This window comes from Trichogramma pretiosum, unplaced genomic scaffold, assembly GCF_000599845.2.
Source record: "Trichogramma pretiosum strain Unisexual culture from Peru unplaced genomic scaffold, Tpre_2.0 scaffold42, whole genome shotgun sequence".
In the NCBI taxonomy this organism is placed as follows: domain Eukaryota; kingdom Metazoa; phylum Arthropoda; class Insecta; order Hymenoptera; family Trichogrammatidae; genus Trichogramma; species Trichogramma pretiosum.
Genome location: NW_019641653.1, coordinates 568,016 through 628,963, shown reverse-complemented (window position 1 = coordinate 628,963; position 60,948 = coordinate 568,016). Strand labels below are relative to the sequence as shown.

Sequence of the window (60,948 nt, the reverse complement as noted above, 5' to 3'; positions counted from 1 at the left end):
CTACTACTGCTGCTGCTGCTTTTTAAGTGAATCTCACACTTGGCTTGCACGGATAAGAAAAGCTATGGGTTCTATGCCTCTCTCTCCTTCTCGGTCTAGTATGCGCCGATGCAGCAGTGCTCGACATTCGGCTGAATTTCATCCTAATGGAGCGTGTTCAAAACGGCGCACACACCGCTCCACCGTGAACTAATGATGTGTAAATTCTCCTGATATTGGACATCGATATTTTTACGCTAATAATACTACTGCACATAGTATTGGTGTTCAAATATTTTTGAAAAATATTTTTATAGTAAAATTTAATTAAAAATACTGAGATACATTTCATTAGATGAAATTTTAAGGGAACCTCGCAACATCGTCAAAGTGAACTTTTATTGATGAAGAAAACGTCAATATCGATACAAATCAAGAATTAAACACACGAAGCAAAAATTGCAAAAAGAAGTATTATTAAAAGACTGAAAGCTTGCGCTCTCGTAACAGCTGCTATACGTTACACGTCGAAAGCACAAGTATACAAGCGCACATAGATATATAACGATTCGACAACTTTTCATTCGAAAAACTTTCTTTTCCCGAAGTTGTTATTCTGCATCGCAATTACAGCGAGCTTGCATTAGTATACTGGAAAGAAAAACTTGTAAAAGAATAATAATAAAAGGGAACAAATTCAAAGAACGTTTGAAGTTTCGCGCGCCCTATCAAAGTGCACGTCGAAGTAACTTGCAATCCTGTTTTCAAAAAAAAAAAAAATGTATTGCTGCTCTGTGTCACTCGTTTCTTTTTCCTCCCGCAGCAAAGACAAACCCACGATGCACAGGTAGCCAGAATTGCAAACCAAGATATACAGAGCTATAAAACTCATCAGTTTATTTATACAGCTACCGCACATATTATTGCGAGCAAAATCTGCAGACAAAGCTCCGCGCCTCACAGCAGCGAAGAATCAACAAGTATGATTATGCTTGTTATCTGCGCGCGCTTGCTCGCTCTGGATACACATTTCTCTCTGCCTGCACGAAGCGTATTATTCAGTCATATAAATTTACCTCGAAATTGTCAACTGGAAATTAGCCATTCAGTCCCGGGGTCGAGTCTTTTCAGCGACAGAGTCATAAACTTCGAGTGTTAAAATACTCCTCTCTTGGGCTGCGGCAGGCACTGTTTTGCACGGCTAGCACACAACGAAGAGAAAGAGATTCAAAGAAGGATTTTTCGCGCTTTTCATTTTGTTTGCTCGGAGTACAGTGCGTAAGACGTGCAGTAGTTACATACGTTGGGATATGCATCGAGTAAGGGGTCGTCGTCGTCGTCGTCGTCGTCGTCGCAACGCATCGTCAAAACCGTGAACACAGTCTGTTCCTCGAGCGAGTCGAGGAACGAAATAGACACGCGCAGGAGAATAGCTCCGTCAGCGGCATCGGGCGGCTATGTGTATACGATGTACGTGTACGTATCTAAAAATAAATAAATAAGAAGCCATCTAAATTTTGAACGACTCTTAAACACTATCAACGGGAAAATATGCACTCTACTTCCGTCATAGAAAGAAGTATAAGAAATGTACTTCTTACTTTCGTAACTTGATAAGGATTATTAATTATATTATACTTCCCATGTCGATGCCAGGGACACGACAAAATACATACTTCTTGAGCTCTGAAAAATTTTGGCTCAGCTACATGTACACACAACTTTGGTCATGGCCCAAGTCATTCTTCATTCGCTTGCGGGTGTGCGTTAATGTGTGTGAGCGAGTATTCCGTGTTTCGCTCTTCTCTTTTTTTTTTGCATGCTTATTCATAAGCTGCTGCTGCTGCGGAGTTTAACACTGAGCAGAATCACATCTCTCGTGTCATGGAAACTAAGCTTTTAAAATATATCATACGGTTACGGACAAGACCCGTTACCCGCGATATCGATAAGGACGTCGAAAACCTTTTATAGCGCGCGCACACGTTATACTTTTTTATCCTAAACTTTTGTACTCGAACGAGACCAATTTTTTTCCAACACATTCCAGAGACTGCAAGAGACGTATTAAAGTGCGAGTATAAAAATTATCTTGCATAAAACCTTTTAAATCATTCAAGCTCACGAGTGTTTCATTCCAACCAACTTCGTACGAGGATGGAATAAACTTATTTTGAATAAACGCGAAACTTTAAATTGTAAAAATCAAATAAATTTGATCTCTTTCAAGAAAGTTTTTTTGTCACGAGCTGATTTACGAGCTTCGCGTAATATATATTGGTGCACAGACCTAGTTAGATATCTTGGCAAATTATTTATTCGACGAGACGAAAAGGATCAATATAAAAATTTTAAAACAGACAATTAAATACTAAGTTATAGGACGCTATAGATGTGCCTAGTGTTTCAGACGACGCGTCCATAAAGTACGCGTTTACATATGGCAAAACATGAAGTTATAAATTGGAGAATATTGTATTGCTCCGCGCTGCTATATACGAGAGCTAGAGTAGCTATAATAGACCGCATAGTCAAGTATCCGTTATCCCCTCGGAGGCTTGGTTTTAAGCTTTTGCCTCTCGTTGCATTTCATTACGTCCAATCATGACAGTGCTTTGTACTTCTTATTGTACATTCTACGGAGCTGATTATACCATACCCATATGCTAATGAATCATTAGTCGTTCGTGAGTTATAGTGAAATATATTTTTCCTTTTCGTCGTGTAGATATACCTTCAACGCTTGTGCCGTGAATCGCTCGCGAAATAGCGAAAACGAAAAAATACTCATCCGGATTCGCTAATAAAGCTTCGGGATATAATAGGAAAAAAAACGTCAGAGAGGCGCTTTGGAAAGCAGCGGCGACGACGACGAGCGTGCAGATAGCGTACATACACACGTATGCGAATCAAAGCGGCCTCGCACATCGCCGCAGGCACGACTATATCGCTCCAGCCGCCTATTCGCTCTTTTCTCATATCACCGTGTGGCTCGTACAGAGAGGACACAGCGGTGACGATTTCGCAAATCGACTTTCCCGTTTTTCGGCTGTAGAACTAGAGGCGCAGCCCAAAAAACCCGACGATTTTCATCGCTTCGCGGCAGCAAATGTATGCGCATGCAGCGTGTGCCTGTATGTGTGCGAATGCGTCAACAGAGCTGCGCGCGTACAAAGCCATTAACTACAATCAATTTGGTCGTAGTAAATCGAAACTTAAAACGGAACGCTCACGTGGGTATGCAGCTTGCGCACCCTTATAATAAGCGTCCCATTCGCTTTTAAACTGCTGTGAAATTTATTCGTTCATTAATAAGCACGTGCATGAGAGCGTGCGAGCTTGTGCTGCGGGGCTTGGGATATATTTATATGGATATATACGTATACGTACGTGCGAAACGTATACGTCCGTGCTGCTGCACCGAGGGCACAACTCGAGTCTCTGAGGTAATTCCAGAGCGGAAAGAGTAGCGTGTGGCATTGTTAATGCAAGTTTTGGTCTCTGCATGTATGCACCTTCCATTTCTCCTCTCTTGCAGTGGTAGTGTGCGGCGGTAATAAAACTATTTACGCGTGGCCGCTCCGCACCTTGCCATGCTTCAACACAGGCTTGTAAGGTTTGCGGAGTTTCCGACGATCAAAGCTCTACTTATTCAAGTTAATCGTCGATTATATATAAAGTTTGAGCTTGTATACATATGACCGATTCAGGTAAATCTAATTGCCCAAATAATTTTTTCTGATGGCTTGAAAAACTTGTTCTTTTTGATATCATTCATGAATTCCAGAATTGAAAAATATTCAATATTGGATTTTATTTTTCTCTCTAATATCTAGCAAAAAAATTCTCTCGTACTTTTTGTCTAAAAACTGAATAATAAAGGATTAAAAAGTATGGTTTACTCAAATTATTCTCTTTTATCTTTTCACAAAATATACTGATAGGTTTGCCTATTATGTCAATTAGTGAAAAGTTGTATTTGGGTCTCTAAAAGAGCATATTATAATATTGCGGCCCATTCGAAGTTTACGAACAAGTTGACAGTTATGCAATTAAATTATTTTGACAGTAAAAATAAATTGTCGCATCTTAAATCACAAAGGTTATTTTTGTTGGAAGCCTTAAAACGTTCTGTTTTTAGATTATTATTGCTTATGATTTGTTTTTGGATTATTAGATTATGATAGATTATGATAACGCGAAAAAAAAGGTTTTTACTGTTCATTGGTTTTACAACAGACTTACCACTGTATAAAGTATGAAAATTGTACATTTGAGAGAGACCTGTACGATTCGCAAGCTTGATTACACTAACCCCTTACGTCTTGAGCTTTGATCGATATATCTTCAAGCAACCAGAGCCGACTGTATTTAATAATCATCATTTAAGAGAAAGAGAGAGATATGTATCTATGTGCGAGTGCCTCGATAAGGTATGTCAGAGGCGCGTAGGTACGTGTACGCAATTTCCGTTTACACATATATACGTAAGCTCTCTCGGTGCAGGTCTGCTACTAACTGCATGCAGGTATAATAGCGGATACCTCATCGATTTTCGAAAGCTCGAGGGCGAGCGCGTGCATTGCGCTATATCTCCACGAGGCAGAGGATATATACGTACTATCCATGGCGATCGCTGGGACGCAGCACACGGTCTCGACTGCTGCAAGTCAAGTCCCTCGCGGTATGTATTTCGCGTACGCTCGATTCGTGGGCGAGAGCTACTATAGCTGTGAAGCTATATATAAGCTCCAACCTACACCGTGTCTGTGTGTGTGTGTGTGTGTGTTTGTGTGTGCAGACAGACACGTTTCCGCAACGGCTGCAGTAATTCTGCTGCTGCTACTGCTGGTTTGCACGCGGGGGATATGATCTCGGCTACACTACTGCACGAGCTCGACCGCCACGGTGCAAATCGAAGGCTTCTAACTCGGCACGTATATAGTGATATATGTGTGCGTGTATGTGCGTGTGTGCGCACAAATCCCTTGTCTGTCTGTCACTAGCTCGCTTTTCTTTCGCGTCATTTGTCAATCTATCCTGACCGGTCCTATCTCTCTATTACGATTTTAGCTCCTCTATCTGTACTCTAGGACTCCCTGTCTGTATAAGCTGCACGATATACATGTACGTGAGCGCGGGTGTGTGTGTGTGGCCAACTCGGATTAGAGGAATAGGAAAAGTAAAGAGAGGGAGAGAGAAAGAAGTGTTAGAATGAATGGCTCAATGCTCGTACAGGAATGGAGGTACTTTGCTTGCCACCGCTGCCGGCCGGGGGTTAGCGAAAAAGGAGTGAGAACTAGAAGCGGAGAAGCACTGCTTGCGTGAAAAATGGCTGATTGCTATTGCACTTGCCTCTTCTGGATACTATTTTTCCTCTCTTTCTCTTTCGCCACTGCAACGGAATGACTTTGATGCTGTATGTCGAGATATTAAAGTCGTAAATTTTTCTATTTAGCTCGCGACTGTATATAGATGCGCGCGCTTGTGTGTCGCTTTGTGTGTGATACTCGCACAAGGGTAAGCTTTTTTGACCGAAGTAATAGCTTTTTTTTGAAAGCTCGCAATGTTCATGGTACGTGCTGGGATCTATATTGACGAAAAATTTGATACTTTAGATGAGTCAAGTTTGTGTAATAACTTTTGCGCAAAAGAAACAAAAATTTGACAGAAAAATTGTGTACCAGGTGCAGGCTTCGGGATGAATATAGCTCTCGCATTGAGCAAGAAGCGAGGCCTCGGCCGATTCATCAGCTTTGAAATCGTCTCTTCATCTCCTTCCATTACCATACTACTCAGTTCTTTCTCTCTTGTTGCATAGCTGGCTGTATCTGTATACGAAAGCAGGCTGTAAAAAAATAGGATCAAAGTTCCCTTTTTTGTTGCACGCTTTACAATGTTAATGGCTATCCTCTCTTTCTCTCTCTCTACTTCGTCTCTGCCGGCTAACAGTGATCGAAAGAAGCCCGGAGTATTCGCATAGACGCGTAACTCGCTCTTGCTCGCTCTTTCTATCGCTGAGAGCGCAGAGAGTCAGAAAGAGAAGAGGAGACGCGAGCGGCAAGGAGAAAAAAAAGTATCGCCGTACTGTACAAAGGCTAGGTTTATTGATCGAGAGGTCGAGCTCGCTGCACGCATTCGGTGACACTGCTGTATACGCGTGACTTTTTTGCCAGTCCTTCGCTCGTTCAATCGAGATAGTAAATAGATATTAATTGCCGATCGTTTCGGGCGTAAATTGCTTTGGTGACAACTGAAGGATGCTAACGTCGAGCTCCAACTATGTACATCGAACTTTCGCGTATATATATATTCTTAATGAAACCTTATATATTACGACCCGTGCATTTTTCTTTCTCGCTAAGATATGGGATAGGTGATATAAAAAATCCTTCGAGTCTATAACAATCGATTTGAACTTTTTCGAATCTTGCCTTACCTCCAGTATGAGACAATGCGATGGGGGACGAAAGAAGAAGCACGAAAAGAAGAGGCAAAAGAAGAAGAAGCTGCAAACCGGTTTTCTTAATTCTCGTTAGCGAAAGAGAAGTATAAAAGAAATCCACTCGTCGAGCTGTCTGTCGCGCGCTGCTCTCAGCGAAAGGGTCGTCGCGCGTGCTTCTCGACGTTACATACGTGTGTATATCGTGTATGCATAAACACACATATACGTATATAATATACGCGTGGGTCGAAGATACGTGCATTAAGCGGCACGAATGCTTAATACGTTACGAGTATTATGTGTCCAAGAAAAATCGAAAAAAGAATTATTTTTATACATTTATCTAACATTTTGTTTGCTTTCTCCTTTCGTTGATGACGAAGCTGGCTCGCGGTGCGCGCACGACAGAGAGAATATTAAAAGTTACCGTTCTTGAGTAGGTTAATAAGGTATTAGAGAAGTCATTGTGGCTTTGGATAAAAATGACCAATTACGAGTATTAGTAAATATTGACCACGATTTACTGATAAAAATCATTCGTTCGGCAAACATCATATGCGACTTCCTCGCATTATTAAAGACACAAACCGGCATTTTTCCGAAAAATCATATGTTCAAATAGACTGATCATTTTGAGAGTTGAGCAAATGCAGACTGACTCGAGACATGCGTCTTTTTTTGAACTATGAACGTTATATTTACACACTCGCCGGATTCGATACACTTATGCCGTCTACACCGAAAACTAATATTGTATTTTCAATATTTACATTCAGAAGTTATATTTGACATTTTCTTTTTCTGCCCCTCTCCCCGCTCGCGCGCTTCAAGTGGATGTACCTAAATATTTGTCATTGATTTAAATAAAATCAGCTGTCTAAACGGTCACTTTGGTAGCTAATACGATTTTTAATACGTTAAAACCCGATAATAGACTCCTGCCTTATGGGCTAGAGTTACTGCGGGTCCAATCGACAGAAACCAGCAGAGAGAAAGTATAAAGCCAGGATAATTAGGTACGGACAACAGGCGAACGAAATTTTCAGAAACCATTAGAAGCAAATGCGCGGCGCCTAAGTGACGGTAATTTGCACTGTCGATATATTGTAAGCAAAAAAAAGCTCTTTTCGGAATTTAATTATAGGATCTCCTGGATGATTAGCGAGAGTCTTGGTTGTTTTTTCGCTCGTTATTTACTAGATTGGCAGGCAGGCACGCGCCGTAGCTTCTCTGCTCGAGTTTGTGCACCATGCATACGTCGACGTGGAAATTCCAACTCCGACGGAATATCTGTGTATAGCGGGGAAAACGAATACGCTCGCGCGACGACGGCTCTGTGTAAATTTCCCAAAAGCACTACAAGGTTTGCACAGGCGCAACGAAAGCAGCTGGCGCAGTAATACTAGCAGCTCAGAAGCGACGAATCATGTGTGTACACATACCAACGCACACGGCGCGTCGTCTTGGAGGTTGCACGAGTGTACAAATTTGACATGATGCATCGAAACCCACTGCGTGTACCTTTTAAGCGCGCGTGGCATAGATGCTCTAAACGTATAAAGTAACTCTTTTAGACGCACGTCGTGTGGCGCGGCGCAACAGAGTTTGAAGGTTAAAATTAACCGCATAACTTGCGCAATCAAGAAGAGAGGCTTCGCTCGGATATATGAACAGCATATAGAGACGTTCCAGCTGCGCAGAGCTCCGATGAACTCGCTAAGTTGCCGCAGCCATAGAGAATAAAGATTCTCGAGTTTTGCGAATAAATCATGCAGCTCGTAAAACTGGAATATAATTCGACGCGAGCACTGAGCGCTCTTGTCTCTCTCTCTCTCTCTTTTTCTCTCTATGTATCGATATATATAATACACCTTGAAATAACTTACTCCTTACCCCTTTCCATCTTTCTCCTTCAGATATGATTATATGCACGAAGAGATGGCAAATCCCTTGGCGATAAGTCATGCTACCACTGCTGCATCCGATAGCATCGGAGGACAGCCAGGAGAGAGTCGTGCAAGAGAGAATTAGAGAGAAACTCCCTTTTACGCTGAGTCGTCATCGGTATACAGTCCATATAGCTTGATACGAGCGAGTGTGCGTGTGTATTTATATGTATATAATATACGTGAAGGGAGGAAGACGTGAAGTAATACAAAGTGACGGCAGCTCTCGCTTAGCCTCGGGCCTTCGGCAATCATGCATTTTAAGTGGAACACGCGCAATAGACGCATGCCCACATAGACGTCGTCGAGGATCGATATTATGGTCATACACACGCACCATCGTCGTCGTCGTCGTCGTGCCTATAGGCACGCGGGGTGACGTAATGCCACTGCCGCGTCGATGGCAAAAAACTTCTCTGCACGAATATAACGATGCCAAGGCGGCCGCGCGCGCGCGCGACATGTACTCTCGGCGCAAAGCCCAGGTCATTTTTTTTTCTCTTTCATCTGTGCGCGCACGCCAAACATTCTGAGTTAATTCGATATCCTTAGCCAGAGAAACTCTATATCGAGACGAATTCATCAAGATGATAAACAGCAGCTGGAGCCTTACACGCAACTCGGAATTTGCTGAAATAGAAATGGAGTATTGGGGAAAAAAATTGACAGGCCACGCAAGCGTGCGAGTAAATAAAAGCATTTCAATTATAGAGTCCTAGAACAACGCATACATGGACTTTAAGTGGATATAGTAAAGTTACATACATTATATTTGAAATATATTCCTTCAGCAATATCTTGATATTGTGTTTGTCTTGTTAAACTAGAGAGTTTATAGGATTGGTCGCCAATCACAATTAAAATAACTTAGATTAGCTATTGCAGATATTCGAAACGCTACAACTTTATACATGACGCGTGTAGTTAAACATAAGGTATGTGATTTTCTTCCATTGGTTTTGAAGAAAAATATTCTGAGCGGTATTTCGCTTTGTAGCACGAAAATTGGAGCCCGCTGCACGCTCGTAATTATAGTGTAACAATATACGTTACGTTGCGAATCAATGAAGTTCGCGAGTTCATATACCTCATCCACTTAAAGAAGCAGAAGAAGCTTTCAAATATATTACAAAGTTCAAAAATGTATATTACGCGATCGCACGCAAAGCTTTTCTTCGAAGATACAAACACGTACTTATACTTATTAGGCGTATTTTCTTCCGTCAATAATAACATGAGTATGGATTTTTTAGAGAAAAAACATGGTAATGAGTCGTAGCAAGAGTGGCCTTTCTATATTTTTCCATCGGCACGAACCTCCAGTTTCGGCAGGCGTTCAACTGCTCGCTAATTCCAGAAGGTATGTTTTTATGCCAACCCCGTCGTCGTCCGCGCGCGCAAAAAAAAATCACCGTCAATTTTCTCGCCACTCGACACATTTTTTTCTTTTTTCCCGGGCTCACACCGTGTTAACTTCTGTGCTTGCATAATACCCGGGGTGAAGCCAGTCACCCCAAGCGCGTGCGTGCGCCCGATTATCACCCGAAACCGTAAATTTCATTCGATGCGCGCGGCCCGAATACTTTCCTCGGCTCGACCGATTTACGAGTTAGATCTCTCGGGCGTCGCGCACGGGCACGACCGTCAGCAGCTTCATCGCTGACTGGGTGTGTGTGTTTGTGCGAGTGTGTATGTTATCGCAACCGGGCATAATAAATCCAAGGCATTATTCGGGCAAAGTGACGATTTGCGCTTTTTTCTGGGCCCTCCTGAGCATTAATGTCACACAGCTGCGCAGAGCTGTGCGCTGGCGTATAACGAATACGTTTCTCAAAAGGAGGGTAATAACATTCCGTTGATTGCGCAGCACGTATGAAGGAGGTGAAGTCTCGGATAACGTTTTTTTACAGTTTAATAAAAATAATTGTTTGTTTTAAAGAAATTCTACCTACGGCTCTCGTGTTTCATGGAAAAGTTATTCCTTGTTTTTTAAACATCGCAAAAAATATAACTGTATTTAATTTAAATTTATAAGCGAAAAATCACTTGTCGGATACGCTTTCGCGCACAGTAAATTAAGCGTCGGGCATTATTCCATTTCTATAATCGAACACCCCTGCACAGAAATAATAGGGTACGAGGATGCGTCTATATAAAGTATTAGTCACGAGTGATTCACTGCGCTCGGTGCGTTAAATCAATATAAAATATCGAATTGATGCTGCACGAGGAGTATAGTATATTATACTTCATTTTTCGAACTCAAGAGAGCAATATATCAAATTGCATTTCCAAATATATACGATAAAACTCCAAGAAATTGTAATCCTTATACGAAGACTATCCCGTAACTTTTTTCCATCCATTTAAAAATTCATTCAAACTCGATACACGCAAGAATCGTTAACAAAGAAAAGGGAGGAAAGGATGAGTCGTCCGAATTCATCAAGTCACTAGTGTGCACCTTTATTTTGGCGTATTTCGATCTATTGTTTTTGGTCGTTCGGTACTTAATACCTTACATCCGGCGTAAAACAATTCGAATCAAAACATAAAAAAAAGTCCAAATAAAGTGCTACACGCTTGTGTTATACACACATACACGAATAATCTTTGCGCATAATATGCTAAAATCGGGGAAGGGCCAAGTGTAGATTTGTTTTTGCATATACCTTTCCTTCTGTCAGATCGAATAATAATAATCCAGCTTGAACTGTTTTTTTTGTACGTTTAGCTTACACACAAACATACACTACTAGCTATAGGAGGAGGCAGAAACTGCTCCTTCGCGTGCCACGACGTAATTGAAATATAATACTCGTGCTGTACGCGGCACCGGCAGGTAGGCGGTGGTCCAAAGGTGTGCGCTTGCACATACACTACGCTATATACATATCGTACGCGAAGGCATAGAAGGGGCTATTTTCTTGTACAAGCGCGCGAGTTTCTTCGATTACCATCGATGAATCTTCAAGAGTTAAGTTGGCGGTGGTGTGCGTGTATAGCAACTTAAGTTCGCGAGGATTGTGCGAGCGTAGCGGCGGTGTAAGAGTGGGCGGAGAGAGCGATGAGAGTTAGTTGCAAGTTGAATTCGACTCTTTAATAAGCGCCCCTGTGTGTATATGTATGTGTGCTCGCCACTTAAAGACTTCGCATGAAAAAGAGCGAAAAGTGACTCTGCTGCTGCGCACAACGCCCGAGCTATATACGCTCGCGCAGTATTAAAGGGCAGAAAAGAGGAGACGAAGAAAAAGAGCCTCAACTTTTTTCTTTCTTTCTTTCGCTCTCTCTCGCTCTTCAATTCTGAAATACTTGAGTAAATTGGACGAAGACTTGCTGCTTCTGAGCTCGGCATGGCCATGCGACTTTTTCGACTTACAATAAGCGCAAGCGCGCGTCGAAAGCGCGCGCGAAAAAAAACTATCGAAATTGAATTTCTTCCTTTCGTCGGACTCGACCTATGGGCTGTAAAGTGTATGTATATACGCGGGTACGCATGCACACTTTTTTCCCTTTTTTTTAATCTAGACTATTGCGATTTATACATTGGCTAAACAGCTGAGGGAGAGAGATAAGATTGGAATGGAAACGGGCATTCGATTATGTCGTTCAATTGATTCGAGTAACGACATTTCTCTCTCTCTGCTTCTCCTTCCACGTCGATATTCAACGATGACAATCAAAGGCTTGAGAATGCAATCGGTCGGAATATTAGAGATGTCATTTTCGTTCGTTTATTATAAATGTGTTTCAAGGAAATGATTATTACCCTGTCGCTAAATTTCATCATGTGCTGATTAGTACCAGTTATTGTGACGTACTCTCAGAAATGAAATTATCAAGAATCGAATCAGGTACGTTTGCGCTATATTTATTCATCGTCTGGCAGACAGAATTTCTTTTTCATTAAAATACAAGCGAGAACGAAGAAGAATTAGTTTTAAAGCAACGGCGGGCACGACAATGCAAACTTTTTCCATGACTCGAAAACTAGGGATCAGAACTTTAGCATCGGAACGATTCAAAAACTTGTTTCAATATCAGTTTGTCGGACCTGCATACACGGCACAGTGCTGACTATGCAATGCATGCAGCACTGATGGATTCTTCAACGTACAAGTTTAAAAGTATAAGTTGAACCTTCCGCAGCAAAACTATTTTGTTACTCTCGGCGAGACGTATAAATATATACATCATTTTTCGACTTTTCTCCACTTTAAAAACAAATTCGTTCCATTTTTGGTAAGCCGTATAACGTACAATTCACACCGATTTCATGTATGCATGTACTTTCTGCGAGCGATAAGAATGAATGATTTTCAACTCGTCTATTCTAAAGGATTATAGGTATGAATATCTCAAGACTTTGTAACAATCTTTTCTCGTAAAAATACTATTTCTTTTTTTAACATTTGAGCTGTTAAAACAATGGGGTGATTAAGTATAATTTTCATCCTATTTGTATGAATTTGATACTTGAATAAATTCTTGATTATTGAATGTAAGCACCCTGGCAGTGCGCAAAGTCTCTTTGGCATGTGCGAGGTACACTGCACGTCTCAAAATACGCTGTGAGGAGCTCGCTCAACTTCCCACGCGCTCACACATGCACGTACGTATATACACACCATCGTGTAATTACCGTCATCATTCATAATCCCGCGCGAGCTGCGTGAGTTGCACAGAATCGGCTGTGATAAATGCGCAAGCGCGAGCCTGGCTTATGTGCAAAAAAATACCTACTACTAAGCGACGTCGTCGTCGTCATCGAGAGGACAGTATAAAGGAAAAGTGGAGCGCTTGGCGACGGCGACGAATCTACTCAAGCACACACATGCACGCTCGTAAAAGACCAACGAAGAATTGCGGACGAAGAAAACAACGGGAACGTTTTAGCTGTGCACATATAGCTGACCTATACGTGGGCAAAACTAGGTCCGCCGTGGCCAATAACGTATAAAGTCGCGATCGAGAGAGACGTGCCGCCTGTCGCACGATAAACGATCGTAATGGTAGCGAAGTATATGTTTAACTCTGCCGAGTGTCTCGTTTAATTGCACACGTATACGTATATAGCGGGCGAAAAGGACCGCCGGTTTTTCTTCGTCGCCGGGTATATCCGCGTGCATAAACGTGCGCGAGCGCCTGTGATCTTCCCTTCTTTCTCCCTTCAATAATTTACGAATAGAAGAAATCGACCTAAATGTTTCGGAGTAAATTGAGTCTTCTTTGCGAACTTTTTCATATCTATAATTGAGCATCATCGATTCGACTGAACTTCGTGAGGCGAAAGTATTTTTCTGCACGAAACCACTCCATATTAGTGTGTTATTTCGTTTATTTCCGATTTTTTCCTTACGTTTATATTAATTATCATCGATACTCGAGTCTTTTTCTCCTTCTGCACGTCAACTAAACACACCCATAAATGTCGATTATATCGTTTTTTGTTAAGTCCAAATATACCGATGCCCCCCAGTAGCCGCATTTAATTGTTATGTATCACTCGAAAGAATTATTCTGAATATATAACTGAATGCACAAAGAATATAATTTATAATTATAATGAAAAGGATCGAGTACATTATCATTTTATGAAAGGATTTTTATTTCTTCCTCTTCTTTTGATATCGTCAGCAATCGTGAAGCTCATTTTAATTCGCCGCAGCGGTAACAGCAAAAAAAAAACAATTCCCTGAACGACTCAATTAACGCGAGCCAGAGGCGGCACACATACATACTACCAAAAAAAAAATTACCGATAGCATCGATCGCGACTCATACGAGTCGTGAAAACAATATTAAATTTCATTTACTTTGTACACACTATATAATACGCGTAAGTGAGTGCGCACCGCTTTTTTTTTGTACGCGCGTATTCAGTGGAGTTTGTTGCACGTCGGTCATCCACAATGCAATGTAGCCACGTATACAAACGCAGCACGAAGCACGTAGTGGGTACACGCACACGCACACCCGCGTCGAAAGTTGGAGCTTCCTCCGTACAAATGATCGATCGATCAAAACGCATCGGCATCACACAACCGCAATCAGCGACGTCCCTCGCGCGCGCATTCAATAAAGTTCGCGTGCAAACATCAACCAAAACAAAGCGCATCTCATTCTCCCCTTGCTACATATACGTATAGTTGCTGCGGCTGCAATACGTGTACGCGCGCGTGTGAGTGTATGTATTCTATGCCTACACACGTACACAAAGGCTATATACATTCATCAAGTCGCACAAACGCTCCCTCCGTGCGCGCTTACTCCTTTATATACATTATACATCCAAAGGCCAAAGGTTTAGTGGGTGGATATTCATTTGCCGAGCAGTGAACTGCTGAAGCAACAAGACGACACATCTCTTCTCCAAGACATCACGATCCTTCTGCCGCCGCTGCTGCTGCGGCAGTGACACACATCCCTGCCGCTGCTGCTGGTACGTTACTGCCTGCTCCGCTGCAGCCCAACTAGCGAATCTTGTTTGCCGCGAAAACTGATACTACCGCAGGAGGTGGGGTTGATTAATCATTCTTGCCCCGTTGTCTCGTCTCGAGAGTATACAGTATACAGCCTTGTGTAATATACAGTTATACACGTATGTGTGTGTATGCTGCAGAGGGCAAACGCGGAGAAACACCCCGGAAGATGAGTCGCTACAGCATGGAAACTCTCGCGAGTTGTGCTGCGAGATCAACGGAAGGGCGGAAAAAGGGGCTGCAAATCGAAACTTGCAACCAGGACGATACACACGAGCGAGAGAGAGAGAGAGAGAGTGAGTGAGAACTGAACGAGAGAAAAGCATAAATCTCCCGGACGCGACGCCGTACTTACGAGACTCGAGCTAGGATATATCTCTGACTCATCATTCGTTGTTTAACAGCTAAACTGCTGTGTGCATCGCGTCATTCCTGTGCTTCGCTCTCGCACAGTAAAGTTCGACCCATTAAACTACTATTTTCCTCGGACATGTTACTGCCTCGAATGCGATACTCGTGGAGAGAACGATACGCGCGCTTGGGGGGTGCTGCTATATACGTGCTTCACGGTGGCGAGATATGGATACATCGCAGCAGAAACAGGGAACGTTACTTTTTCCATTAGAGCTTGTCCCTTGCAAGTGTTGAGCCCAGAAAAACGATACAGTTGCAAATCGGATGAATCAAATCCTGTGGACATTCACTCGCGAATTGCCAATTGTGCAGATCGTATCGCTGCAGGTAATGTGTGTGCGCGTGCATATCGCCAAGATAGCCGTTAATATCCTTATAAAACGGACCTATTTAGTGATTCGACAAATTGCCCGAATTTACTGCGTGCATCGATATAAACTGCCGAGGCCTATATCGATTTTCGTGCTCGCTTTTACTCTGCATCAAGAACATAAAACCGAGAAACAAGGAGATAACGACGTCTCTTGCAAGTCTTCTTTTTCTCTCTCGCTCGACTGCTTGTGTTTTGCTTTTTTTTGGCATTATGTCTATGAGTCACTAATGAGAAATTGAGTGTCGGGAATTATTCCCTCTTCTACGATGCCTAATGCAGCATCTACAGAGGGATAAATCTCCGAGTCAGTAAATGTGTGTGTGTGTGAATGCACACGCTGTGCTTCTACGATCGCGATACAATGGAATTATGATAATGCGAGTAGAGTATCGCACAAGCATGAGTATGCCATGCCTCGACCATTACGTACGCTACGTTACACACACAATGGCTCGCGAGCGCGTTTGTCATTTTTTCTTCATTTTTTTTGTCCGTGTTGTTGCACACTCTTCTTGATGCGCATCCTCACTCCCCGCGCCCGGTTTAGTGTTTACGTATACATATTTTAAGCAAGGATTTCAGTAGGATTACGTGCCTCATGCGTGGTGTATGCGCACTTCCTATTGACACTCGTCGCGAGGCGTGTGCGTGCGTATTTGCACTTCGGTGATCACCACCGCCATGCTCTTGTTTATTCGTCATGAAAAATTTTTTTTTCATTCGCCCGACGCTGCATCTGCCCCTTTGCTCATCGACGATTGATTTTTCATTATATGACAACAAACCGGCGTGGGTACACGTCATTCGATATGCTACCAGCATGATTGAGAGTTCGCAAGCCTCTGGATTTATACATTCACCCATCGCACGAGTTCATTTCGATGATTATTTCATTAAAACTCGATGATTATCGCGAACACACATACATACTCGTCTGCTCGCAATGCATATCGTTGATCTGCGAACGAGACGCGAACGACGTGGACAAGGTGATTTTTTTTGTCGACCGCTCGGTATATTTATTGCGGCGACGTCGTCGTCCAACCGTGACACACGTGTCTCGATGGATTTAAAATTCATTTACATTTTCAAGCATCAGCAACTGGTCATCGATAGAGAACTGCAAGCTGCGTGAAAAAAAAATGAAAAAAAAAACTAGAAAACCGCTCGGAATGATTCAGTGTAGCGTTGACAGCTGCAAATCGGAAACATTTTTCCGGTTGATCATTTTTATAGTACACGAATATCCAGTATACAGATATCACGACGTTACGTGCAGTTCATGCTCGTAAGCAAAACGTTATCGTTATTGAAAATTTTTAAGCTGCATTTATTTTGCATTTGTTTTTTCGCCATTGGTTTATGCACGACCTAAGCGTAAATTTAGGATGAAGAGCTTAATGTTACCGTCGACAATTGCATGCGGCCTACTTGTCTTCTTCTATTCTTCGATCAAAGGTAATTATAAGAGTAAATAAATTCAGTTCATATTACGCTCATATATGCACAAAGATAATTGATTTCATCCTATTCATGTGCTGCAGTCGAGGCACTTATATCGCCGCAACTAGCCGCTCAACCCCAATTTCCTCACGTCGTCGCTGTAATTGATAAATTCAGCCGCCGCACTATCTGCACGGGTGCTCTAATTTCGGAAGCAGCCGTTTTAACCGCTGCTCATTGCGTTACCGATGAAAACGGCAAATTCTTAAAGAAGCACTTTAGCATCATTGCTGGCACGATTGACTTATCCACTCCTCACGTTGAAGTACCAGTCGCAGCTTTGATTGTGCCCACTGCATATAATGGGCGTGGACAAGCAGGCGTGAACGATCTGTATCGAGTCGCTAATTTAGCTGTTCTCAAGCTGGCGGGGAGAGTTCCAAAAAAATCGGTTATAAAACCTTTGCCGATTTCCAGTTCTAGAGCCAGTATAAAGGAAAAATTTGACAAGGCACCAGTGGCTGGTTTTGGAATATCGGAAATCTCACATCATTCTTCGCGACGAGTTGTGAACAATGATGGAAAATTGCATTTTGCATTGATGGAGCCGTTGTCACAGAGCGCGTGTAATTTGCTAGTTTTACTTACCGAAGATAACAGTGCATTTTGTGCAAAAATTGATGCACTTTCGGAGGGCAGTAGCCTCTGTGCAGTAAGTTTTAATTGTTTAATAATCATGTGTTTTATCCTCGAGTACTCAAATTATTTTTTTGCGCACAGGGTGACGATGGTACTCCTTATGTTCTGAACTCGAAAATCGTAGGAATTCTCACTTATGTTCCGAAAACTTGTAATGGCGTGGAAATGAGCCCAATTTTCACTAGAACATCGGCCTATGCAGATTTCATTGAAAACGCCATTAAACACATGTACTTCGATGGTGCACGAGTCGGTCATTACGTTCCTTGGTACAATGATTACGCGACCTCAGGCAACGTCGAAGCGATACAGGTTCCGTAAGGCAGGAAGTCTAGTCTTTTTACATATTGTCAGTAACAAAAAATCAATCATTTCAATTATTTCAATAAAAAAAATTTGAAAACTGAAATCATTGACGAAATATAAGTCGAAGATTGATTTCTGCTTAAACGAATCACATCATTGCAGAACGATGAATCATATTTTGCTGTAGCCAAAGTCGCTTTATACGGAATCGCAACGAAATGATTTAAACGTGCGCGTGTAATAAAGGCAAGTCTGTAAATTTGTCACGAGGACATATGGTAATACGTTCCGAATCAGTACGACTGCTGCATAACTTATAAGTGCAAGAGCTGCGAATAGTATTAATATACGACAATGCGTCATTTACATGGCAGCCTATTATTATCGATGTTTCGGCTCTGGCCTTTTGCAAAGTATCCGCATTTGAATTAGAATATCAGCGCAGTCTTTTCCAACGAAACGTCATTAGATTCATTTACGCGCGTACACGCTCACCGTGGTCGGCTTTTGTTAACAATAGCTGCGCTGCGGTTGACAACGAGTGTTTTGAATCGAAGCCAGCGCATGATTATTGCCGCGTGAAAAATCATCATCGTCGTCGGGTAGTATTTGTGTCAGTGATACCTCAGCTGGGATGTTTGCATGGATTCGACCATCCGTGAATTATCTAATTATTCTAAAGCTGAAACTGAATTGAACAAACAATAATTTGTATGATTTTGGAGCCAATTCAAATTTCAGTCGCATAATTAAAAATACACATTTAGCCAACACTTGCTAATGACATGTATGCCTCGTTTTAATACGCTCGGCATGATGATACGCGAGCCTAGCAAATATCAAAAGAAAATACGAGCGCTCTGCGTAGTGTGTGTGTGCGCAAGCCTCGCTGCACTCCTTCGTGTATTAACATTCTATTTATAGATTTTGTTCATATACATTGTAGGTCCGTATTGGTGTAGTGCAAGGGCAAATGTGTATGGCGCCTGCACGAAGAAAGATGCGTGCGACTCTTTTTTGCGTACTAATTTTGTAAAACGTGACTGACACGTGCCTCTGCGCGCGCAGTTTCGTACACAATTTTAATATCTTTTTAACGCGTTTACGACGGGAAAAATTAAAAAAGTGAGCCCGTTTCCTCAAATCATCGCGCGACAATTTGGAAACAAAGGAGTCGGCTTGTCATCGCCGGTTAAATTGGTATAATGACACTGATTTCTCTGCTGATGCTGCTGCTATTGCAGCGGACGCAGTTGTCTGTTAAAGACCATTTATTTTGAAAGCGCCTCATTCGTGCGGTTTCCGAAGTTTTTGATCATCAAAGCAAAAGCCTATAAAACAACAGTTACAGATTTTTCTCATAAGTTCCAATGCCCGTACATACACGTATAAAGCCGCGCATGAGCACATAACGTCGGATTCATAACGAAATAACACTCAACTACATAGACGCTGATGATGATGTGTGCCTTTCAAACGCTTTTTGACGTGTACGATATTCGCATAAAATGTTACAGAGCATGTCATGAAAGTGTAGTTTCGTAGAGGAGCGTTTAAACGCGCGGCTCGGACAAGCACACGCCGCGGTGCGCTTTCGCTTACGCTCGCGTATGTACGCGCGCGCATATGTGTACAAACGTTGATTTAAATAAGCTTTAACCTCTGAAAATAGCTCATATACTGCTCATCGTACGCGCATGTACTGTGCGTTTCGGACGTAGCGAATAACACGCCAACACAATTTTCATGGTTTCTAGTGCTCTCGATTTTCCCCTTTACTATTAATAATTCGGCATGTGAAAATAATTTCGCTCGGGTACTAATGAACAGCGATTTTGCTTCACGTTAGTAATTGCAAGCTTAGCGTGATCNGTCAAAATAATACTTTTTTACAAAACCGTGCGCACGTATGTCACCGATCTTGACGCGCTTTTGGTATGTTATAGTACATGGTAAAAAGGTCCCAAAAAAAATTTTTTAGGCCCCCTCCCCCCTCCTACCCCCCACTTCCGGTATAAACGTCCATTTTCGATCTATATTTTTTCTGAGGACATGAAGCAAGTAAAAAATCTGAAAAAATTCATAAAAATACTTTTCCACAATCCAAACAACCTTGAATTTTTTCAGATTTTTTGAGTGCTTCAGGCCTTCAGATAAAATCATTGAAAATTTCAAAAATCGAGATACGGCGGTATGAGCCGATGTAGTACTCGGAAATTTTTTCAGTTATTTTTCGCATTAAAAAACATAACCTCAATTTTTTTCAGATTTTTTCAGATTACCTAACGCACCTTTTGAAGCCAAAAACCGATTTTTTTGACGAAAATAATTTTTTTAGGACAGTACGGAGCCTCGAAAAATCTGAAAAAAATTTTTTCTTGTTTTTTTCATCAAAATACGTAATCTCAAATTTTTTCAGATTTTTTAATTGAAGGCGATAGCTTCTAGGGCCGAAAAATGCTATTTTTAACAAAAAATGGTTCCTAGAACCCGATGGTTCCGGTGAAAAAATTTGAAAATATTTTTTTTGAATTCCTTGTCAAATTTTAATAAATTTTGACCGTTTCAAAAGTTCGATTGAAGCTTCCTAGCTCATTTTAGAGCAGGACAAAGATTAGTGCAAAATATCTGAAGACGTTTCTGAAGACATTAAGGAATGATAAAACTCGTTTGATGCTCTAAAATGAGCTAGGAAGCTTCAATCGAACTTTTGAAACGGTCAAAATTTATTAAAATTTGACAAGGAATTCAAAAAAAATATTTTCAAATTTTTTCACCGGAACCATCGGGTTCTAGGAACCATTTTTTGTTAAAAATAGCATTTTTCGGCCCTAGAAGCTATCGCCTTCAATTAAAAAATCTGAAAAAATTTGAGATTACGTATTTTGATGAAAAAAACAAGAAAAAATTTTTTTCAGATTTTTCGAGGCTCCGTACTGTCCTAAAAAAATTATTTTCGTCAAAAAAATCGGTTTTTGGCTTCAAAAGGTGCGTTAGGTAATCTGAAAAAATCTGAAAAAAATTGAGGTTATGTTTTTTAATGCGAAAAATAACTGAAAAAATTTCCGAGTACTACATCGGCTCATACCGCCGTATCTCGATTTTTGAAATTTTCAATGATTTTATCTGAAGGCCTGAAGCACTCAAAAAATCTGAAAAAATTCGAGGTTGTTTGGATTGTGGAAAAGTATTTTTATGAATTTTTTCAGATTTTTTACTTGCTTCATGTCCTCAGAAAAAATATAGATCGAAAATGGACGTTTATACCGGAAGTGGGGGGCAGGAGGGGGGAGGGGGTCTAAAAATTTTTTTTTGGGACCTTTTTACCATGTACTATAACATACCAAAAGCGCGTCAAGATCGGTGACATACGTGCGCACGGTTTTGTAAAAAAGTATTATTTTGACCCATATATATATACATAATATGTGTGTGCAGCAGTACGTTAAGACACATCGCGAATTTTCTTTCAACTCTACCGTCTGCAAATTTCTGCGTACATTCGTTGCTCACGGCTTGACGTTATCCAAGCACGGCATCGAGCGCCGACTGTGTACCGCGGCGTACTGTACGTGATTCACGAGCTTCTCCCGCCTTCGTCTGTTTCGCGTATATATTGCGTATATGTATACGCGTGCAGCGGTACGTAAGCGCGTTACATACCGGATTAATTTGTCAGTTCGCTTCGGCGGCGGAGTAATTGTGTATATAATATACCTATATAAGCTTCATGCGGTGCCATGTGTAATCGGCGCTCGTACAGAGTTTGTCGCATGTCGCGCGCTCGTGTACTCTGTCATTGTTTTCTTCTTTCCCGCTACCGTCCGTCGACGTCGGTGAAATTCGACCGAAAAAACGAATTAAATAAGGCTTGTCGCGTTGCGAGGACAGATCATCGCTCCTCCTTGCGCGCGATGGCTCGATGCTCACGCGTGTCCGCCTCCCGATCGCGCGCACCGCTGCAACCCCCGTGCAGCTGTATCGTCACGCCTAAACTACATCATCCTGATGTACATCAGGGGCAGCGAGTACGCGCCAGCAACTCTAAAGAAAAGTACCCATTTGTCACTCACGGAAGAACGAACGAACCAAGAGAGAAGAATAAGAAAAAGACTGACTGACTGTAGCTCGAGCCATAGCTAGCTCTTGAGCGAGCTTGAGAATGCAACGCACCGAGTATACATGTATATCATGCTATGCATGCGTATATACTTATAAATAGGTCCAGCGCTGACAAACGACTCTCGCGAGCTCAAAAGAAAATAAGCTCGAGCGAGCGAGCGAGCGAGCGACGATGAGTCTTTAATATACCGACTACTAGCCGCGTATACACATGCATACACGCGCAGGAAAATCGCGACGCCTCGAGCTAAGTGCTACTCGCGTTACCTCGCTATATGCATGCATGCGCGTCGATTTATATGGGTGGGGCTGCCGCCGTTGCCGCCACTGGTACTGCCAGAGGATAGTGTTGCTCGCTTGTCATGTGTGGTGTGATCCTGGCTGCCGCTGCGCGACGCCGCGTACTATAGCGTACTTATATCACACCGCGTGCGCTCGACTCGACTCGCCAGCGGAGGAAAGCTACCGCTGAGAGGATTAGGTGCACTTCTACTACTCACCTCGCGCGCTACAAGTATATATCTACTCTACGTTATATAGAGGCGACTTCCTTTTTTTTTGCCTCCTGTTTTCTCGTCCCGACACGCGAGAGAGAGAGGACTTTATATATCCAGCTACGAGGTGCGACTTGTACACTGGATCATTTTGTTTTATTATTTCAGGATTACGGATAAAATATAGTATAGGACTAGAGAGCGCGCGTAAGCACGTATACACAGACACACACGCGAACATCGCTATTAAAAAAAAAGCAAAAAAACGCAGTTGCCCGTCGAGCCGTGAATTATTATTGGATGATTGTTTTTTAGCTCGAGGTGCTCGTATAACAAGCGTCCAAAAGATTTTTTGCCATTAAAATTACTACCACTCTGTCGGTGGTAAATAGTTATTGCACCGCGTTTACAAGGACTGTATGGCATTTGGATGAGAATATAATTGCCCTTTTTAGGTTTATGAATGAAAAAGGTTCCATCATTTGGGTTTCAAGTTTTTAAGTAACGTCCCATGATCCGTTAATGTTTACAAAGAAAAAAAATCCAATTTTGATGCAGAAAATCGTTTCGTAAAATTTTCTACTCGGTTTGTACAGTCGGAGCCATTTACCTTTGCCATTACGTCAACAATAATAGCTCGCGACAATTTAAAGCTCGTCAAAATTTCGGTCGCAGAAGAAATTCAGAGCGAAATAGCGTATATAAATTCTTAAATTATATTAATGAGCTATAATGACTTTATGACTAGCAGTATTGTACGTTCTGTAAGCAGCAGTCACTTTTTATGTGCGCGAGTATAAATTTACCCGTGCGTACTATTACCTGAATCAAATTAAGATTGATTTTTACCTGCGACTCCCACGCACGCGAGCAATCGTAATGAGACTTTCCCTGTTCTTTAGATCTGCACTGCTGCTGCTGCTGCTGCGCAGCCAAATGTGTGTGCTGGTTGCATTGACTGATGGATGCATTAACGATTACTTACGCAGCGAGTCTCTAAGTGGTTTTTGCATTCCTACATATGCGCGAAGCACATATAATCGTTATACCAATGGAAGCTGCATGTAAAGGCATTAAAATAATCGAAACAAAAAGTGCCATATACTAATTTCGAATGAGCACATGCGTGGCATTCTCAAATATACAATACGTTACTACCGCCGCTGTTACGATTTCGCGTAAAATCGCGCTTTTCCATCTTAATGACTTTCCGATATGCCTTTCAATTTGCATTAGGCTAAACAACCTGTACGCTTGATTTATTACTATTCCGATTTAATTTTACTCTGCGTGCTCTATATGGAACGCATATTCATAATATGCGAGTCTGTATTTGACACGCCAAGCCCACCCGAGAAAATTACACGTCATGAAAGTCATCGAATATATATATCTCGCGCGCATGTGAGCAATTTAGCAAACTTAATACCCGCAATGTTTACTTTGGCCAACAACTTCACCGGTGACTGGGAGAGTTCATACGAAAGGAAGTCCGTGTAAGTTGCCTCGGCTAAATCCTTGAGCACACACTAATAAAGCCCAGTAACATTGCATATATAGCTTCTCGCGCGCGATATGAACAGAGGAAAAAGGGAAGTCGCATAGCGTCAGCGGTGGGTGGCTGCGACGACGACGGCGATTGTTTCGAAATGTGCGCAAAACTCTCCCCTTTTGGAATCAGGAAAAGCCGGAGAAGACGAGGATTACACGTCGCGCGTATATAGGTGCAGTACTTCGCAAAGAGCGAGAGAGAGGGAGAGAGCGTAGCAGACCGGGTGAAAATAGTTAAAGGTTCGGTGAGGCCAGAAAGAGATTAGAAGCAAAGAAGCGAGTAGGATCGAGAGAGAGAGAAAGAGAGACGAAACTTTTGTGAGCTTGCGTACTATACTATATACGTCCTGCAGTCCGCCGAGGCTTTATAACTAGCAGTATATGTATTTCCAAGTAGCTTCGCTCTCACTTGGTTTTCCAGCAGCTTCCTTCCTGCACCCGCGCGCGCGCCTGCACTTTTCCGCTGGGGAGTACGGCGACGTCGACGGAGTAAGCTCGCGGACGACTCATCTTTGTTTTGTGCGACTGCTGCCGCTGCTGCTACTGCTGCCGGAGGAAAGAACCCTCATAGAAAACATGGGGGAGGTGAGCAGCAGCAAGACTGAGAGACAGAGGCTTTTCTCTTCTGGCGCGCAAGACGCTACTGCTTTCTATACCGTTACTGCGTCGCTGTTCCAGACATACTTTATTGACTATCATAAAACTTTGTCTCGTGCGAAGCTTTCGAGTAATCTACTTAACAAGAGGACGATGAGTGCTAGGTGTCATAACGTAATTTTTTATATAAATCATTTCGCTAATATTATTCTTCTTGCTTTTGCGCATTATCAAACAGTACGTTTTTGCCGGACGATTACGTATCTGGTTTGTTTGCGCTTCAAAGCATGAAATTATACATGTGATTAAGGCTCACGCGTATATAATACGGTCACAATGCGTTTACAAGCTCGGACTATAAATTGTTTCCCCTGAAGAAAGAGCCTAATGCAAAGTTAAAGCATGGCCTTTTGCGTCGCAGCTCGACACTACGGATAGTAATTTTGTGTAAAAGCTCGAGGCTTTGCACGTAACGTCTGGCCGTGTATGTGCGTGAAGATGCGTCATTTGTTCGCGTGCTGAGATTTCCTAATTGTTAAAAGTGAAAAAATAAGCAGGAGAGACACGCCTTGGCTATTTTCTGCTCGTAAGACGAATGCAGATGAGCACAGGCTACTTAAGTGGCCTGAAATGGCTCTGCCCATTTATTCACAAGTTTAGTAAGAGATTTTGTTGTAAAAATAAGTAGTCAACTCGAGCTTGAGTAATTTTCAAAATTAGTTTTTTTCTCACCGGGAGATACGTATTTTTTTTTATCTAAGTACCCATCTCGATGTTCCCAAGCTCGTTAAACGAAATTTTGTCAAAACAATCGATAAGTATCGTATATTCAATCGAGCTTCTATAATCAGAACACTCGCGCGCGGTATACATTGCTTATTTATTCTGTACGTGTGTCTCGTGATCGGTTGCAAAGTTAAAGCAAACTTCTAACGTTGAAGTATGTAACAACTTGGCTGCACGACACGCGCGGCCGATTTAAAAATGTCGCTCCTCGCTCGCGCGCAGTAGTGTGTTAGTCGAATACGTGTCGAACCACGAGTTGCCTCTATACCTTTTTTTAGCTTGCAAGACGTATAGGAGATATTTTTCGAACACACGTGCGCCATTTCTCAGGCAAACACCGAGAAACATTCCTGGAGGTGATATTGTATGGATTTTTGTTTCGCACGCGAAAACAACTGCGTGCACACTGACAAACGCCTCTGACGAGCAGTTGCGATCGGGTTTTGTTGAAAGTTTACGACCGAATTTCGTCTCGTTGTTGCTCTCGATCAAAGTACTAATATTACGTGTATTTTACTCGCTTGTACGTTCTAATTTCAATATTCACCAAAAATGCAGGCTCAAATTTTGGGCCGAAAAAATTTGAGATATAACTATAAACGAGATAACTCGGTAGGCGCGCATTTCTACGCACGCGTATTCCGTAACTATTTTTATCCATAAATTTGACACTACAATGCACTCCGGTGACAAGAGAGAAAAGATTTTCATACTGAGTGCAACTACGTTGAAATTCACGTCGCTCTCTGTTATTTACGAACCGTGCATACGCGCGCCGAGTTAGAGGATTTGCCTGACGTTGAAATAATACAGAGGGCAAAATAAAAACTTGTTTCGTTTTTGCTACACATACGCACGCTACAATAAATATGTATATTTTGAGGTAAAAAAAACAAAGCGAAAATTGGCCAATTGAAATCCAAAACCAGCACTTACATCTGTGTGTAAAAATCAATACTATTTTACGATGGCAGACGCAAATTTTTCCGATATCTTCGAGTAATCGCGTTCCCGCGCACACCAAAGAGTCCGCCATACCGTGACTAAAACGGCTATTCTCGACCGATTTAACAATCGAAGCATCGTAAACATAACTCTGGCTATGTCGACGTAGAAGAGATCCGAAATGGTAGCGAGGCAAATCGTCGGCGTTGCAATACGCAATCACACATAACCATATAGCAAGTACTACATAGTGAGCACCCATGAGAGACAGAGAGAAAGACAGAGAGGAACACTGTCCCGCGCCGAAGGAGATGAAAAGTTAAGGTTGCATTAGCACTGCAGATTTTACGAGAGCAATACTTATACGTGCGTCTTTTTCCGCGTGTCTCGCCTCATATAAGCCCGGTAAGCGTCGTATACAGGTCGTACAACGCATATATCTATGTATACACGACGATAGAAATGACTCGGTGGGTTGTTCATCGGGGAAGATAGGAAAAGGAGAAAGACAATCGCGCGGGGACTCGGCGAGACGCGACGCGCGAGGTTAAACGGGCTATATCCATTGATTTATCGGCAATTTACTCAGTCGTGCTCGCAGCCATATCGAAATAAATATAAAAATAAATCTGATTTTTGCAGCGCCGGCGTATATACGTATAGCGATCGACATACCGACTACCTATATACTGGAGGGTTTATACCTGTAGCCTCACGTATAGATATCAATTTATAGAAAGAGAAGGAGAGAGCGAGAGGCTTTGCGAGCTCGCACGTCGTATTATTTCAAGCTGAATTTCGATAGCCTCGGCGTAAAATCTGATCGGAATTAATTAATCCGATCTTGCGCTTTTCTATTTTACACCTGTGCAGTGCTGCTGCAGGACACGTAGATATATCGCCGTGTCGCACACGCGGGATTATATTATGTAAATAACTGTAAAACGTTGCAGTGCAAATTTATATATACGTGTGAGTGTGTGTGAGCGAGTTTCGTCGATGTATCGGAGGCAGAGATGGTTATCTCATTAATACTGTATATATAGAGCGCAGCTTGCTGGCGCTGCGTACAGATACGCAGGCAGAGAGATGCGATTTATACGTTCGGAAAAATCAGCTCCGATCGCGAGCAAATAGCTGCATATACGCCGTGCATAATACATAAAACACGCTGCATTGCGCGTGAGATCGGGCCAACTTGATTTGTTGTATTTCAATGAAAGGTACGCACTACATAGGAGGATCATGCTTCACATAAGCCCATTGAAGTATTAATGGTTAAGTTTATTACTTATACCGGCTTTGCATGAGGCCCGAAGCAGCGCAACGCGTCGATAAAAAATCAATGTTTTCCTCCTCACTCTCAAATGCGTGAAATCGCGAGTCAAGATATTAATATGTACGATGTACGATGGACTTTTGTTACGTCGCAATTAAAGCTCGCGCGGCTGAAGCATGATGTAAAGAACCCCTCGATGCGAATGCTGATAATTAAGAGGATCGACGAGTTTTATTACAGCTGCGCAACTGCGCAAAAATTCGGACGCGTTATTATTTTAATCGAATGAGCATAAAGAAGAATGACGAAAAAAACGGCATCAATCAATTCATTGTCATTGCTGAAAGGGAGTGAGAGAGAGAGACGTCGTCATTGAAATTGATTTGAAAAATGCTGAAATTAATTCAGATGCCAATTTAAAAATACCTCGATGCGAATTATTGAATACATCTTTGTGTACACATACGAGGCATAAATTATAATTTATTCGAACGAACATCCAGTTATATATACCTTCCGTGGAGATCAAGGAATGCACTTTACCGGTGGAAAGCTCCGGCAATATTAACGCGGCATATGCACGAGTCTCGTGCAATAGACAAGAAACATTTTAAGCTCGCATTATATATGCCAGCTCACGCTTGAGGCGAATGTACTCCGCTGCAACACACACGGGCACTGTACACTGTAGCCGCGCTGTTCAAATTAATTTAAAATCAAGCAAGATTTATCGGGGCGCATTGGAGCGCGTCAAGAAAAGCGACATAATCACTCGTTTGAATTGCCTCGTAGACGCCGCGCCGATCATTCATAAACTAACGCGCGCTCTTAATGTGACACTTTGTGTCTCGTTAAACAAACTCTCGCCTGCACGCTCGCTGCTGAAGCTCGCGCCAACCTATGTTATTATTCTCATTACGTACGTCGATGATAATAATAAAATACGAGCTGCGTTGCAGCTGTGCGCAAACATCGACGCAACGGCGACAGGCTGATGTTTGCCATTTTTATTCAATGCTCGAATTAACGAAGGTGTAATTACAATTGAGATGACCGATATGCACGTCGTTCTCAACTTTGGAAACATCCGACTCGACGTGCGGCCGATTTGACAAAGGGTTATTCAGTGTACGAGCCTGGCGCGTTCACAGTCGACGTTGATGCACACAAGCGTGGGCAATTGCGCAGATACGGACGATTATTTGCGACGCTCGAGGAACTCAACGCTATTACTGCAATTAACTTGTTTCTACGGCGGGCTATTACGGCCAGTCGGTTACCGTACACCATGGCAACTGTTCTTGTTGTTGTTGTTGTTGCCTCTGTACCAGGCGAAAGTACCGCATGCAAGATATACACGTTATATGATAGGCAATCCGATAGATAGATGAATTAGTACAAATACATTAACCACGCGCCGGTTTTATATTATAACATTTTATAATACACTTTGTCCGCGCATAAACAAGATGCAAAAAGTTTATCAGTGCAGCAGTGATTATACCTCGAACGCGTACATAGTGCCGTGACTTTTTGCGCGCGTTTAATTGACATAGCGCGTAATCTAACTAAAAGTCTCTCTCGCTGCGGTTTTTCAGCCATGCGGCGTGTGCGCGCGAAATTCGAAGTTTGGATCCGTGTACGAGTCGGACTTGAAATTTACGACGTACGCTTCGGTAGCGTGAGTAACAACTTTAAAGCCAAGCGCGTATACGTATAGCATTGTAAAATATACTTTCCGAGCCATGCATGACGCAAAATTCGCCTCACGATGTGTAACTATAGCTCGTCATTATTTCCATGAATTATTTTTTCAACCTGGGACACTATACGGCAAACATATCGCTATTATTCTTCAGTTTTTTCACTAGTCACGAGATTTTTTTTTCATCTTGATACGATTTTAATTCTGACGAAAAGCTGCAAAAGTCGAGACTTTTAATTCATTAAAACGCGTGTTTGCGCGCCGAGTGATAAATCGCAATTAACTCATCTAATTTGTGTAAAATGCGTGTCAAGCATAAACGTATAGGAACATGTACGAGCAAACATGCGCGAGTATGAGTGTGAAGTCCAAAATTTATTAATTAAAAACTTTCTTCTCGCGCGCTTCATCTCTCGTACGTTTCATCGTCACCATGATGCAATTCAATTAAAAACTTTTCCAATACGTGTACGCGTATGCGTATATACGCTTACGTACGAGTACCGCATGGATACCATATGAAAAAGCTCGCGATGTGTACCATTGCCGCGTCTGCCAGTAGCTTCTGAAATATTTTCAAATATTATGCCATATTTATAAGGACGATGCTTTGTGTTTTATACGTAGGCGTTCAAAAAGTTTTAAAATGTGCGTATGCCTATCCCAGTGTGCGACATTTATATATTGTATGTATACGCGCGCAGTCAATGTAATCGTCCTCGCTGTGTGTACCGAGCTTCGGATATACATACACACCCGTCCGCCCGTATATGACAGTATCCAGAGTCCATGGATTTTAATAAAGTTTCAGCGCGAGCGCAAGCATCGTTACTCGCGCTACTGGCGTTTATTAGTCCGCGAACGAGAGTTTATAAACAAACTACCGCGGATCCCCTAGTTATTACACTTCCACAGGACGTAAATATATGCGTGGCGCAGTAAAGAGACAAAAAATGAGTCGGCGGCGATATTAAAGCTAACGCAGCTATTCAAAAATTCAACGATGCAAGCACACGGCTGAGGAAATAATTGCGTATTTTACCCACGAACTACATTTTATTTTCTATATAACCGCGAACAATGAGTTTTCTGCTCAAAGTTCCCTGCTCCGAAAATCGTTATACGTTCTTAGGGCTGTAAAGGTAGAAGCTCGACTTTCTTGGGTAAAAATGTATAAGACATTTCGGGCGTTCGTTATATTATACGCATAAAGCAAGGGTAGGCAGAAGACAGTCTCGAATGAAAGAAAGGCCGACAGGGATGAGGATCCTGCGCGAGTCTTTAAGAAAACGGCAAGTCTGCTGCCGAGGTACGGTAATCCCTCGCGAGATGGTTTCCGAAAGTCATTCCAAAGATTTTTTCATTAATATATTCAGGGCTCAGTGAATTTATACACGTCGCAAGACGGAGGCTCGGCTCGTCCACGTGTATATTTCCTCTTTTTTTTGTTATCCCCTCGAGAGCTTTTATACAATATTCACATATTCTGTATCGGTGGGTGAGCTGTTCCTTCTCATTTTTTTCATTCGAATATATGCACTTCACAACCATTAGGGCATACATCGCTTCGAGAAAGAATCTATACCGTGTCAACGAGACTATAACTTGCGCATGTTTATACATATGTATGGAGAAAAGCCGGCTCATAAGTAAGTCGCTTGGTGGTTCACGCGTACATGTTTCACTCACATATATTTTTTTTTAGCTGGACTGAATCTGCCTTAAATCTGTGTGTGTGTGTGTGTACGTACAGTACAGCATTATTCTTCGACTGGCGGCCAGAAGAGCATCTCTTTCGAGTCTCTCAAGTATCGTAGCTGCAGCAGTAGCGTGCACGAGCTCTAAGAATCATAGAAAAAAACGAAGGAGGAAAGAAAAGAGAGCCAAAGCTTTGTATGACTGAGAACGTAAAACATAAGTCAAGAGGCGCTTGCGCTTGAGCTTGCAGTTCTTTATGCACAGAGCTCGTACTAAACTGATCGTGCGAGGGTCAGTTTGCGAGTTAGTTTACTATTTACTCTCTCCGTTCTTTTTTTTCCTTTGACTTTCTTGTACACTACGGTTCTATGTACCTTTTTATATGTAAGTGTGTATGCGTGTGTATGTTTGCAATGCTGACACGCTTTGTTTTCTATACGAGCACTTTCTTTTTCCCTGTATGCTTGCCCTCCTACACGTTTATGACATATATACCTTGCAGATGGTCGCGAGTAAATAGGACAAAGGTTCGTGTGTTTTGCTGCTCGTGCGGTGGGTTGTAACTTCTTGCAGCGAGACATGCAACTACGAGCTGGCCTCATAGACTCGTCGCCTGGGAATTTCATTACGAAAAAATGCAGCAACTTGTATTCTTCGAAACGTTTAAGCCCGTACTGCGTGCACCTACGCGAGTTATTATAAAGTCATTAGAGACTGGCAAAATCACTTGACTCTTAAAATCCATATAAGTTCTTAATTACTGCAATTTCGAATCATGAATTCTCGGGCAGATTTAGCAGGCTAAAATTGCATCCGATGCATGTATATATAAGAATTTTACGATTCCAAGTACTTAAATCGCAGTCGTTAGAAAGCACACGGAGTTACAATCAAATTGTCCTAAAACGAATTTTGCAATTAAGTGTAAAACTACCGCTCTCGAGTCGTATAATAGTTTTTCTATCTCTCATTTTCTCTATCTCTTTCTTTCTCTCGCTCCAAGTTAACATCTATTTTACTCTTACTTGTTCTCGACGTACGCCATTATATTTGCTCTAAAACACTTATGTACACGTATAGGCCATAAAGATTGCGGAGTGCGTGAGACGCTTGTTACACGGCGTATCAGTCGTCGACCTCCTTATTTTCTGCAATATATATAGTACATTTATGTACGGACGGGTGCACGCATACGTGAACACACCGACACATACACACCAGAAGCAAGTATACTCTACTCCCCCTCAAACAGGTTTTCTTCTCTCTTTTCCAAGATCATGGGTGTCAGAGGGAGAGAGAGCTGCACTCGTAACACTATATTTTTCCTTATCATCTGTAACTCACTCTGACAATTTTTCTCTCTTTCTTTTTTTCTACATTTTAGAAAAATCCCCAAGACCGTTTTCGCCCGCGCGTATACACAATCGTATGTATACAGAACAAGGTGGGCAAGCTGCGCACATGCTGCGCTGAAAAATTGGAAACGCTCCAATAAAGGAGAGAATAATGACGCGTTGCCACCCACTATAGCATTGCCAGTGTACCCCCATAACAGGAATTGCGATAGGAAATATAATATATATGAGCCAGCGGTGAAAACGAGCGTGGAATCAGAACCCGTACGTCTTTCCTATATACGACTGCAACGACGACAACCTTATATACCTTGGAGTGTGGAGAGTGCGTCTACGAGCGTGCAAGCGCATTTTGTCGTGAATTCCACGCAATAAGCGCAGCGCTCTACGGTGGCAGCGTAACCACAAAAAGAAAGAAGAAGACGAGGAGGACTTACAACTACGACTACGACGGAGAAGAATACTAGGAGGACAACGAAGAAGACGAGTAAGACGAAGAAGAAGAGGAAGAAGAGCATGACGTCGACGCGACGACGCTTTAGCGCGGTATTGTGCAAGTGTGTATAGAGACACGCACGGCCAGGTCGACGAACCGCTTCGCGCGTATACACTTCGGCTACTCTATATAAAGTTCGAACAAAGCTTCTCTCCTCCGAGCAATTTATGTTATAGTCGCCGCGCTGCGCGCACGAAGACGCTGCCGCCGCCGCCGTCGTCGTCGTCCCACTGCACTGTCGCAGTCGCGTACAGTCGATGCCAATACGAGTAGTAGTTATACACGCAGAGAGTATAACTCGTCACTATGCACTGGCGAGCAATGCTTCGAATGGCCGCAGAACGCGCGTTATCTGGTCCAGCACTTTCCTTCGTCGTTGAGTCGCGCGTTTATATACACTGGCCTTTTCGGCACCGTACCTACTCTACCACTACTACTACTACTTCTACTACCACTATGTGTATTGAGCTATAAGCATTGTAGCGAAGAGGATCCCAGCGGAGTTTCAAGCTCGACTCTGGTATACGCGGCGCACCTGAAAGCTCTAAAGCGCGCAACCATCAGAACGAATTGATTTTCTCGTTACGCGAAATATGCCATGTATAATATATATTGTAGACATTGAGCACTATACGACGGACATGTAGCACGGAGCGAAGTGCCGCAACTATATGGCTCGATTATGATATAAATGAGCCGCGACAACAAACTTCCAATGGCGAGCAATTACGCTTCGGCGAGACTCTGCTTTGCATAGACTATGCATTGAGCAACTGGCGCAAGCAGCGGCAGCTCCAATCTATCGAAGACTCGCGTATTATAATAGTTTGTGCCGTGGTGCGCGAGTACACAGCGAGATAAATCAAGCGTTGTATATTTCGGCTTCTAGTGTCGCGTCTACGAGTCGTCTGTGCCGTCTATAGATGCATACTTATCTACTACTATGTGTGTATCGTCTCGGAGAGATTCACTCGCATCCATATACATATAGCGTTCATAGTCTGCAACGCGAGCGAGAAAGCGAGATCGACTCGCAGACGTCTGGAGAGATGTTATTATTGTCGCACGGATTTCGAGCACGCGATGATGGAATGCCGTCGAAAGCACATAGAAATATGTGAGAGAGTCGTGTGCGATGCACTACAGCTACCTCGCGCGCGAGTTGGTTATCGATGCTATATAGAATTATATACTCCCACGTATACCCCCCGCGTATATGCGTTTAAAATAAACGCACCGAGCGAGGCATCGGAGACGACGAGTTTAATGGTTCAGGTGTTGCGACGGAAGCTTTTTCAATGGGGTAAATATATAGTCGCGCGCGCCGAGACTCCGAGTGCTGCTTCAGCTCTGTATTGCTCGAGTTGTTTTGTTGTGTCTTTGTAAGGCGCGACGATATAGCGATGATAGGGGGAACGGGCAGCACAGCGCGACTGACTCGCTTTTATATATTACGATGCCACGATGGCGATGATGATGATGCCTCCTACAAGCCCGCAAAGAACAGACTGTCTTTTAGCGGTTTCGGCTCGTTATATGCGCCATAGCAGAGAAACGGTTATTAAAACGCAAATGGAAGATTGATTGCGATCCTATTATTCTTACGTAAAGGCCACGAGGTTGTTGTTTTTTTTTCTTACTTCTGCGGACAACCAAGGTTGGGCTTTTTATAAATGACTGATGTTGCTCGATCATATTGGTCTACTATTTCAAGAATAAAATATGGACGGACCAGTTTGTCATTTTTGGCTACATTTTGCGGGCGCTTTTGACTTTCCTCGGAAACTATCTTTAATATGGCTATGATCGATTTGAGACTTTAACCTTTTATGTATTTTTAAACTGTGCGACGTTTACACAAGGCTCGCGACGTACCGCAAGTGTCGAACAACAAGTAAAAACCAAACAAATAGACCTGTACAAAAACATACGCTAAAGTAGAATTTAATGAAGTATATGTTGAGTGGGAAAATATCGAAATCTTATAAATAGTTTAAAGTCTCGTATAGTGTAAAAGTGTGAACATATAAGACCAAATGTTTTCATTCTTGCGGAAATAGCAGGCGGAAACTTCCGGGTACGAGAAAATACATTCCTCGAATGACTAATCGGTTGCTCATGTGTATTGGCAATACTCTAGCGTGCAATCAAAACTCAAAGTTGTCACCTTTATTATTTAAAATACTGAATAAGCGCTTGAATCCTATGTACCTTTGAAATACACTTTGCATACGTATCTTCGCGACCTTGCAAGAAGTGTGTGCGTCTTCATTCTCAGTAGTATCGCGCGCATAGACATTGTAACTTTGTGACATAATCCAAATCCGTATACAAACAGTCGGAGCGGCATTAAAGGCGCATCTGTCACGAACTGTGTGACTGCAAGTTACGATTTTCCTATCCATATAACACTGGTTATAAGGGCACTGCAGATCTCGATGCAGTTGCAGTTCATATGGATATGTGCACAAAAGAAGCAGTGCTGAGGATCATCGGTATAGCGCAGTTCGCGGTATATAAGCGCGGGGCACATACGGTCGGCGCGTGCTGTAAACCCTATTTTTAAACGTCTCCTCTTTCTCTCAAGCAGTAGCTATATACTTCACATTCTTAAGCCATCACCTTTTCACCCCATAATAAGTCGTCGTCGTTGCCGTCTATATCGTAATATTCGCATTGTGCGCACTGCTTCAAATGTAATTTGCCAAGCCTGCATACAAATACATAGGGCACGTTTTTTTCTTGCATGTATGCGTATAAGTGCGTCTGCATGTGTGTGTGTGAGAGAGAGAATGAGAGCATGTGCTTTCGCGCTTATAATGTGCCGCGCTCGAATGTGCGCCGAGGCGCACTTCAAAGAGCACGTAATCCCCGTTGAACAACTGTCTACTGCCGCTATTTCATTGCTGCTGCTGCTGCTGCTGCTGCTACTGCTGCATTTTCGCACTTATATATATCGTGTGCAAGCTGCTTTGCAAACGCTATTACCGATAAAAAGTCAAAATAGAATTACCCCGTCCAATGGAAATTGAGAGATATAGAGAGAGAGAGAGCAAAGTGCAAAAATCCTTGTAATATTCTCACCACACATAATATGTGCATCGCGTAAATGCTTATATAAGCAGTTCTATAAATCATCTGCAAGAGACATTATTTCCACTTTACCACTTACAGATTTACAGACAAAGATACTATCTAGTGACGTCAATGGTATTATCGTATTTAAATCGGTTGAAAGGCGGTCAAATTTTTTAAAAATATTTAAAATTATTATTTTTCGGTCATTAGACCAATGATAAGCATTTCCACCTATACGGAATATATATCATATGCACCCGTTTTACTCAAGCTGAATCCAAAAATAACCGAATCTCGTGTGTGAGAAAATTTATATCTGAGCCACCGCGTAATAAGAGAGATAAAGTTTTGCGTGTGAGCTCCGAGCAGCTGCAGTAATGATGCGCGACTGCATTACGCATGCGGCGGTACGGCACAAGTCTTAAGTACTTGTAATAATGTGATTAGACACAGAAGCCATGTGTGCGCGATGCGAATATGTGTATACAGCAAAGGTAGCTGAAGTGTGTGCGGATTAAACGTCGACGTTGTTCAACTGCTTCGCTCCTTTTTTTACATATATCACATGCTGCGCGCTACATGCATTTAACCCACGCGGATCCCCTTTGTCGGCACGCGCACGAGCTCGCGTCGAAGGTGGCGCGTATAACATGCAAAAGACAGCAGCTCGGCGACACACATTGCACACACATTATAGCATGTGAAATTTGTCTTATCACGCGCCCGTGAAGTAAAACAGAAAAGAAAAAGAGGGACGACAGTGCGAAGCTTTATGGATAACGCGCACGCGATACTTTTACGTACGCGCTTATGTATGTACACTGCAAAGACTGCACTACATTATTATACCGCGCGGGTAAGTCGATTTCCAAGATCGTGAGAGTTCGCAAGCGCGCGTGTGTATACGCGTTTTATATTCCGTAAAAATTAGTCCTTCGCTTCGGTTGCATCTCAGCAAAAATGAGGCTCAATTTAGTCTGAGCTGCGGGTCATAAGTCTCATTACGTATTCCGCGCTCTTGAGAGGCCAACGAGACACTTCTTATTATTATACACTGCATAATTCATTTTCTGTAAAAATTCACAATATTTTTTACCATTCCTTTGGCTATGCTTGTAATTGAATTTGCTCTCGTGCCGCGGGTATCTGGGTACGTTACAGCACCCCGTGGTTTGAAATATTACTTCTCTTTTCGTTCACAGATAATTTTTGATTTTCTTCTTTTCGAATGGATAGAGAAAGGGAAAGAAAAAATGAATTATAAGTATGTCACACAACGATGCACGAGGAACAACATCGATAGCTGAGACGATCAATGTATTTTTTGTCAATGGTCGAAGATAACAATCAGAGACAGCGATGTATCAGAATTATGCAATGCACGCAGACACTGAGCGAGCCTACGTATGACCACAAATGTATTATAATTTCTTCACGGTGGTCAAGGTTAATTTGCTCAATGGATTCCTTTTAATCTGATTTTATGCGACTCTCTGCTGTCACACGCGATATCCTACGCTTATGCCGGTACGCAAATCCTTCGCGATGCAACTCGAGCTATCACAATAAAATATTATAAGAAAGCGAGAAATCAACCTGATCTCGCAGCACGCAGCAGCAGCGCCTCTTCGACCGTATTGCGCGGTGGTAATTTGTGAATTTATAACCGACGTAAATTGCTCTTAAGATGTTAACTTTCTATCTTTTAATCCCATCGATCCAAGCGCAACGATCAGCAGCGGTGGCGAGGCAGCGAGGAGCGAGAAGTTTTTAATGCATCCGACAATTAAGCAAGCACGCGTCTGCAAACGGGATACACCCGTACGTGCTTTAAGCAGCTTCGAATATACATAAATTAATGCACGAAGAATATACATCAGTTTTTACAATTATCGCGTATTGCAAGGTAAATATGAGTATCACGTTTCGCGCTACGCATATGGACTATATTATGCATGCGACTTTCAATATTCCATATTTGTCAATCATTAAAATACTTTAGCGAGACGAGTTGCAGTTTTTAACGTCAACCTACGTACGTGCGTGCGTGTACTTTTACACGTGTACGTGAATATTGGACGCGCCAGGTCAAGCCGGTATATATACACAAGCCAACAATAATGAAAATATAAAAGTATAACAACAAAAGTACGCGAGAATAAAAATTAATAGCCTCTTTCTCACTGCTAAACAACTATATATACCCAAAAGTAGAAGCAGTCGTAGGACGCAGCATTCTTTTCTTTCGCAACATTATGATGAGCATAATCGGTTGACAACTGTATATTTTAAAACAAGAAAAACACAATTGTACATCCACTTGAAGTTGTGTAGACGGTTGTCTTCATTTATACGTGCAACTGTTTCTTAGAAGAAATGTAATAAACAAAAATTTTCACATAAACAAAAACTACTGTAGCATAATCATATGTCCAACTTATAAAGCAGAAAAAACGCGGTCACTTTGTGACGCAGCTTTGTATGCGACCATTATATTACAAAATGATTGGAGACGCGTCAAGTGAAAAACTGCATACTCATGGTCACCGATTATACTCGATCGAGATGCAAAACACGTCGAGAAATTAGGTGAGAGCACATCGAGAGAAGCGCGCGGGTAGCCACCGGACACACGCTGACGAGTTGGAAGCCTCACGCAGGAAAGTGTGAGTGCAGTAATTTACAATCAAGTTTGCGTAATTAATTCTGGTCGTTGGTAAAAAAATAAACGCAATTTCAGCGGATATTTATTGTTCGAATGGATAAACAATGGAGATTCGCCGCCAAGTTCATTTACAAATATACAGCTACTTCGCATGTGGGTGACATTGCATTTTTATTGTACAATTGGTGTGGGCGATTGAGCATCGATGTCGACTGTTACAATATAAATTGATAGGGTGATCAACGCAGGCAGAAATGAAATCTCGCAATACAATGAAAAGTTGTCACTAAATCAACAATTGCAGACATGCGAAACGACACTGATTAAGTATAGAAAATTCTAACAGTCTGCAACATTGCGTTATTCGACGGTTGATCTATTATTATTGCATTTTATATACTTGCATTGAAATGTAATGTTGTTTCCTTGAAAATTAAATTTCATTGCAACGCTTGAGTTTGAAAATGTTATGGTAATTCATTCAGACACTCCAGACGCTCATTATGTCCTTCCTTCCCTCGACTGTCGCAGAGTGTCTATATTTATGCAGATTTTATTTTCGACTATTTTCGCATATAATAAAAAAACTCGAGGCGGCAAAAACGAGGCTTAATACATCAGTGCGTCGGGTGCAGATTATTTCGATCGAAATCGACGTGGACAACGACGCGCACGGGTTGCACCGCGTTACCGCGCCAACATCAGTAGCCGCCGAAGCAACATCACCGGGGGGGTCTTTTCTGCATACACACGTATAGCATCGTGAATTACAGGAGCGGGCGACGACGCCGTAATAGCTGCTGTGTTACGTTGGCATATGCTTATATACGTATACGCGTACATTATAATGATAATGCAATCTGATGGCTATACGTGTACTCGGTGCATAGAATTATATGCGTGACACGCGATGATCTTTTTCCCAAAGAAGGGGACGAGCCGAGACCAGCGTAGCAGCGTAGTAGCACACACGATTCTGTGTATATCGTATACATACAGGCGCGACGAAAATGAAGGTGTGCACGCACTCGCGCACACTAGACGCGACTCGACGCCTTTTAATCGATCGGTATCATTCGGCAGCTCGAGAAAGGCCAGCGCTAATTACTAGCTGTGCGTGCCGCGCGCACCGGCGACGAGAGACGATTGTTGTGCGCCTATGGGCGCTTAATTTATGCGCTCTCGGGTGAGATGCAGTTTTTTGATTAATACTCCGGGGGTCTCTCTGCTTCGTCGTATACGCGCCAAGTACCGCGATACGTTTTATATTACACGTGAGTTCCGAACGCGTTGAGTCGATCCGAGGAAAGCATGATAAATACCGTTGCACGCGTATCGTACTTGGCGCGCACCGATGCTCTTTTTTTACTTTATTTTGTATGCATAAAGTTTAATTGTGAAAAATGAACCGGTGAATTGTTAAATTATGTAATAAATCGTTATATCCAGTATTTTCAAACGATCGCTTCTAAGTGATTACTATGCATTTTTCATCGTTTTGCGATGCCAATTACCCTCGAAATCGTGTTGCATTAATTAAACAAAGTTTTTGTTGTTTGTTCTACTAGAAAGGTTTGTTTGAGATGACAAATAATCTTGTGGCGTTTGAACATCATGAAAATATCCTTGAGATTCTTGACAAAAGATTGATCTACCACACTGCGTATCTCCAAAATGCCGTTCACATCAGTTTTTGCACTATACTACGTACTCCGCGCGGGCGCAACGACGCGATCTCGTCATTCGTGATATGCAATATTCTACGTGCGACAGAATATATCTATAGAATAGAGCAGCAGTGCAAAGACGGGAAATATACACCAGGCTCTTGCAGTAAATCCAAGATGACAAAAAAAATTTGAATCCTCGACTTGCCAATGCTCCACCTCACATCGAGCATAAAGCTATTCAGTGAACTAGTACTCACTGCTCTGCCGCACTCATCTGCAATCTATTCACGTACATTTCCGTTTTATCGGGATCCCTCTGTGTATGCATACACATGCGATCTTCGTGTGAAAAATCGATCCTCCCCCGGCACGCTGGCGCGAATATACATCGTTTTAATTGAGATTCGGCTCGCACAAAGTAGTAATATATAAAAGTTTGCTCTCCGGAAGAAGAAAAAAAGTGGCGCATGAAAAATGGTCTCTATAAAAACAGCTGGTATATATAATGGCTCGTGGGAGCTGGTTGGCGCACGCGACAAGTAAATAGATTTTTAAGCGTGCACCATTAACTAACTAATGACCGAGCTGTTGGCGTTGATAAAAGAAAACCCTAATCGTTGGTCTTGTATAGACAAGCAAAGTATGATAGACCACCGGCATCGGCTTCAAATTACACCTCTTTTTTTTACACATGGCGCATTCGTATATATATGCTATTTTGCTCCGTATAGCTGAAATCGCCCGTGAACTTATATATCTATACGCTTGCCCATACATCAGACTGTGGCACGCGCGACCACGGAAAAAAGTGGTTATATAGCTGGTTGGAAAAACGCCGCCGTATATATATAAAACGCTTGGCTAGAGAGGGATTGGAAGAAGAGAGCTTGCAGCTTCGGAGCTTGTAGTAACGAGTTGCCGCGTGAGCTTCCCACGCTTTCATGTACACAAACGTACATACGCATATACTCATACACTTATATTATAGCAGAGGAGTTTATTTGAGGAACGTGCTACGAGAACATCCTAAGAAGCTTTTCGGGTAAAAATAGTGGAAATAGCATCACTCTCCCTCTCTCTTTATGTATTTTTTTGCGCCTCTCTCAATGCGGCTTTGACATGCGACGAACGGCAGGGATGAGCCTTGCCGTGTACGTACGTGACAGTTACTCTCTTTCCTAGGATGTGTACCTTGTATCTTTCTCTCCGCAGATCTGCAATTACAATTTTAATTTCTGCGAATCGAGTGCCAAGCCCGCAAGTCTCGGCGGCCTCTCACCCCGTGTGCTGGCTGCACATTGCACACACATCTCGGCGGCGGCAGCGGCGAGCTATCGTCGTAAATTTACGAATACTCGTCGTCGTCGTCGTCACCGCGCCGCAGCCGTCGCTTTGTGCCCATGCGAAAGCCGTTGCGCGAGCGCAACGATTTTATTGTCGTAGCTCGAAGTAAGCGGTACTTTTTCTTACGTGTGCATGTGTATATGTACGCACAGTGTGTTTATATACGTTATACAGCATAAATGGCGAAACGATATACTCTATACACGTGGTTAATGGCTCGTTGCATTCCCTCGGCGTGCCAAGATTTTTACTACGCGTTTCGATCGTTATCTCTTGTGTTTTCCGCGTTGTAGACCGTATAGAGTCTCCGTGTTTTGTTTTTATCATCGCGTCGCCACTTCGCGCAAACGAGCGCCATCTCTTCGTATTGTTCACTTTTTAGCTACGCGGCTAATGGCTTATTCAGTTGCGATGCGTATACGCCTTATATACACACATATATGCTAACCGAGGAATTTTCGTGTAATAAGGATGTCGGTGACAAGAAGATGGAGCGAGAGATGAGCGCGCGGCTCACGCGACAATTGCTGATTCTTATCGCGCTGCTCTGAGCCAACGACGACGATGACGACGAAGAGGATGACGCGTGTTCAAGTACTTGTCCAACATGTGTTAAATAGTCCAGTATGTATTTTATAAGGTATATAAACGAAGCAGCTGTGAAAATATCCACTCTGCACTAATCAATTGTCGGGGCTTGATTTCCTCGTTGACGCGTCGCGCATCTGACGCGTAGCAATTTTTTTTGCGTTTGATACTTTCAAACACTGTAATTATGTATCGTGATTGTTTTGCCTGATTTCAATTATAAATAAGGACGATTGTTTTTTATTGCCTTGCAACTCGGATGGATTCAAGTGCAGACCTTAATGATGTAATAAATTCAAATATTAAATTACCCCAAGAAAAACTTGATCTCATATTCTACTTGATCTAACAAACACGATAGATTTTTAGACTACTGTATTTTTTACATGACAGCAGACGCGAGGCAATATTTTTTTTAGGATATATGTTAATAAACGAAACGAGTATCCGCTTGAAATACAAATCGCTCTTACCTTACTACTTGTAAACATCATCGATTGAATATTTATAGGTATTCTATTCCGAATAACTTATCTTCATCTGCTAATGACTGCTAATGGAAAATAGGAGCTCAAGTGACCAAGGTCGAACGATCGCATATAATACACGTTTTTTTAAGGCGCGTTCGCACTAAAATAAAACGAGAAAAAATCAATGTTCTTATTGGCAAAAGAGCACGATAAGAAATAGCTTACGAGATCCTTCCTCCTGTTTTTATACTTTTTTAACTTCTTTGCATCAAGATATCCAGAGACAGCCACACGTACGTTTGAGTATATAGGTATGTATGCTCTCGCGCGTGTATGTATATAATAGCTAATACCCGCATGAATCCAGGCAGTCCTTATCTCGGCGCCCATAATGTAATCTTCACGAAAATATAAATCTCGCCACCACGTATAGAGCTAATCTGACGCTATATTTATGTCGACCAAGTGTGTAAATTTCAGCTTATATTATCCCAAGCTCTATATTTTACAATCATATATATTATAACAAACCATAATATTTTCACACTAGGTAAAATGTATTCGTATAGACTGCAACGAAGACAACCGGACAACTTTTGCCCCGTTGAAGAACGCTGCAGTGCCGTGAAGTATGCAGCTACTACCTTGTGCTTCTGCAACATCTTACTCTCACTCGCATAGACTTTTCTTTATCGCAATAAGGCTTATCTAGCGTGAAATATTGACAGGGGCTGCCACCACTGCCGAGCGCGACGGCGTCGGCTGTTGCTGGCCTTATCCACGTGTCGTAGTACATATATCAACTCGCGGAGGATTTTCACTGTCAAATGCGCTTGTTTTATATATACACACGCGTACATGTAAGTGCGTCCGCTGCACGAGACAGCTTTCACCTTCGAGCGGCACTCCTGAATAAGATCTCTTCTTGAACCATATTTGAATTCTGTATTGGGGCGAGGAAGAAGCGCCAAGGAGAAAAAAAGCAAGAAATAGTGAGGGCGAGAAATTTTGTTGAGCGATGAGAAAAGGTATCCACGTTAGAGTGACACTCGTGGATATTGAGTTTTTTCGTTGATCAGATTCGGCTTGTTTCTCTCAAAAATAACTTGATAAGATCGACATTTTTTCTCGCGAATACTCGTCCCGAAAATGAAAGGAAAATATTGTCTTTATACATCGGCACGCACACATAGTGCTCGTGTATTCTCCATTGATGGTATAAGTCTATTTCTTATAATTTCCTCCGTGCACTCCGCTGTGCACGCACTACAATGGGAGAGTGGACTGGACATTTCCGCTTTCTATTCCGGTCCTATAAATTATTCGAAATCGCGTTCGCTTAGAGTATATGAGTGCGAGATTAAAGTTCATTGTTCTCCAGACTTGTCGGCTCAGCCATAATTCATGTACACTCCGGTGTGAAATCAATAATAATATAAATTACTGCAAGTGTGTGTACGTGAGCGCAAGTAAAGGAGATATACGAATTAATAAACGACGTGCAAAGTCATTTGTTATGCGCGCCACCGGTGATTTCATACGAACGATAGTTAGTTTTTTTTCTTTATAGACGCGCAAGCAATTAGCCAAAAAGTTAAGAGACACTATACTATAGGCGGGGGTGGCAGTTTTTACTTTCCCAAAAATAAAAGAGTTGCGAAACCACGCGGTGCGTATATGCGCGCATGCGGCATATTTTTCAATTCACTAGCAGCAGGGCTGCCGCTCGGCAGTACGCCATAAATCAGCAATTTTTCCTCGTCGCCCATTAAAAAATGTGCCTAGCACCCGTCGACGTTCATTCATACTATATATATACACGTAAAGAATATGCGTAAACAAACCACCCCCGCGTGTAGCCGCATGCAGCAGTCTAAAACAAATGACCGTTACTCCACCATACAGCAGAGTGAGTAACTCGCGCTAGCCCATGCATTTATAACAAAATGCGTATTGCGTACTAGCCAGCATGCATGCTGAAATATACAAAAAAACACATAATAATAATAGTTATAAATATTCGAAAAGAAAGGGAGCGAGAGGCGAAAAAAATGTTGAGGGAGAAAATAGAAGGAGTAATTTTGCTAATGGCACTGAATAGCTTATGTGAAAACACCGGAGCAAGGGCTGTGCGTGGGTTCTCGAGTCTATATAGGCTACAATACTATACGTGCAGCCTGCCGATCAGCTAAAATATGGTACATGACTACTTTTCAGGAATTAAAAACTCGCGTCCTTAGAAAAGCTTACTCGCTCGCCTATTTAACGCTCCAAATTACGCGATGATTACATCGAGAATGGAGCTAGGGAAAAAAGTATAAAATGAAAAATGAAGGAGATATTAAAGCACGCTTCCTGCCTCCCGAGCGAATTTTCGAAAGACTCATTTTCGAGCAAGCATTCTCGTTTTTGCCTCGTCTTTTTACTTTCGGAGACTTTTCTTCGTAGAAGAAGCCATCTCTTCGCCTGTGCTGCTTGTCACGAATGTTAGCTCTATGAGAATCGATGATGCTCATGCGCGGCAACAACCGCAAAAATTAAGAGAATAACGACCAAATCGAATAATCAATTTACGAGCTCTGGAGCTGCTAGTACTTGCCACGGGTAATTGCGATGGAAAAGGTATAGAGAAATGGGATTTAACGCAGAACGAAGTGAGGAAGGAAGAAAGGAGATATAGAGAAAGAAGAAAGAATGGATCGACCGTTAAACTTTATGCCTCGTGCGCGTCCACCATATAATGTAAAGTTTCTAAGCTTGCTAAGTCGAGAAGAGAGAGAAAGAGACGGAGAGAGAGAGAGAACGAGAAATTTAACGCGACTCTGTGTAATAGCGATGACAGAATTGTCGTTTCAGTGGGTTCAATCGTTCATAAGATGCATATCGACCGCGCAAGTCTTTAATTAAAAATTATATCGCTCGTATCGAAACAGTAGCAGCCGCATTGGATTGATTAAGGAATGTTTCTTGCGAGTCAGGAATAACCGTGGCGCACATCAAGGCAGGTTGATTTAGAGATCCGATTCAGCGACATGCTCGTTGCTGCTCTTATAGCGGCTCGATTAAAAATCCTCAATGGCTCATGTACGTTTCATACTTGTTAGTTGACTGCGTGGTCATTTTCATTGGAGTATGCGGGGCTAGCAACAAGTTTTCTCGCTCGTAAATGTTTAATTTTTAACGGTGAAAGTCTGCCCATTTGCCTTTTTTCAAGCTGCATAATGGAAAAACCTATAAGTGTGCACGTGCAATAGAGAAAGAGCGTTAATGAATGGTTGTACTACTTTTTTGACATTGGCATAAATATCGTTTTTACAAGCATAATATCTTAGTAAACATCCTAGTAAAATTGAGCTCATTTTCGTAAATTGCAATCAAATATGAAAATAAGTCAACTGGGCGAAAATTGTTTGGACCAACGTTACGAGTGAGTACATTTCGTGGTTCATCCAAAGTCACGCGCCGCGGTGGCGTTAAAAGTATCCCACGTCTTTCTCTCTCTCTGCCTCGCTCGCCACTTGCTCTGCGAATGCATGACGTCGTATAACTAGTGACAAAATTCGTCTTGGGCTTTTCCTAAGACTGCGCATTAAAAGCTTGTAACGAAGCAATGGCAGCAGCAGTAGCTTTACTCGGTCGTTCTAAAATTAACGACAAATAATTGATCGTCGTCGCGCCGGCGCGCATCACCGAAACTAATTAAACGCGACCGCAAGACTTTGTTGTTTTCCAGTGTCTATTTCGACAATTGCACTCTCTTTCAAACTTTTAAATATATCATCATGCGACCTCCCCTTTTTTTAATAAAAAAAATTACTCAAATTATTATTTTACGGCTCATGCATGCGTTTGTGGCACCGTATTTACCCTTTCCTGCTTAGCGCCTACGTTGCGTCTCTTTTACTGAAGCGAGCATAATTACTGCCAAGAGTCTGCTTCAGTCCGCGGGGTCAATTAAAAACTACGCGTACGCATAAGCGAGTAAAACGATGATGTACAACTTTATCCAAATGCATATACGCGCGCAGACGAGTCGGGAAAAGCTTTATACCTTCGACAACAACGTTATAATTCAGGAAGCGAGAGCTTATTAGCTCGTGCGCACGACGATGAGATGTATAGACGGCGAATATTTGTAGCGCGCGGCGTGGTGTACGCAAGATACGTTTGCACGTATGCATCATAAATTTCATGTCGAATCCATAATACTCTTCTCACTATACTCGGTAGCGGCAGCAGTGGTAGCGCTGAACCTTTACGCGATAAATTGACGCGTCGATTGTGCATCCTTTTGGTTCCTTTTACTTTGCAGGTGTCTTCTATTTTCGTTTCACTCATTTGATATATACATAATACAGTGAGCGCAAGTGGGTATACACGCGAGCAGGACTTCATTACCGTTGCTCTTGGCTCCGCTCTTGCATAAACCATTTAACTTGAAACTCGGATCTTCCTCTCTTTCGCTCCTTGCGGTTTCGGAGGCGGAGTAGCACACGCGTTCGCACACACTGCTATCTCTTTTCCTGCTGCTGCTGCTTCTGCTGCAGACATATACGTCCTCTCGTATATATAGGGAAGATTGTTGAGAGTGTATAATGCCAAGCCGTAAGGTCTCAAGATTTACGTACTAGTTATAAACCACGTTTATAGTTGTGCAAGCCGCTTAATTCATCGATATTATTATATATACGTGCGCGAGTGCCCATATAACTTTTGGAGTGTGTGCGAAGCGGAGAATTCACTCGTGCAATTCGAGCAGTACGCAAGTTTTACGCTCTTCGAGCTTGCGCTTATACGTATAGCAACCGTGCCGATAAGGAGTTCTCTCTATAAGCAGGTACGAACGAGTTAATATTCGATTTTGAGAAATGCCTTTACAACCGAGCGATGATCGGTAGATGCTGCTGAGATTTCGACGCATTCGCACAATGATTTATCGACCCGTACGCACTGGCGCAGTTCCTGCCGTATAACACGTAAGAATAAGATTCATCTGTTGCAATTATCAGCTGCTGTTGATTTTTTTGTCTTTGCCATAACTGGACCCAAGAATAGGAGGGAACTGTAGAGAGCCAGTCCAGAGCAGAATATGGCTTAGCTACAATCGGCTCTCTTTCCCTCTGACACAAATCGAGAAAATTAATTGGAAAACTTTTTAATTTCCCAAAGTTTTGACGTTTTTCGCTTATTATCTGCTGTGCCTTTGTACAAGATCGTATACGCTATGCTATCAATTAAACTTTCGTAATTAAAGCTTTTTTGATTATGCTGTATGAAACGACACTCGCGCACTTTATTGCAGAAAATATCATCGGTTGGCTAAGTTAACGTATATAATACAAGCTTACAGCAGGGGGTGCAGTACATACAAACGGAAGGAAACGTCCCATATCAAAGAAAAATTATGATCTCGAATCACAGGAATAATTTTCCTCAACATATCAGGGTGAGGAGAGAGAGAGAGATAGAGAGAGAGAGAGAGAGAGAGAGAGAGAGAGAGAGAGAGAGAGAGAGAGAGAGAGAGAGAGAGAAAGAAAGGAAAGTAAAGTACTCACTTTTGAAATAATCTTTTTTACGTTGACGCGAGTTAATTATTTGTGTGTATCATTTCTCATTCACTTGCACGGTTCGTTTCATATGAAAATTACCTACTCATTAGATCGATGCGTTTTGAAAACAATTTTTAATATTGGGAGCACTGACTGAATCTTTTGGTTAAACTAAAACACGAAGTTTCCCGTTTATATAGTGGTACTATGTACCCTGGATAGCTGTCGATAAATTTGTTAAGTTTAAAATATAAATCACGAAAAGTTCGTTTATGTGCACGTGCTAAATAAATAGAAGAAATTTAGAAAATTTTTTGACACTGCTAAAGTTAATAATTTTTCCTAAAAAATGCAATGGTATAACTTATTATATACTTAAAAATCATTTTCATACACAAAACCGACTTTTTCGATCGTCAGTTTTGATGAATAATCGAAAAGTGAGAGAATCACCCATGAAAAAATTGCAATAAACCGTATAGCAATTTTTCCTACTACCTAAAAACTTTGCCGCTAGCTTTAGGCTCTTGTGCTATTATAGTACTTTACGATACAAGTGCCCCCGTGGCACGAGTATCATACAACATTTTATAGCACTGTGCTAAGTTCACATTTATGCCCCCTTTTCCGAGCCATGAGTCGCACTTTCTGGTAGCGCGAAGTGAGGTTAGCGCACGAGTTATGCGAGTGTGATGCGAACGCAGCGGTGCCAGAATGAGCGACTTATGCCACAGAAAAGCTTGCCATAAATGTGAACTTATGTCACGCAATGCTATAAATTTATTTTTTGTTATTATGGCTCGTTTTTCAAACGGATTTGATTTTACTATTAAACAAGATTAGTATGTCGAGAGACTATGTTGAAATCGTTTTAATCGATCATACTGTTTACAATTAAGTTAATGATTTAACTGTTTACACGCTATTCTTACCACACTAGAAACAATTAATAAACAAACATTAGTAATCTTAGTAATCTTAGTAACAATTTTAATTTGTCATAAAATATCATTCTGGACACCATAAACGTTAAATATTTACGTGCAGCTTGCAATTATCTACATGGAGCGAACAGAAGAGTAATTTTTACCCTGCTGCATGGTAAAGTACGTCTATTTACCATCACGTTACAACAGCCGCATGCTTAAATAATCGCGTGACTGTCAGTAGACACGCTTGGACGTTCTTTACCCACTAGGAGGGTAAAAATTACGCTTCTGTTCGCTCCGTGTAGAATATTTTAAATCCATATTTTTTACTGCAGCTCGTAATAAGCGATTGGTACCTAATGAACATGAAACCCTCGAGCTTGTGGAATGGATTAGCCTTGCCACGAGTAATTTGAATTGAAAATTGAGTGGATCGCATTGAGAACTCCACGCGCTGCTACTGCCGAGTCCGATGACTCGTACAAATACACAAGGCGCGTAGTACAATAATATAAACGCGGTGTAGTTGAGAGCGAGAGAGAGAGAGAGAAAGAAGCCTCTCGGCAACGCGTGGCTCTCTCGTGCGAGGGTGCGACTCGTCATAAAAGAAAAAAGAAGACGTCGACGAAGAAGAAGAAGCTCTAGTAGCTTCCAAGGGCCTGTGTTGTATATATAGTACACTGTTATAGGCTTGCTGCAGGGAGTACTAGGTACGTGTAGCTAGCTGCAAATATCCCACAAGTCCGCCCTAACTATGTAAGAAGCCGCGAAAGACATATTCTCCCTGAAAATCCTTACAACCCGCACCCAGCAGCTCCTTGCAATCGTCTATGCGGATACTGCGATGGGGGGTTGAGATATTTCCTCGTTTTTACCCAGTGTGCCAACCACCTAGTACAGCGCTGGCGGCGGCATTACGCATGACTCGTATAACACCAGGAGGGTAAGTCAGACTCAGAAAACCGAGAGGTACGTATACCCGCTTACAGTCGTGTTATATATACCCTGGCTAATACTGCTACCACTGCAGCGAGCGGCAAATCGAAGCAGCTTAACATACATGTAGTCCTGAGCACGCCAAATCATCCGCACAAACGCAGCATATCGTAACTCTGTACGTCGGTACTTCTTGCGACTCTGTACGTGTGCAGAAGATAACTGCGCACTGCATCGGAAAAATTGTCGATTCGTATCTTGGCAAAAAAATTGCGTGCTGGGGATATGTCTGCGTGCTTTGAGCGATACACGCGGGGATATACGCAAGAAAACGACGATAAACGCAATTATCTGCACGCACGAGCGCGAGACAGGTAGACATGGGCGGGCTTCGGCGTGTATTATGTACCCTATACGTATTTTAGAGCTGAATTCTGCGCGTAACCTTAAGGCTTATAGCCTTTTTTCTCTCTGTATACGCACGTGTATATACTTTCTCTCATTTTCGTCGAAAAATTTTTTTTGGCGATTTGAAGCGATGCCAAGAGAAGAGTTAATAATGTTATTAAGAGCGATGAGCGGCTGCCGCTGTTAAAACGCAATTTTTTCCAAGGATCTTGATGAGTCGAACACATGAGCAGCCGCACGTTGCAGGATGACGATGCTTCAGGCGTACGTGCGCGACGATCAAAATATACAAACAGCTTCGACAGGATAATGTTCTGTTTGCGAAATGAGTTGCGGGGAATTTTGATAGTAAGGTATATGTATCGTTTAAAGACCCGCATGAGTCCGCGAGCTGCTGCAACGCATGCAAACGAGCTGAACGAAAGATTATTATAATAATTTTGAGGAAATTATTCAAAGTAATGCTCGCGTAGGATCGTGTACTTGCACTTACGATGTCGATAGAGAAAAGGAAGATATAATTTCGCTCCACCGTGTGCATTAAAAGACCATCATCGTGGCCTTGACAAAATTATTCATGAATTATTAAATTATTGCGCGCGATCGCACTTTTTAACGTCATTTCAATAAATACCATCACTTACGTTAACGATTATGCTCAAATTCACTTTTTTTACGCGCCAACTGAATCAGGTTTTTAACTCAGTGAGTGTAATAAATGTTTTTTTTATTATTTTAAACTATGGGTACAAGCGTGAGAAATTAAACGACGTTTAATCATAAATAAATTGCAGCCTGCCACAAAGGCTGCTCTACGAAATCTGATTTGCATGACATAGAGAAAGAGAGCGAAGGAGTGCGGGATACACACTCTAGCTCACAACATCACATATCATTAACACCGACTGACAGTTCGATTAATCAAGGCGAACGTCACAGCACTTCTAACAGGCACCTTGCTTGTATCCATCTAATCTCTAACTAAATTCTCTCTCTCTCTCTCTCGCTCTCTCTCTCCATCTCCAGCTCATTCTCTTATTCTCTCTCGCAGTTATAAGTGCAAGCCTTATAATTAAAAAGCACATATAAACGTTAAAGTGTGTACGCCTCATGCGCGTGTGCCCTATCAGGCAAAAGAGGCTCGCGTTGGATGCGGTTTAAGCATTGAGCGCGTCGAGCTAAACAAGCGAAATGTATGTACATACGTAATGCCGAAGGTGTACGCGTGCGGTGAGCATGTCTGAGCGTAATAAGCCGCCTCGCGTACACCTCGAGCGAGCGAGCGAGCTCGAGTCCAGGAATTGCGAGCGACCGAGCTGTACACAAACTGACATATGGGCCGGAGCGAGGCTCGCTGCGCACACGCTCTATATACTTTTAACTATATCTGCTGGCTGGCGTTCGCAGAATCGGAGCAACTATGTGTACGCGTGGGAGTAGTAAATAGTTCAAACGCCCAACGCTACCCCCGCCTGACACGATCTTCCGCGCGGCACCCGTATAGTTTATATACGTCGCGAGCAACTCCGCGTCGTAAACTTTGTGAGTGTGAGACTTTAATCGATCGATATCAAGCTGTTGCCGTTTCCAAACTATATAACTAATATTAATTTAACTATATATATTAGCTTGCGAAGCTCTGAGAAGATAAGATTGAAAAAAAAATGCCTTATTGACAATGAGACGCGCACAGTAAAGACCATGGCTACTGCTGAAGTCAGCTCTGATTACTCAGCGTCTTTTAGTAAGTCAGCAACGGCGCCCATGCACGCGACTTTTTGCCTCAGCTTCGGCTTTTGCGAGAGCCACAAATAGGAGGTAAATTGAAGCGTGAATTTGAGAAAGACCCGATGGCGATTGTATTCGAGGAGAATGGCTGACTGTTGTTGTTTGTTCTACGCGAGCTAATGGCTAATAATGGTTTGTTGTTTGTTTCGGGAAAAAATAAGATATCAGATCCTGCAAGAAGACGTACGAATATTCTCGAGCACAGGGGGTGTCTTAATCCTACGATCAAAATTTGTCAAGGCTTTATCTCGTCCAATCAATAAAATTCATTGAAACATGAAGACTCAAGATTAATTCATCACAAAATGTTTTGCGTCATTTCAATTAGAATAATAAATAATAAACTAAGTTCATCATTATACATTGAAGGATAATGATTTTTTACTGCAGTGTCATTTTTAGTGACGGCGCAAATTGAATCATCGAATGCGATGAAGTTTACGCATCTGCACTCAGATGAAAAACGTTGCACACGTTTACGATTGTAATTCAAACAAAGACCCACAAGACTGTAAAACGCATCACGAATAAAAGTACGTGCGCACGTACAGGTATATAGAAAAGCCGTATTCTCCCGTTAAATCCTCTTTCCTCTCTGCCTTTGTACCCCGCCTCCCAACTTCGCTTGAAACATTCGAACGACCGATAACGCTGTATATGCAGCTCTATTGTTCTAACCTAGAAAATTGTATATAGCCGCGCGCGTTAAAATTGAAAATTTACGACCCACTTTTAGGCGATGCTACATTAGGCACCCAAGAACTCTATATTACATACGCGCTTAGACTTACATTCACTTCATTCCCCTCGAGTTCTCCAGGGGGTATATAACCGAGTAGAAGTGCAAGAGCAAGAGAGTGAGAAGGAGAGAAGCTTGAGACAGTAAGAGAGAGAGAAAGAGCACGCGAAAAGCAAAAGCGCATGGAAAATATACGAAAACGGACGAGATAAAGACGATGATCGAGCTCCGAAAAGAAGATTCGCATGGGATTTGCCACGAGAATTCCAGTTTACTCTATTTACATAGGAATATATGCGGAGTATAAGCAAGCCACAAAGTACTGATTTGCATTTCGATCAATACAATACGACGCAGCAGCAGCAGCCGCCGCTGTCGTCGTCGTAGTCGCGTCGGCGACATTTCTGTCGCCGTGCCGCTCGAAACAATCGGATCGTGTTCGATTTTTCTCTAAATTTTTTGATCCTCGCGCGAACTCGACTGCCGCGACACTACGTCGCAAGCACGCAAAATAGTCGAGCACAATCAATTTTCTCTATTTCACGTTTCATCTATACATCATCGCTTTCTCTCTCAGTCTCTTCTTAAGAGCACCGTGCGCACACGCAGAGAGAGATTTCCCATTGAAAAGCTTCGCAACGCGCAGTGCGAGCGAGCTTCGCGTGGAGCTTTGAATCTATTGTTGCTCACTATATATCCCGTACATAGCTGCGTGTGTGAGGCACGTATGTACAGCTAGCATCATACATATAGGCGAAGGGATTATCCCCCATGCATCCATCTCTCTCGTCTGAAGTATCTTTCTCTCTCTGCATGATTCGACGACAACGCAATGGCAATCGCGTCTCTAAAACCTCGAGTACTAAACTCTCTCTCTCTCTCTCTCTCTCTCTCTCTCTCTCTCTCCCTCTTTCCACGCTCTCGATGCATGCAGGGGCGTTTTGAGCTTTCATGAAAGCGTCGACAACGACGGTGGCGGCGGCTGCTACTGCTGCCGCTGCTGCTACTGCCACAGCGACGACGGTGACGTTTGCAATGCGTGCGCTGTTACAGTAAAAGCCACTCTTTTACGCACTCTCGGCGTACACGCGCTCTTGCACACACATACACACATGATGAATCAGAAAAGTATATACTTCTCTCTGTGCTATATAGCTCGAGTGTATATATACATGCGAATGCGCGCACTGCACTTGAAATCACTAGTCGCAGCGTTTATGTATATCCGTACGCGCACAGTCTGCAAGCACTACGAGAGAGAGAGAGAGCGAGAGTTCATGCACGTGTGCGTTTTCGTTCGCTTTTCGCTTTTAAATGCAAAGATGATGATGCGAGGAGACACAGTACGGCCAGATTTTAATGGTTTCGGGCTGCGATTAATTTTTCAAGAGATCCGCACACGCTTAGGCACTTCGAGATTGGACAGTGATATCTCAATCAAAGTCGTAATTGTACACGTAATGCTGTCTCATAGAAGATGTTATCTAACAATTCGCATTTAAAGTATAACGCATATAAGAGTGATGAATTATACAAATCATGCAAAAAATCAGAGACACGATGTAGGAGCAAGTGTACTCGAAAAATTCCTTCACCATCGTATATGTTGGACAATCGATGACAAGGAGAATTATCAGTACTTAAACACATCTGTCTTGTTGAGATGAGTCTATTTCGTCGCAAAGACATCTGTTCTGCGCGCACTCTTTGCTGTGTACTAAAATTTCGATTCTTAATACAAAGAAAATGAAATAAGTACCTAAGCACCAACTGTTTATAATAAAAACCTCAAGAAAACATCTTGTAATCCGATTTATCGGAGACAAGTGGACGAGTGAATGTGCCAAACACCAACATTGCGTTTCGCGCGGCTCAAACGTAATAATGTACGCTCGGGTCGTAGCGTCTATACGTGTCGAATGTAAAGCCACTTTATAAAGTCAATACATAAACGCAACATGTCCACATACTTGAACGCGATCAAAGTCAGCTTTCGATAACAAAGACTTGTCGTCGTCGTAGTCGGCAGCAGCTTGACGACGTCGTACACCTGCCGCTGTATATATGATGTTTGCTGCAATGGGGCGAGAACTAGTATAATACGTGTGTATGTGTGCGTACACACACGCCTGCATACCAATAATGGCAAGCTTGATCGCGATGCTTTACTACTGCAGCGTCTCGCAGATGCCTCAGATGCAGCAGTACCTCAATGACCCTCGAGAATCCATATAACCATATAGCCAGAGGAGAACTTCTGTGTGCCTACATACAAATACATGTACGATAGTAGAGACGCGTAAGTGTGGGTGTATATCTGGGAGCATCCTCTATTATACCAAGGCACATATAGAGCTATACACGAGGACGAGGACGATGACGACGACGTCGACAGAGAGAGATTCCGAATTCCCAAAGATCCATCACGTGTCGATAACTTCGAGCAATGCCAATAGCGCTTTGTCTACATTATAGCCGGTCGGACTCGTGCTATAAACAGGCCCCTTCATAACACACACTCAGGTGCGTACATACAGTACAGGTTCAGCCAACGGCGATAGACGGACAGACGGAGTAGCAGAGAGGGACGGCGAGCTTATTCACTATGTACAGAGGGTTTATATATTATAAATTTGCACGTATAAAAAAAAACGTGATAAGCGTGTCATCAGCAGAGATTTCCATCACTTAAAAATCCAAGTGGCTTCAATTGTACACGACAAATTCACGTAATAATAATCGTATTGCGACCAACCAACGTGTGCCAGTCTCTGTATGTATACCGCTTTTCAATATTCATTTGATGTACATACACACACGTACTACCAAGTTTAATCGAGTTAGTCACGGCAGTTTGTTCTCTCTCTATCTCTCTTTTGCTTGCGCCGTGTGGATATATATTGCTCGAGCAGTGTACGCAACGGATATATGCATTAAAATATATATTAAAAATAGCTAACGAGGGCATTTGAATTGTATGGCATTGTTGTAAGTTTGGGCTTTTGCAACGAGCACACACATACGCGCACATAGCTGAGCACGAGACTGTTGTGGCTGTTTCCGCGGATAAAACGATTAAACTGTGCGCGCGCGTTCGAGCCTGGCCATTTCGGGCTCCACATATTTTGTATAAACTGGCAGTATACAAATACATACGTGAACGTATATACAAATGCACACAGTCTTGCATTGCATACATACGCGTAGTATGCGTGTGTCCAACGATTGGGCTAAATAAATCTTTGCACGCTCGATGTTTGTTTTCTCTGCCTGCACAGTCGCGTGTTTCTTGTTTGCCACGGGATTTATTCATTTAGTAAAGCTGAGGGCAGAAACGGTTAAAAGGGTGGATATTGTTTTTTTTTTCAATGTCCGAGCACACCTATATACGCACGTATACATGTATATCCCATGCACTTTTGTCAAATAATAGTTTAGTTGGCGATTTTCCTTGTCGCACACGTTGCCGATCGATGATCGGTGCACACGATACGCTACATTTCAATTTTATGTCTCACCTTTATCCATTTGAACTTTGAAATATATCGATACTTTCCAATATTCGTATCGGACAAAGTCTCTGAAACTAAAATTATTTGAAGATATACGGGGAAAAGAAATAATAGAAGAGGTATCTTGAAGCGGCAACACAGAAAAACTTAATTTGCAGTGCAAAGTGCCTTTCGATTTTTCTGCTTGTATCTGTTCGAATGCCACAGTTGGCACTTGAGAAGTTTGCACGGTACACACTAACGAGATTTCATCTCTCTTTTTCCTATATACGTTCAATCTCGATCTCGAAAAAAATATATAAGGTACTCGTTATGTTTCGATCAGCAAGCTAGTTTGATACTCAATTAACATTTCTATAATTAATAAAACTTTTTTGTCCAATCGTCCTTGGTTAAAACACGTAAGGATCCTTATAGCAACTTCGGTGGTCCACAAACGATCAATTTTTGCTCATAAACAATCCCGTGAACATCTCGTAAACATGTTTGCGCGCCAATACAAGACATTATAAATTGGCGTGCAAAGTACTGCGACGCGGATATGCGGGCTGTTATCATATCTCCAAGAGCATCGCAAAACTTTATTAATTCAATTTTGTCGCGATCCATAAATCATTGTGCTTCACGTCGCACGCAAGCACGGCGGTGCGCGCGCGTACATGCTGGATAATTGATACATGACTCTCGATCCCGCCCAATTTTGGTTAATTTTCTATATACACTGCGATATACATACACCAATGGAAAAATGCGCGCTGCACAGCGCGGCGCAAGCTTCACTTCATCGCCAGGACGCATGAAAAGATCGAAGCGAGCGATTCATTAATCTCGGCGCTCTTGGTGCGCATGCATGTATTATGCTCGCAAGTAATCTCAATTTCCATGCGTTCATTCGTGTATGCGTGCGCCGGAGCCTGCAGTGCATACATATAATGAATATAAAAATGCTCTTTTAGCTTGAACTAAATACGTTCGAGTCAAAAAAAGTATACGCCGCCGATGGGGCGAAGCTCGCCCAAATCGAGTTGCAGCGCACGTATTATGCATGTGCGTTTACTTTTGTCCACGCACACACTCGCATGTAAACAGATTGAAACTCGCCCATTGCATCGACGAGGCAGGGTGCATTCGTACTTGAAGACCAACGAGTATGTGTGTGTGCGTGTATATTTTCAATGAGTTGCACCCCGCGCTCGCATCATCAAATTATCACACCAAGGGGTCGTTGTACTGTGCATATGTATTTATATATATGGAAGCGTAGAGACTAACGATGTGTTATTGCCACGTCTGGCAGAGAGCCGCCGGAGAAAATCATGCGAACTAGTAGTAATTCACACGGTAGCATACAGTATACAACAAAAGAGGATCGTTCAAAACGTAAGCCGTGCAGTGTGTTATATATTTATTGTATTATTCTAATCTTGCTCAAAGGTATAGGTGCGCGCCGAAAAACTATCGCTGCGAGCGGAACAAAGGGCAAATTATGAACTAGTCCGAATTTGAGTCTATGTAATATTTTATATCGGAGTATTTCGTAAGACATAATTCATGCCAGATATTGTTCTGATTAAGTTTGAAAAAGGCAGATACGTAACAAGCCACACATCCCTCGATGCTACTGATGAGCGGTACGTCAGACACATTATTTACGATGCCAGTTTAATTGTGACGTTTTATTCGGCCGAGACTTATTCTCTGACTCTGCCGTAGTGGTACAGAGAACAATCCATTCGATTTTTCTACACAGCGCATGCAGACTCGGAATAAACGTACATAGAGCTAAATAAAATGGCGATTCAATTTACCGAAATTCAGTTAAAAGTGAATACGGCATGTTTCGTTCAACTGCTACACTTTTTTTCATCTTTTACAGCTTGAAGTCGCTTCTCTGAAATCCGCGAGCTTCATCCAGTGTATCTGTACGCGCGTGTGTCTGTTTTCGTGTGTATGGAGACTAGGGAGACAAATACAAACGTTCGCATCCACGTAAACGCTTAAAGCGTGTGGGAGTTGGTGTGATCACAAACTCTTACTTCACCGAGTGGAAGAGAGTGAGAGAGAAAAAAAACCCAGCAAAAGTTGATTAAATAACCTGGCAAGGACATTCACGTCCCAGACAGACAGTCTTGACTCATTCTACTTAGTAAATTTATCTCTTGCCTATTTTCGTTCTCTTACTCTTTCTCTCACTCGTCTACCCAGGCGGAAAAAATATTATAATACAAGTATTCACTAATAACACCGATGATTAAAAATTGTTGCAAGTCTTTTCTTCTTAAACTCTGTAAATGTACGTTTACAATTTCAAGAGCTCAGACGAATTTGGTGCGAATTAGTTGATTAAAAAAATCATATAACATCCAAAGACGCCCCTCAACGATGCAATTTGAGAAAATTTTCTTTCAACTTCTATATAATACAATTTTCCTTTGGGAATTCTGTATTGTAATCCATACGCCTTCAAAGTAGAAAAAAATGTTCTTCCGTCCCCAGTGCTCATGGTAATGAACAGTGAATTTGTTAACGACCCTCCATTATAATATCGACCCTCGCTGCGTATACCTTTTAATTAGCCCAATTTCCATGGTGTTTTCCAAATAGTATGCACCCCTCCTGCAGCGAGCCTGCAACGGTACATAACCACAACTTTCGTACTTTCCATCTTGCCTCGATAATATTTGAACTCGAAGGAGGAATTAACGCACGTTTCGTGCATGTACGCAAAGAGAGAGAGAAAGAGAGTGAGAGGGAGCGAATCAAAGAGCCTCAGCGCCGCCAGTCAATTAAAATCATACGCACACACGTCTGTCCCTCCGCCGTCAGTCGGCCGAGTTGTATAAAGGGTGGCACGTAGAGCAGCAGCTCGCTCGGCTTCTTTGTGAACCTGCCATTGCTGCTCGAGTATAGGACCGCATTGACACGCGTATACAGTACTCGTTTTCCCGAAATAGTGGCGTCGAGCGTGAGATTCTGCACGTATGACCGTCGGTTCGAGGATATACGAGTGTGCGTATACGTAGATGTATAGTCTATAGAATATACACCTATATACGCTTCGTTTCATCGAGTGGCTGCTCTTGGCGTTGGGAACAGTAGCCTAAATGAAATGGTTTGACGATTTTATAACAGCTGTCAAGTAATTATTAAACGTCGTTGTGTTTCATCATTAATGAATATTTCGGTAATGGAACAGGATGCGTTGGCGTGTATGTACGCGAACATACATACCCCATATACGTATTTAACGGCCGGGTTAAATGAAATACATGCCAGCAGCCTCGCGAAAAGCTGATTGCTTTTTATTCTGTGTGTGCGCGCGTGTGTGTGTCACCAACGAGGGATCGAAATTTATCGTCGTCTACGTAGCGACCCACGCTATTTTCAATTTTGCCGATCGCGGCGCGCGCGCTCAATTGGTTATTGCGAGCGCGCGAGTGAGACATTGCGTGCGCAGCTTGTATGTGTGTGTGTGTGTGTGTGCAGCCTGTTTGGGACTGCATATAGGTAGGAGTCTAGAGTGAGAAAGAGAGAGACAGTGAAAGAGAGGAAACGTTTTGTTCTCCTATCTCGGTAAAATTTCATTAATACTGCAAATCGAGAGGGGTGAAGACACGCGTATGTGTGTTGTACACGCAGGCCGGGATTGTTGCTGCCACTGTGCGCGCAAAGTGCAAAACTGCGGCCGGCAGGTTTTGTGAAAAATGAAGCGCTCATGTGTCAGATTTTATTTATATTTATGATGTTCAACATAATTTATATGGTAATACCCATATTACATTTTTTGGTGAATATACGCGATGAATGCGTATATTTTATCGTGTGTCATGAGCACCACCACGCACCAAGCCTTTGTGCGTGTAGCCATAATAACGAACATTGACACACGAGCCGTCAACGTAGCAATTTGTACTTTACAAGAAGATGAGACGCTTCTGGAAATTTGCTGATTTTGCGGATAGATTTTGATAAGGGCTTAGGTCAGTCGCTTCAGAAATTCCTTCCTACATCTTTCTCCCTACTCTTCTTTCATGCCGCTTACGCTATACACGATATATAATAGAATATTCGTGCAGTAATGGCTCTATGCATATACGAAACGAAGCAAAGCTGACCAACGATAAATTATTGTCGTGGAAAGCATAAGCATTTTTGTT

At 42.3% G+C, this 60,948-nt stretch overlaps 1 protein-coding gene across 1 annotated transcript; it reads left to right on the top strand.

The window, feature by feature from the left end:
- Nucleotides 1–16,994: 16,994 nt before the first annotated feature.
- LOC111693918 (serine protease SP24D-like) lies at nt 16,995–18,190 on the top strand. The gene is made up of 3 exons (XM_023460097.1): nt 16,995–17,097; nt 17,184–17,794; nt 17,863–18,190. Exons 1-3 carry the CDS (start codon nt 17,028–17,030, stop codon nt 18,100–18,102), a joined length of 921 nt encoding a protein of 306 aa, XP_023315865.1. The 5' UTR covers nt 16,995–17,027; the 3' UTR covers nt 18,103–18,190.
- Nucleotides 18,191–60,948: the final 42,758 nt, after the last annotated feature.

Bases quoted from the DNA above. Each gene is read 5' to 3' on its own strand.
- LOC111693918 (XM_023460097.1), top strand. From the start codon at position 17,028: ATGAAGAGCTTAATGTTACCGTCGACAATTGCATGCGGCCTACTTGTC. The intron at 17,098-17,183 runs GTAATTATAAGA...CATGTGCTGCAG, and splicing joins CTTCTATTCTTCGATCAAAG to TCGAGGCACTTATATCGCCG. The intron at 17,795-17,862 runs GTAAGTTTTAAT...TTTTGCGCACAG, and splicing joins AGGGCAGTAGCCTCTGTGCA to GGTGACGATGGTACTCCTTA.